A 72,089-nucleotide genomic window follows, 5' to 3' on the forward strand; every position below is an offset into this window, starting at 1 on the left:
ACAAAAAACGGTGGAATATCGTTCCATTGCCCGGTGCTAACTTCAACCAATTACACCACATGAGCTATAAAGATGGAAGCGATCATGGATGCTCATGGCATATGGGAATCCATTGAATCTGTAGTTGGAGTAACTGTAGATGAAAAGAAGAACAAGATGGCATGTGCATACATCTTCCAGGCGATACTAGAAGATGTTCTCTTACAGGTTGCATAAAAGAAAACAGCAAAAGATGTTTGGGAGTCCTTCAAAATGCGGTATCTTGGTGCTGATCGAGTCCAAAAAACAACGTTGCATACACTCAAGAGTGAATTCGATGCCCTTCAGATGAAAGACGGAGAGTACATAGATGAGTTTGTAGGAAAGCTAAGTGGAATGCACTCAAAATACAACAGCCTCAGGGCCACACTTGAAGACAACACACTCGTAAGGAAACTACTCGATTCAGTCCCAGAGAAGTATCTTCAACTTGTGGCATCAATCGAACAATATTTAGACTTGGATACAATTCCATTTGAAGAGGCGATTGGAAGACTCAAAACTTACGAGGACCAACTAAGACCTTGAAGTGAGAACTGAAGCGGTGATTCAATTCTACTGCTCACTCGAGCTGAAGAGCAAAACAGTCAAAAGTCAGTTGGGACAAATTCCACTATGGATGGAAGAGGAAGGGGATCGTCTCACCATGAAAGACGAGGCAGACGTGGAGGTCGTGGAAGAGGAAGCACTCGAGGTATAAGTGGTCGTGGAAACAACCAACCACCTCGTGATAACAACAACAAATGGAAGAGTAGAGATAAAAAGCACATAAAGTGCTTTAACTGTGAAACATTTGGGCACTACGCTTCTAAGTGCCCACATCCAAAACGCAAGGAGGCTGATGTGAATCTCACTGAAGCCCATGAAGAAGAGTCGGCTCTACTCTTAACTGTATATGGAGAAAAAACAGAGGAGGTGGTAATGTTGAATGAAGACAAGGTATTCTCATCTACCAAAGGGAATGAAGAAGACACATGTACTTAGACAATGAGGCCAGCAATCACATGATAGAGGTAAGAAGCTACTTTGGTGAATTGGATCAACGGGTAACGGGTCAATTATGGTTTGGAGACGGATCCAAAGTTCAGATAAAAGGCAAAGGGACGATTTTGTTGGAATGCAAAAACAAATAGCAGCTTGTCATTACAGAAGTATATTATATTCCAGCCTTATGTAGCAACATACTCAGCCTAGGGCAGATGACGGAGGAAGGATACAAGATCGAAATGCTACATGAGTTCTTACAGGTACATGACATCAATAATAGGCTTATCATGAAGGTACAATGTTCAAAAAATCGTCTGTACAAAATTATTTTCCACACCACACAACCTGTATGTCTTAGTACCACTCTAGATGATGTTGCTTGGCTCTGGCATGCAAGATTGGGGCATGTGAATTTTGAGCCATTGAATCCATGGCTGGAAAAGAGAAGGTACGGGGTGTACCGATGATAGAACATCCTACACAGGTGTGCGAAGGTTGTCTAGTTTCTAAAAAAAATAGACATCTATTCCCAAAAGAAGCTCAATGGCATGCAAACTACCCGTTATAACTATTACATGCAGATCTTTGTGGCCCCATAACACCACACACCATCGCATGTAATCAGTATTTCCTTCAGATTGTCGATGATTACAGCAGGTTCATGTGGGTGTTTATTATCAACACAAAAGATGAAGCGTTCACAGACTTCAAGAAATTCAAGACTCAAGTTGAAAATGAAACAAACTTCAAAGTGAAGACCTTACGTACAGATCGAGGAGGTGGATTCATCTCCAATGACTTTAATGATTACTATAGTAAGGAAGGTATCAAAAGACAGTTGACGACCCCCTACTCCCCCAGCAAAACGGGGTGGTAGAACATCGTAATCGAACAATTCTTGAAGTAACACGATCCCTATTGAAGACCATGAACGTACCAGAGGTGTTGTGGGGTGAGGTGGTACGTCATGTAGTATACATTCTAAACCGGGTTCCAACAAAAGGTGTGAAAAACTTGACTCCGTATGAAGGCTTAAAAGGAAAAAAACCTACACTTGAACACATTAGGGTGTTTAGGTGTGTCGCACATGCTGAAAGACAAGCAAGCCATCTTACAAAGCTTAGTGATCGAAGTGTGGCATTGGTATATCTTGGGTCAGAACCTGGAAGTAAAGCTTTTCGTTTGTTTAACCCTAAACAAAAGAAGATAGTTGTGGCCCACGATGTAATTTTGATGAAAAAACAAAGTGGAATTGGGCTGGGACACAATATGAAGAGTCCACGCTCACGCCAGATTGGATTAAGTTCCAAGATCAGCTGATCATTGAGGAAGAACCAATAGAAGCCGATGTAACAGAATATTGGAACCCTACGCCCCACATCGATGAAAATAGTCCTCCATCACCTCTGGCAAGTCCGATACCAACCGAGGCTGATACAGGTGACTTACTTTCTTCTACCCCATTTCAAACAGGAAGCTCATCAACCGAATCAGATGGAAACGACAATGACCATTCAACATATGATCACACTCCAGTTCGTGGCTTTCGCTCACTACAAGACATATACGATGAAACACAACCATTAGAAGAAGATCAAGATGAATTAATGTATGCAGGAGAGGAACCTGCAACCTATCTTGAAGCTTCAAGTAATCATGAATGGAGAATTTCCATGAAGAAGGAACTAGAATCAATTGAGAAGAATAATATTTGGAAATTAACTTGTCTACCCAAAGGCCATAAACCTATTGGGTTAAAATGGGTGTTCAAGTTGAAAAAGGATGCAAAAGGAAATGTTACAAAACACAAGGCTAGAATCGTCATGAATGGTTATGTGAAAAGAAAGGGAGTCGACTTTGATGAAGTGTTCGCTCCGGTGGCACGTTTGGAAACTACTCACATGTTGTTGGCATTAACGGCCAAGGAGGGATGGAAAATTCACCACCTGAATGTAAAATCTGCATTCCTGAATGAGGTCTTACAGGAAGAGGCGTATGTTAGACAACCTGATGGTTTTGTGGTTGCAGGTAAAGAACACATGGTGTATCGTCTAAACAAAGCCTTGTATGGGTTGCGACAGGCTCCAAGAGCCTGGAACATGAGGCTTGACAAAACTCTTAAGGGACTAGGTTTTCATAGATATCCTCAAGAGTATGCAGTCTACAAACTACAAAGACCAAACAAGGTGTTAATAGTTGGAGTTTATGTGGATGAACTAATCATGACAGGCACAGGTGAGCAACAAGTTGATGTTTTAAGAAGCAAAGGTTGAAGGAATTTGATATGAGTGATTTGGGAAAGCTATCCTATTATCATAGGATAGAAGTCCAGCAAAAAATAAACAACATCGCGATAAGTCAAGTTGGGTATGCAAAGTAGGTGTTACAAGCCACTGGGATGGAGGAATGCAACCCCTCAAAGCTGATCTGGGGTATTGTGTTGGAGTAGTTAGTAGGTATATGGAGTTGCCTAAAGAAAGTCATCTCAAAGCTGTCAAAGACATCCTGAGATACATAAAGGGTACAACCAACTATGGGTTGGTGTACATGAAAGGAGGAGATGGAGAGCTGATTGGGTTCAGTTATAGCAGTCATGGAATGGAGTTAGATGATCAAAAGGGAACAACCGGGACTGTGTTCTACTTATTAGGTAACCCAATCACATGCTCATCCCAAAACCAACAAACTGTTGCATTGTCTTCCTATGAGGCGAAGTTTAAGGCAGCAACATCGGTAGCGTGCCAAATACTATGGCTAAGAAGTTTGTTGAGAGACTTGACTGGATGGAAGATTGGAGTTGTCAAGTTGTACGTGGACAATAAGTCAGCTATAGCTTTCATGCAAAACCCGGTTTTCCACGGAAGAAGAAAACATATTGATACAAAGTATCACTTCATCTGTGGGTGTATTGAAAGGAAGAAAGTTGAAGTGAACCACATTAGTGGTGAAGAACAAAGAGCAGATCCCTTAACGAAAGCTCTACCTCGAATCAAGTTCATTGAGATGAGGAAACTCTTGAGAGTTGAAATGATTGAAGACACAACTCAGAATCAAGGGGGAAGAATGTGGGAAACTAATTCTAATTTGGTCAATAGTCTAACCTGGTATGTAGGTGAATAACATGGCATAGTGGCCATATAGATAGGTGCACATGACTAGCTTGTTTTTAGCTTTATTTTGTTATTCCGTTCAGATTTAAATATCTTTAGTTGTAAACGTTTTTTTTTCGAATGTAAGTGAAATAAGAGAAAACATTCTCCATTTCTATAGCCCAACTGTTTTTATGGCATGTTCTTGATCTGATCTGCAACAGGTTGTTCCAATAGGTAACTATGGATTTCAAACAAAATTGTGTCTAATGTACTTTTGGTTCATGGATTTTTGGATTTCGTTCATTTTTGTAATGAGATACTCATATGTCTAGCTGCCATTAATAAAGCTTCAAAAATAACAGTACATACAAATTTCGTTATTCTTACAAAACTCATGGCTAAACTGAAGCAACAAGGTAGACTTTATCGGCTTTACAAGTTGTGCTGCTTGTAGAAAAAGTTAGAGCCGTTTTCAATAGTAATTTTCACAAGTCCTCCAACATTATTCTAGTAACATCAATCAGATCAATTTTTACAAAGAGAGAAGGGTGACACCAAAAGTGAAGAAGAGAATAAGGAGATGGAGAGGGACATGGGACGATATAGAGAAAGGCAGAAGATAAAAGGAAGAAGATAAAATGAGGGTGGCGGTGGGTGAGGATTTATTTATTTTATTCTTTTAAATTGAAATTAGTTTAAAAATATATCACGGTTGTAAAAAAACGTTTGACATTAGCTAGTAGGGGGACTGAGGTTAAGGGATTAACCGACTATGTGCGGATTAATCGAGGGCCCTCAATTGCTAATTCATTGAATTTTAAAAATTAAATATGACTAATATCATAATAAAGTTTGTAAATATCACTAATATCATAACAAAATAGGTTAATATGATTAATATAACACTAATCATTACTCAAATAGTTTATATTGAGATAAAACTTAATCAAAGTGTTAAAATTTCATTATTTGTTATTGTTTCACTCTATGTGTTGGCACAGATTAATCATTAGACACCTTCTAGTTGTCGGGTAGCGTCTAAGGTCTACTCAAAACAAAGTCGGGATTTTTACAACACTGAACTATATATATATATATATATATATATATATATATATATATATATATATATATATATATATATATATATATATATATATATATATATAATGTTATAAAAGCCATTTTAATAGGTCATAGAGATTGATCACCCACCAAAGACATTTGGCGTAGCGGTATGGTGTATGTTCCTCTTCCACGAATACAAAAGTTCAATTCTCACTTGGAATATGTGACATTAATAGTATATTAGATTTGCTATATAAAAAAATATTGAACACACGAGAAATTGAAAACACATAGATTATTTTAATCAAGAAAACAAGTTAGGATGAACGTATGATTTTTGTAGAACATATAGATCATTTATTTAATTCTTTCAAAAACTTATGTTTATATTTTCTAGTTAAGTAAACATATTGCAAAATATAAATATCATTTATTTTAAAAGAAAAATGAGAATGACAACGTAAAATTGGAGAAGATGCACAAGAAATAGTCGAGAACAAACACATTGTTGACCTTTTAATAGTTAACATCTTTTTCATTACAAAGTAGCATTCATGATTTTGTAAATCATTTAAGAAACTTAATAGATTGATTTCCGGATTAGCATTGAACAAATTATGATGATGCAAATGATTATTACTTTAAGGATATTTGAGTATGGTGCTAGTGGGGAACAAGATTTCTCTTGGATAGTGTATAGTTCACTTTCCGGATATTTCCATCATATGTCTGAGTTAAGGAAAATCCATCATAGGATAATCCAAAATGACACTTGTGTATCTAGACACAATAACACAAGTCAAATCGTCGGAGAGTTCTAAGTTCGAGTAATAATATTATTATTTGATTAATATAAGTCATAAATTAATTAGGAATTAATTTGGTGACTTAAATAGATTAATTGAATAAAGGGGCATAAACTTTCAATCGTATGATAGTTGTACTTTGGGCTATAATCCCTTATGGATAAGGGGGGACGGTTTTGAGGCTTAGGATAGACCTTGAAATCGTCCAAGGCTTATCATTAGGGTATTGGAGTGCTTAGGGCCTAAGTTATCCAATTAGGGTTTAAGGGTGAAACCCTAGGAGCCTTAGTAGTATAAATAGACCCTAGGGGTTGAGGGAAATCGACACCTTGTCTCTAAAGAAACCCTGGCCGATTTCTTCCTCCTCTCTCCTCTCTCTATAATCATCCTCTTGCTAGTTGGTGTTTGTAAGCCATTAGAGGAGTGACAATTGTGACTCTAAAGCTCCAAGGACAAGAAGATTCAAGCAAGTGATTCAAGGTAATCATCTAAATCTGATTTCTTATGTTATTATACTAGTATTATCATTAGAAGTCTTGGATTCAATGCATGTTCAATTAGAGAACCCTAGATCCAAGCATTAGGGTTTGTATGTGCACATAGGAATGTTCATATGGCTAAAACCCATCAATTATTTCAGGAATGGATCCTGTCAAAAATATTCTTTTAAGAATGCATCCTGTTAAAAATAAGTAATTTTGTTCTTTTAAAAAAATTCCTAAAATATCACGGAACACAATAATTGTAAGTAACATATGATCTTTGCTCTCTCTCTCTCTCTATCTCTCTCTCTCTCTCTAGTGAAAGGAAAAAATGAATAGGAGTTTCAAATGGATGTTGTGAAAGAAAAACTGCTTCATTTATATATATATATATATATATATATATATATATATATATATATGTATATATATATATATATATATATATATATATATATATATATATATATATATATATATATTAGGTTACAACCTGTGGAAACCACAGGTAAAAAAGAAAAATAATATTGACATTTTTTTCAATATTTTTTTATAAATTCACTATTTATTTGACATGATCTATCAACTATGATGACCGAAATCCACAGATTTGATTGGTCCTAGATCTATTCAGCCTACAACCATCAGGAATCACAACAATAATGAACACAACTAGACCACACTCCTATTTGGCTTCGACAACCCTGCTTAGCTATCCACGAATAATATTCAGGCTTTACCGTGATCCAATAATCGACAACGACATATGGGCCTACTCCCGGTCCACTAACCAACAACAATACTCGGGCCTACCCCCGATCCACTAACCAACAACAACACTCGGGCCAACAACAATTAACTGATCCTTAAAGGTCTTTGGGCCATGACTCAGACCTCCAAGTCCCAATAAAAAAAAGAACAGACAAGGAAGCTCTCATCACAGCCCTCAACCTGGGATCCTAACACCCTCGATTTTAAAGCACAAGCATGCCCTACATATGATGCCACAACTAAAACTAATATGGATTGAAGGGAAATACAATAGGTGACGATGATCTTGATGCGAAACCGAAAAATTCAGCAGTTGCTCGGAAGTCTTGAACTTGGAGAAATCGGATTGAGAACCGAACCTTGGCACAAGGTCTTCTTGCTACGAGGTTCCACTCTCCCATACTTCAAATATACTAGAATTTGACAATTTCACAATCCTTTGATCCCCTACTAATTGATCCCAACCATTCATATCCACATACACAGGAAAATCTTGACCCTCACAAGATTCACAAATTCCATCACGCATACAATGGAGGACAAGATAATTAATCCATTTATAATAATAATTCAGTTAAACAGAGCAAACAAGGCAATTTTATTCAATTGATCATCGAAGGTTATAACCAAAATTCCAAACATAAATCGGAATTACAGATAAATACCAATACCGCATCAACTGCTAACTCAAATCTCGGTCTCCAGGACTCCGACCATCCCAAGACGATGTATGACATCCCCAATTACACGGTCAGAAAAGTCCGATTTGTTTATGCTTATTTAAAAATGAGTGTATTCTTTTTTGAAGAATAATATTGCATAATTTGTTCCCAGAAAACATGATAATGATATTATCAAAGCATTTCCGAAGACTTGTATTTTATTTATATTAAAACATTGGGATTTCATTATCAATACAAAAACAATAATCATAACGAAATATTACAACTTTACAAGCCTTACAGTAATTAAACTTGTGGCTTAATACTCCTTGAATCTCTAAGCAGAATGTATCTTTCGTATAACTACCTGTGATACAATAAATTGAGTGGGTCAGGTTGAGAAACCTTGTGAGTACATAGGGATTTCAATCCCACAATGTGATAATAATGTATATCTCAAACCTGCAAATCCAACTATTATCATTAACACATATATATCATATCTCTAAAACAATTTATTCAGTCCCGTCAATTCCCACGTACTGATCCTATACAACGATCTTACAAGATCTAGCCAAAAGGATCAATATGAACAAAAAACTGATGACGATGCTTTGGAAATTCCCTGGCAGCAAACGAAGATCATCAAATGAGGGGAATGGAATAAGTTTCACAGTGAACCTCCATTCGTAAAAACAATAAGACAATTAAGTAAGGGGTTGTTGTCTAGATAACTATGCCTAGTAGTGGTTTGACACTATGAGGTGTTTTACCCCCAGACTCACCCTATCCGACAATACAACATCAAACTTTGCCTAGCAGTGGTCTAGTACTGTTAGGTATTTTACCCCCAGACTCATCCTATATGGCAATACAACATTAGACATACCTAGTAGCAGTCTATTACTTTGTCATCCTACGCCCGTCCGTTTTCGGGCTGTGTGCTGTTACGATAAATCTTAGAAAAATCATAACTTCTTCAAACAATGTCAGATTTGGACGTTCTTTTTATGTACGTTCTCAGTTCAGCATATACTATGGCTTTCGTTTAGATTGGTAACGCTAAAAAGTATTTTATTGCAAACTCACTATTTACGATACACAGCGTCATGCCGGTTTAGTCATGAAACTTCGATGGGTAATAACTTCTTCGTTATAAGTTAGATTTCAGCGTTCCTTATATGTATGGAATCCTTGTGACATGTACTATAACTTGATTAAGACTATTTACTCTAAATACTCTTATATCAAAAAGTTGTTTTTGACGCTTATTGTCTCTGAATTGACTAGTCTGAATCTGTGGACGTTACACGATCGCCGGGTAACTGCCAAGCTAGGGGTGATGGATCGAACACCTCACGAAAAAACAAGAAAAGGACAACGAGCTCTAATTTGGCCTTCTTGGCCGCAATGAAAACATACTCGCGCACTTCGCCAACAATCTCTACGAAAATGGCCCTCCTAGCCATACCTGTGACATACAAAAGATCTGCACCTCCCTTCAGCTGATCCCAAACTCTAGCTGGTGGACTTGAACCGCTTTGCTGTAGGTTAGGACCAAATCGGAGCCTGACGGTGATCCCATTCCTGGGTCTCTATCACAATCTCTCGCCTCCTCGTAGCATCCCGAAGCTCTTGGAGGGTATTGTATCACTCGGTAAACACAAACTGCCAAATATTCATCTTGAGCATACTCAAGTAACGAGTCATCTGAGCTTGCTCAGAGGCAGCAAAATCCAGGCAGAAGAGAGCCTTCTCTGTAAACATCTTGGTGATCTCTATCACCGTCTTAGTAGTCTGCCTCAAATCCAAATACTCTTGAGCCAACCTCTCCCTCTCCACCAAGGGAACATAACTCGCATAGAAGATCTCCAAGAACTGCTTCTAGGTAACAACAACTTTCTGCTTAGAAGTGTAAGCACTAGTTAATAATCTCCACCAATCCTTCGCCCCCAACCTGATAAGGTTTAGGGCGCACTTGACCTTGTGTTCGGCAGGGCAAGAGCATGTGAAGAAACAACCCTCCACATCAGACAACCATCTAAATGCTATAATCGGGTCCCCGACCCTATCAAACTCTGAGGGATTCATATTGTTGAAGTCCCTGTACTGGAAAGATGTCTCCCCTCGAATCCCTACCACAGAAACCGCTGCGGTGGCTGCAACAACAACAACATCCGAAAGAGCAACATATCAATCATCAGAAAGCTCAATCATTGCAGTCTTGATAGACCCAAACAACTCCGACATAGACCTCCAAACAGCAGCAGCCACCTCAGTGGCGATGATCTCCTGAATCTGATCATTAGTCAACCCTGGCCTGTCTTGGCCACTCGCTCTAGACCCGAAACCAGATCCTATCGTAAACACGATAGTGAAAATAAACCAGAATATATCAGAATGTCACGTTACACATTTCTATAATCACGAGAATAGACTCGATTCCTCGGGGTTTGTGACTTCCATGCTACACGTACAGGTCTTGTGCTTTTAGTAGCACGGTCCCATACTACCTTCAAGACCTACTCATATTTGTCTAAAGGATCATTACAACCGCCCAACACAAATACCACAACTAGGATATGCATAAATCCTATCCTCACTCTCTCGTGAGTGGCTAAACACTCTGCATCTGTCTGGCTACTCACGCATATACTCGTCCATGAAACTTCCACAAACCCTATATCACTCGTGTATGCTAATCATAATAACATCGGATCCTATAGATAGTTGAATAATTAATTCTATCCCAATCCCACAACCAAACAAGGAAGAAGAAATAGGACAAACCAAACATTCACATGCTATAAAATCTTAGTTATGTATGACTATGATACATACATTAAGCAACTACAGTAATGATGCCAACTTCATACAAGAGGCACTCCTAGGCTATCAGGCATCATACATCAGGAAATTCTATCATGCAATTCCTGAAGATACCTATCCTATCAATAGCATGTTGTTCTATCATAAACATCATATCAACAAAAGCAAGAACTCAACGCATATAACAAGTATGGGTATTTTGGGAATCACTCTCCTGTTCAAACTCTGGCTGACTATACACACTGCATCTTCCTGTAAAACCAAATTCAGATGTAGGTCCACGTTCCTGATCTCAAGCCAACAATCAAACAAGAACATGAAAAAAGACCAAGCCCATGTCCCTAATCCAACCCTTTTATTATAAATTATTATCCAAAACCTTTTGCAAAAACTCTCGGATCCTAGTTGAGAATGGATTTGCACAAGTTCTCCTCCAATTCGCTCAAACTAGGGCTCTAATACTAACTTGTTGTTGGGTTTTGAGCATTCTAACACTCCTAGGTGTACATGCAACCCTAAATACCTTGGATCTATGTTTTCACTATTATACATGCAAATATGAACTTTCCAAGGTAGTCATCCTAACTAGCATAATAATATGATTCATATGAATATATATCAAGTTAGAATTACATACCTCTTTGATGTAGAAAGTCTTCATGAAGCTTGAATGCCTAGTGCCCCAAGTGTGACACCTCAAATGGTTCACACAACACCAAATACACTTGGAATAACTTGAGAGAAACTTGAACACTCCTTGAAATCGTCTAGCCCTCACACTCACACATAGTGCACGATTTCTTGAGCCATGGGATTCTTTTATATGGTGGCAATTAGGGTTACACCATGTAACTAATGACTTTACCCATTCCTTATGCTCCATGGATTTTAACCTCCATGGAGCATCCATGGGTCACCCCTTGGATTTAGTCCAACATAAGGAATCTTGGATCACAAGCCCACACATATAAGAATGAATGATTACACAATCAACCCATATATTTAATTAGTCTCCTTTTGATCACTTAATTAATTCCAAATTAATTCTTGATCAATACTAATTAAATAACCTTATTAATATATTAGAACTTATAATATATTAACAAACCTTAAGTGTTATTTCTCTCATTTTAGTCTATCCAAATGCATGATACCATGCAACCCAAATGGACCATGCCGGGTTGGGTCAAGTCTTACCAATTATAGTTATGGACTTAGACATTAATCCAACAGTCTCACACTTAGATAAGTCTAAAACTATTATTGCGTATGATTTCAAGAACTGACTAGCAATCGTAGCTCTCAAAAGCTTCTGTCGAACTCTGACCTTGTATATGAACTCTGACCTTTGTCAATGACTTGTCCATTAGATAAGGGATCATATATTCCTCCATTCTACATATCATATGGACTGAGACACGGATTATAATCATTCTCTCTGTCCATTTGTTGTTTCCCGATTTCCGATTTATGACGAATGACTAATTGAACAAATCAAATCAGTCCTGGCCCGGCCGAGCACTTCCATTTGTCATCATCAAATCATCGAGGGGCCCACAGATATCGCTTTTATCCCGAAGGTAAAAGGAATGGATAAACTTCAACTCATATGGCTTGTTCTACTACTTGTAGAATCATACACAAAGGCACGTTTTATAACACTGAGTTACCGAATGCGTTTTCGTGCAATCAATGTACAACCAACTCATAGTAACAACTCATATCTCTAGGTTTGAAGAATATAAGATATTATCGTCTCATGATCACTCGTGATAAAATCCATGAAGTGATTCCAATGAGCGCGGGTTGAATCCAATACTCAGAACTTATGAGCACTCATGAATGTTGTAGCCCTTTGTCCAACATCTTAGACCTCTACAAGCCAACCCATGACAGTCATTCCGGAAGAATAACCTAGTTTATTCTGGAAGTCAAAACATGCAAAATGAAACACAAGAATAATTGAATCCAATATGGTATCAAAACCTATGAACATAAATAAAACACCTTTTATTTATCACCATATGATTACACATTATTCATTGTATACTATTTCAGCTATCAACTTTATTCTTGAATTTAAAACAATAGTTGTCCCATGCTCCAAGCATGTACACTATGTTTTCTAAACACTAGTCATGTCATACACCAAGTATGTATACTATGTTTGTCTATGATCTTTACTTTGTGAAATAGATCAATTGAACATAACTCCAATGATCCTCTTTTCACAATCCCAAATCCTTACTGCAAATGCAAAAATTCCAAATTCATGCGATTGACTGAAATCTGTTAGATTCTACACTTATATGCATTGATCCTCTTGTAATGATTATGCACAAAGTCACAAGGACTTGACAACAAACATTACAAAGTATTCCAAAGGATATCAACTCCTTGGAAACATCCTTCTTTCATTAAGTTTACTTAATCTTACATAGATTGAAAATTCTAACTTTGAAACATTTCCAGATTCATTTTGACTATCACTTCTGAACAAGAGTTGCCTCCTTACAGATTATGTCAATATGGTCCTTCCAGAATTATCACTATACTTCCAACTGTCCTTGAGCACCCAATCTTTGGTAAACCTTAGATTTTCCTCGACAATTGATTAATCCTTTTAGTCATATCCGATTCTATACCTTTTCCCTTCTTAATGCCCCAGACATTTGGAAAATTTTAGAAAGGATGAATATATCACATGTAATCGATCCTATATCCGAAGCATATGGGACACGATTCATGATGTCTCACATAAAGACTAAACCAGTCTTTTGCTATAATATGTCCATTTCAATTTGCCAAGTTCTCATAATTCAGATTATGAAAAGGGATGCCGTAATCATAATCGAATTTTAGAACGCAAATAATGGACTCATATACAGAATTTCCTTATGTTGAGTCATTCCAACATGAAATTCATATATATATATATATATATATATATATATATATATATATATATATATATATATATATATCCTTGACTAAATACGATTAAAACCTCAATCTAAGCTTTTAGATTTGAGATGAAGTATAATTTCCTCTCCCTTAGTTATAGCAAAACAACTCTTTCCCAATTGAAACTTTTGTTTTCTATAATTAACATTGCTAACTTGCAATACTTATCATAATTATCATGCTCCCACTAACATGATGATTATTAGCATGACACTTATGCTCCCACTAGCTCTGACATGTACTCAGAAATCAGCTGAGTTTTTTACCAAAGTTCAGATTTCTGATACTAGATTGTTTTGATAAAACTTTATCAAAATCATACACCTTCCCTTAGATAGGTCATAGGTGTTTCTAAACAATTATGAAGAGGGATGCCGTAATCATAATGGTTAGACCTTTTTGCCACTTCTCACAAGTCCATATTAGTGTGCCGGTTAACCACACGCGCTCCACTAACGACTTTGAGAATGCAAATATCACAATTGCTATCTAGATAAAATCTACTTAGTGAAAGTGTTTCCTCACCATCATTTTCATGAATCGGAGAGAAACCTTATGACACTTAGATTTTTATGGTGTATGAGTTCCTACCCATATGAATTTGTCAAAACCATAATCACAAGATAAGGATAATGACAAATCCAAACTCATATGGATTGAACTCAATCTTAATTTCTTGCCACCTGGCAGCTCAAGGGCCTGCCATTGCTTCCAAGTTGTTGTGCAACCAATTGAGAACTCTAAAAACTCACATGCAAAGCCAACTTTAACTGGAATGGGCATAGAATATGTCAACATGATAGGTTATAAACCTCAAGTCGTGTGCTAGTGAAGAACTTCAGGTTTTATTCTTGATTAGTTCTTGAGACTTTCAAGACCTTTAAGACTCCCACTGTCCTCTTGACCTATAAGACTCCCTTTTCAAACATCCAAGAGATAGTGCGGATTCTAATCAAGACAAACACTTCACATAATTGGCCTTATTTGGTCTTTGTTTTATCCAAAACATCACAACTTACCAATTTCAAATGTACAAGAGTAGGAAACTTTTACTCTTACATTTGAAAAGTGTTTTAGACCTTCTTTAAGACATGTCACTCAAATTACAATCTTGGAGTATGACTCTAAGACTTGTATTGGAACGAAGTATGACTCATCTTCTTGATTTAACCATTTCAACAATTCAAGATTCCTCTTCTTAGTCATAAGAATGCACTAAGATTTCCTTAGAGAACTAATTGTGATATGGTTTCTTAATCATTAAGATGATCACAAAACTGATACTAAAGTACTCTCCCATCTTTTCAGATTTGAGAAACTTTTATCCTTCTGCCTAATTTAATTCTTCTTATTCGCTTTGCCATACATTGGAACCTTTTCCAATGTCTCAGAGTTACACTTAAGCTTGTAAGTATAATCATATTTACTGAGCTTTAGTAAACCATGACGAATAGTCTTATCGATCTTTTATGGTGGACTTGACCAGTGCACAAGAATGTGTACTCGGTCCCTTAGTCCTTCACTTGACTCACACATCCATGTGAACAAGTAGTTAGTCTTAATTTTTTTCAATGCTTGAAAGTTCTCATTCATCATGCTATACAACTTGCATGATTCCAAGTTTCTATCCAACTAAAACTTGGGTTATGAGAATCTTTCCTTATTTGGTAAATTTAGACACTACCACAAATGAAAGAATCAAATTCACTTTCCAGTATTGCTATCAGTGGAATCTTATAAGCAACAACTTTTCACAAATGCCATTGTAAGGATACTTAAAATAAATAAAATCAAAACCTTTTTCTTTTATTTTAAAACTTTGCGGAAAACTTATCCTTACAATACATATGAAAACCTTGTTGTTATCTATTCCTAAGCAATATAAATATCATAACTCTTAAGTAATAGCCCAAAATTCTGATCACCGAACCATGCGATTGAAATCCATCTTCGTGATCAGAATCAGCATGCACTTAATAGAGTTAGACAATGGACTTTACCTGAAGTAGAGCCAAACTTATTGACTTTAACATCCTTAGGTAAATTTGGCAGCTTCGCAACTAATGCCCCTTCCTTTGGCAATAGTTACCTATGGACCCTTGATAATGGGACTATATCAGACTTAGCCTCTCTCTTTACCATTTGGTCAACCGAGTTGACTATGGTCGATCCCTTTCCATTGGAAAGAGAGAGCTTTATTGGATATCCAATGTCATTATTGTCAATGTCCACAAGTTTTAGGAAGTTGATCTTAGCAAATATATAAGATCATTAAGGGTCTTGTCATAGTCTGTTTCATAGGAGTCCCAAAGGAACTCACTATGTGACTTAGAAAGTAGTTGAGGCACCAACTTTCTCAACACTTTGACACCCAACTCTCCCGGCTTGTCAATATGTGACTACATCTCCAAGATGTGATCACACATAGACCTTCGCTTGCCAATAGGGCTTGAGTGACCTTAAAATTTTCAAGAACTTGTGGGTTAGGGAGAATAATTAGAGTAGGTGAAAGAAGTATGATTTCCATGGGACATCATCTTCATTTAGGAAAGCTTGTTTCAACAGATTTAGGAAGATCATAAATGTCTAAACCAGACATGTTTTTGGGAGATATTCAAGATAGTTGATTTAAAGTCCTTAATATGACACCCAATATGAAATATTAAGGCCAGGACCCAAGAAACTATTTTATAACTTAGAAGAGGGATGCCTTAATCCAAGCTATAAAATATTCGAAGGTAGATGAATGACAATTCACCAATTTCCACCAAGATAAACGAAATGTATTATTAGGTTTTAAATTGTTTTTGAAACTCCTAGATCTTTGAGATTCATTGAACTTTTCAATGGTATGTTTCAATCTCAAGTGTGCCCTTCAGGCTTTGTGACTGGGATGTCGAGGATCACAAAACAAGGTGTGAAGTAACCATGCAAATTACTTGGTACCCTTAAGTGTTTACCCCTCAATCGATATGCCGGTTAACCACACACGCTCCATCGATACTATGATAAACATTAAGTTACCCTTTGCCTGCCTTGTTAAATACGAGTTAATGTGTCGGTTAACCACACACGCTCCACTAACCGACTTAAGCAAAGTGCAAAGTGTAATTTCATGGATTAGCACCTTATTCACATTTTCCTAAGTAACTAAGATTAGGTATTTATAAGAGTTTAGTTACTTATTATTTATCATTAATACTTTTAATGAAGGGAGACTTCTAGTCCTTGTCCTACCCGTTCGGCTAACGACCCTCCACCGGTCAAGGAAGCGGTGGGTGAGAGTGGACACCCATTAAACTGCCATTTTATAGGCAGTAACCTTATACCCCCTTATAGACCGGCTTCGTGAATGAGGCCTACTAACGGTAAGACCGACTTTACTCTTATACATACATATATATATATATATACAAATATTAGTAACTTATAATATTATAAAGTATAAGGGTTGAATTTTAACTTTTAAAATTCTAAGGGCTAACTTGGAATTAAAGTATTCATGGGGAAAACTTTACAAATTCCAAAACTTGAGGGCAAGTTTTGAAACTATTCAAAACTCTTGGATTTTCATAACTTATGAGTTTAATTAAAGTTTTAAAAACTTTAATGAAGTGACTCTTGAACATCCATAACTTGAGGACAAGTTATGGAGTCATAAAACAATTTAATGAGGAAAAAGACTCTTCATTTTGTAACCTATGACAACTTTTATGAGTTTTAAGATTCATAAATGTGACTTATAAGTTACATAAACACATTCTATGAACTTCTTCTAGATTAATTTGGATTAAAACCAACTATCACATAATTTTATTCATTAATCTAAATTCACTCATAAAACAAGGTAACACAAAAAACTTTTGGTGATCCATAACTTAAAATATGGAATCCTTTAAAACATTAACACCAAATTTTGTAACTCCATAAAAACTTTGAATCAATTTTTTTTAAAACCTTTTCATATCCATAACTTATGGAAGTTTCAAAAAATAAAACTCTTTAGATCAAACTTTTAAAACTAATAAAATAATCATATCATTTTATCTTTTATTAAATTTGACCTAATTCAATTCATAAAGCAAATTATTCAAATTTTACAAATAATTAGTTTTTCACAAGAACAAGTAATTATCTTAAAATTTGACAAACTTCATGTTTTTTTTCCTTTTTTTTCAACTTTGAAAATAAAATATTTGCATCAATATAACAGAAAACAACCCGTGGCTCTGATACCACTGTTGGGTTTTGAGCATTCTAACACTCCTAAGTGTACATGCAACCCTAAATACCTTGGATCTATGTTTTCACTATTATACATGCAAATATGAACTTTCCAAGGTATTCACCCTAACTAGCATAATAATATGATTCATATGAATATATATCAAGTTAGAATTACATACCTCTTTGATGTAGAAAGTCTTCATGAAGCTTGAGTGCCTAGTGCCCTAAGTGTGACACCTCAAATGGTTCACACAACACCAAATACACTTGGAATAACTTGAGAGAAACTTGAACACTCCTTGAAATCGTCTAGCCCTGACACTCACACATAATGCACGATTTCTTGAGCCATGGGATTCTTTAATATGGTGGCTATTAGGGTTACACCATGTAACTCATGACTTTACCCATTCCTTATGCTCCATGGATTTTATCCTCCATGGAGCATCCATGGGTCACCCCTTGGACTTAGTCCAACATAAGGAATCTTGGATCACAAGCCCACATATATAAGAATGAATGATTTACACAATCAACCCATATATTTAATTAGTCTCCTTTTGATCACTAAATTAATTCCAAATTAATTCTTGATCAATACTAATTAAATAACCTTATTAATATATTAGAACTTATAATATATTAACAAACCTTAAGTGTTATTTCTCTCATTTTAGTCTATCCAAATGCATGATACCATGCAACCCAAATGGACCATGCCGGGTCGGGTCAAGTCTTACCAATTATAGTTATGGACTTAGACATTAATCCAACACCTGTAACGTCCCATTATCACAACCAAAAATTTTCATTTTATTTAAGTAATCTTCCCAATTATAAATCTGTTATGGAGAAAACCGTTTATTCCAAATACATTTATAAAAAATTGAATAATATTAAAGCGCGAAATCTTCATTGTTGTTGATGAATGTGTACAGTCCGCATTCGCCTTCCCATGATGATCGATAATACCTGAAGCAATAAACAAATGGGTAAGCACAAAGATTAGTGAGTTTCCCCCAAAATACCCCAGACGATAAACATACTAGCATGCATAAAGACCGCTCTTCGAGGCTTCGGCCTGACTGGACCGCCTCGTAAGTCTTCAATCTATCTTGGCCAGAATACCAAGGTTTGTTGGCCTACCGCTTCAACCTAACTGCTCCTCCCGAGCCTCTGTGCCTTTGGCTTATAGCTGGCCCGCACTAAGTATCTTGGATTATAGCACAAAGTAGGACCACCTCAACCACCACTACCATATGTTGACATATAAACAATCAAGGATCAAGTAGGAACATAATACAGTCAAACATCAATCATACAACTCACTACCGCCTACTAGTCCTCTCACAAAATATAGTCTCGCTACCTGCTAACCTCCATGAAATGTGTAACCTTAAGTAACCAGATGGAAGATGGCCACCTGAACAGATAATCCTACTCTATAGCCACAACCAAACAAGGAACAGGCAAGAAAACCTATATCAAGAGTTCTCAGGCTATCTTACATAACCACAAATAGTCCCTAGGGTACTCCACTAGATGATAACCAGAAAGTGGAACAAGTATAAAAAAAACTATTTTGGGGATCTTTTAGATATATTGAAATATACATAACTCAATTTAATAAAAATAATAAGAAACAAATCGAAATATCAACGACTCTCCTAGTAGCGAAGGAAAGGGGCATTCGTGAAATGACTAGTCGCTTCTTGCGAAGCTTGTAGAAGGTCGACCACTACATAGAGCGATCCATATACCAGTAAATGAGTATATACTCTCTCCTCATTCAAAGAGGAATTCTCTATGACTGCTATATCTATAGGGTGGAGTGAGAACAAGTAAGCAAGATAGGGTGAGTTAAAGCCTCAGACTGGTCATGATAGACATACAATTCTACATGTCACTACCATATAGCAACATGCTATATACCAGGATATAGATCTAAAAGATCACCACATCATAGCAACATACTAAATATCAACAATCCAATGAATGCATAACCGTATATACTCAGAGTTGAGATAGATACCCGGACAGGTGATCCTACTCTAGAACCACAACAAAAAGGAACACATAAAAGAGCCTAGATCAAGAGTCCTCCATCTATACTACATGACTATCTACAATCCCTAAGTCATCCCTCTACTAACAAATAACCCAGAACTAGTGGGTCGACATTGGTGTCATCGACCCATGAGTACAGTGAGGTGAAACTCACCTAAGTCAAACAACTTCGAACACTGCGACCCGATCCCTTTTCGGCACTGATGGCTCTCGAAAATCCACTAACACAAGAAACAGGTAGAATCTCAATCAATGGCCAAAAATCCTAAAGTTTGATTCAAAGTCAAACTTGGTCAAAAGGTCAACGGTCAACGAAAGTCAACAGACAGGCCCTCACAATATGACCATTATGTCTCACATCGTGAGCCACTATAGGAAAAATTAGTCGGGTCTCTCACTCCTCACGACGTGACATACATAATCCTCACGTCGTGAGATCTGTCTGAGTTCCAATTCAATCCAAAACCTCTTAATCCATTAATCCACTACTCCATCTTTTCCCGGAGGCTTCCTAACATTCCTAGGATCATAAAAACTGATGTTGTAACGTATTGCATGTCTAATACAAGACTTGAGCTCAAGCTAGGTCATTCATGAAGAAAAAGGAAGTAATTTCTCAAGCATGGACTCAAACATCCTCCAAACTTCAGATCAATAACATATAAGCATCAAGGGACCCTAAGGACCCACAATGTTGCCAACTTTATGCAGTCCCAACATTCTGACTCTTAAGATGTTGGATAAATATGCATAAAACCTTAGATCTAGCAACAAGGAAAGATAAAGCTTGGATCTTCGTTACTCACATTGGTCTAGAAGTGTAGCTGAGGGTTGTAAATGAGACTTCCAAACTGAGACTATGATTCCATGGTGATCACTTCATGTTAAAACCAACAAAACTCCACCAAAAGCCTAAGAAACTCAAAAAGAGGCTAGGGTTAGGGTTTTACTGAGTTTAGGGACGAAGGAGGTTGTTTTTGAAACCCTAAAATGAGGTTTGTGGGGTTTAAATGTGAAGGAAACCCTAAAGGATCATGAGTTTGGGCTGCAACGTATCTCACGTCCTCGGCTCCTAATGCTCACGTCGTGAGATCAATTTAAATCAAAATCATAATTGATCACTGCTCACGTCGTGACCTCTCAATGGCTCACGTCGTGAGTCTTGGTTTTACCATAAAATCATGCCTCAATTTCTTGAAATACTAAATCGACCCGGTGGAAAACCGGGTGTTTCAGCTAGGATCATTTGTTACCTATAATTATTGTGTTACCATGTTACTATTACAATTTTTACTAGAATTTTATATTTGCACTTCTATTCCTCCAGGTTAGTTCAAGAATGTTTGTATAATAAATATACAAATATGTATATTCTATAAAAAAATATGTATTTTTTTTAAATACCTAACATTAAAATTACATTATTTCAAGAATGGATTTGTCAAAAATATTCTTTGAAGAATGCATCTTGTCAAAAATATGTAATTTTTTTCTTTTTAAAAAAATCCTAAAGTAAAACTAAAATTAATGTCATTCTTGAACATTCTAGAAACACGTGTAAATATGAAATTTTAGTAGGAATTGCATAAATATCACTGTAACCCAATATTTGTAAGTAACATATGATCTTAGCTCTCTCAGTCTCTCTCTCTCTCTCTCTCTCTATATATATATATATATATATATATATATATATATATATATATATATATATAGTAGTAAAGCAAACATATTGTTAACATATTAGTTTTATTAGACATTATAGTTTTAATTTTTAAGTCATTGTGATATATACAATTATTTAATAATTTTATAAACCGCTTAAAATTGTGTAAATTATTTGTCAAACGTATGATAAATTATTTGTCAAACGTATGATAATATATAAATATGAACAACAATGTTTAGTAACTTAAAAATACAAAAACATCTATTATAACATTTGTGTGTGTGTGTGTATATCTTTATATACTTATAAAGGATGCATTTTTTCTTTCACCACATTCATTTGAAACTCCCATCATTTTTCTTTCACTACATTCATTTGAAAATACAACAATGTTTAGTAACATAAAAATACAAAAACATCTATTATAACATTTGTGTGTGTGTATATCTTTATATACTTATAAAGGATGCATTTTTTCTTTCACCACATTCATTTGAAACTCCCATCATTTTTCTTTCACTACATTCATTTGAAACTTCCATGACTTTTCAATTTCTTTCTAATAATAATTATAAATTGATTAATAATGTTAAAGAAATATTAAACTTAAAGTATAGTCATATATAAACTAAATTTACATATTAAAATAATATATTTACTTTTACTTATAAAGTTATGTTTTTTAACTTTTAACATATTATACTTAATTTGTTGGTTGTAATATATTGTTGGATGTAAACCATTATCGTTATAAAAATACAATTATGGAACAACTTATATAAAATATTTAAATTATTAATTTAAATATAACATTATTGGGTCAACTTAAATATATGTTTTAGTTTAACTTAAACAACACAAAACATATTTTGTAAATAGTTAAAAGTGATAGATTGTAGCTTCTTTCTAATAATGATTATAAGTTGGTTAATAAGGGTAAATAAATATCAAACCTAAAGTTTAATCATAAGTAAACTAAATTTCAATTTTAAAATAATATATTTACTTCTACTTAGAAAGTTATGTCTGTAAATTTTAGCATATGATACTTAATTTATTAAATTTAATCGATAAAAATTTTCAAATAAGTAGCTTAAAGTAACTTACAATAACAATATTTAATAATAACTCTATATAAATGATAATATTGTTACCTTTAAAATCAAAAAACAATGTTTCATGTATTAAATAATTATAATGATAGAAATTAAAACATTAATCAAATAAATTTTAATAGTTTATTTAAAAACAACACAACTATAAAGAACATTAAACCATATATTATATTTAATTTTATTCATGTGTAACTCGCGGGTAGAAGTTATTTAAATGATTGACATTATGCACTTATAATAGAGGTATATATTATCATATAATTCAAAATAATCAATATATTATATCATTTTAGTATAGGGATTATTATATCAAATTCAACAACGTTATTGTTATATTTAAAAGAAACATATATTTGTAAAGTCGTCAACTATATATGAGTTTATGCGCAACGCGCGGGCATTCGCCTAGTATATATATATATATATATACACACACACATACACACAACGAATAATAATTAATATGAAAAATAAACACTACAACTTTTAATAACATAAAAACATTAAAACATCTATTATAACAATTATATTACCTCTTCATATTTAAATCACAAATCCTTCAAATACATTAATGTTTTTAATGAGCAAAACTTTACAACCTAATAAAAGAAAGGAAAATAAAAAATTATTAGTGATTACTAATTAATAGTCATAAGTTAAAAACTCTTGTGTTGTAAGTAACAAATATACATAAATTAGAAAACTCTTGAGTTATAGTGTGAGTTTCAAATGAATACGATACTTGGAAATGTGTATATTATTATTATTATTATTATTATTATTATTATTATTATTATTATTATTATTATTATTATTATTATTATTATTATTATTATTATTATTATATTCGTCTAAATAATTGGTTTTGATGCATCATTTTAATCCCTTTAATTATTAAACATAAAGATATTTAATTATAAATTTATAACATACATACATGCATATATATGTTAAGCAAATCACATATTATATATATATATATATATATATATATATATATTCGTAAATGTCATATGTAATTTTTGTCATAGTAATATGGATAAATTACTTTCATATGAAGAACACATCATGATAAGTCAATCATAAGTACATATCAAATGTTAATTATATTATCTTTTAAATATTGTCTTGTAAATACGCTGTGTACGATAATCCAACAAAAAATAATAAAAACTAAACATAATAGAAATAGAAAAAATACAATTAAATAAATAAGAAAATTGGGTGGTTGAATATATAAATAAAAATGTTACATAAATATCCATTTAAATCAAAAGAAAAAATAACTTTCGTGTACTTTGCTAAAAATAAAATCTATATCCGTTTTCTGAATCTTCTTTCTTAATTTAGTATCATTCAACCATAGAAACTTGATGATAATTCTTTACTAACCTGAAATCAAAATGTTTTTCTGGAAAAAGAAGAATCAGAAAGATATTCCAATCAAAACATTGATGTTTGGAGAGTTGCATTCAAGATTGAGTAATACACACAAATCACATATAAAGATTAAATGAGAAACTAAATATAAAGAAAGAATAAAAAAGTTTCATTTGTTTTGGTTGAAAGAAAAAATCATATTACAATTACCATCAATGCGACATAACCTATTTCTTGAAATCATCATATTTGTATCGTGAATGCTTCAACTATATGAAAACTTTTGAATCACAATATCTTCAACCATATGACGACTTTTTGTAAGAAAAATATACTACTATAACTAAATATATAATAAGAGATTGCAAAAAATTATTGGAAATTTATAAATATTATAAATGTTATTAATTAAGGAATATAAAAAATTTATGTATGTTTCAAATCAACATGGTTTGAGAAAACAAAATATCTCTAAACATATAATTTTGAATGGTCTCATTTATACTACTGGAAAAAATATAACATGATCAAACTATGAGTAAAAAATTGATACATTCATCCAGAACCTTGACTTGTAGAGCTATTTTAGAGACTCCATCACTACAAATATGTTCTAAAAGAATTGTGCCTATTGAAATTTTTTCTTTTCATTTTCTTATGACATCCTTCTTACATGTAAGAGTTTATATAGCATGTTTGATGTTTAATGCTAAATCAATTACTTAGAAGACATTTGAATAGTGATTCGAGAATATGAAAAGACAAAGGAGTTTCAAATCAATATGGTGCTTAGAAATAGTCATTTGAAAATATGAAAAGACAAAGGAGTTTCAAATCAATAGGCGTAACCTCGCGCGTGGCACAAGAATGCATTTAAGTGGTTAAAATAATAATGGAAAAAATAGAAATATTTTGAAATTTACATTTTTAATCATGTTTTGGACATTAACTGAATTATCAAATAACATAAAAATCCATCAACTTATATTTTGATACTACCTAATATAGTCCATACCTTATAAACTTTACTTTTACTTTTTATAATATCCAATATATATTATAAGTTTTTGTATAACATCAATATAAAATACTTTTCTTATGTCCGATAATATTTTTTTGGATAAAATAAGAAATAAGTTGTTTTAAATGGGCTATTAATAAACAATATTGAACTAATAAATTTTGTATTACACTATTTATATTACACCAAAACATCCCAGGTTTCATATATAAACTTTCAAATATTAAACATTGAAATTAAGAATGAAGTCATATAAAATATATCATTATTCATAAATGTCATCAAGGGTTTTTAAATAATTCGATTAGTAAATATGATATTTAATTTTAATTACATATTTTGCAAGGCGTACGTTTGACTTTATGTTGGTGCACCGAGAATCATCTTCCTTAATATGTACCTAAAAAGTTAAGGTGAATAGGAATATAAAATAGATATTACTAAGCATTAATATAAATAATAAAAAAGGGTATGTGGATCCCCTACCACTAGTTAAAGACAACATACCTATCTAGTGGTATCGATTCCTATATGAAATTGAAGTAGTCATTCTCTGTACACCTTGTTTTCTAATTACATAAACAAATATGAGTTTCAAAACATGAATATTTTTATTAATCAATCAAGTAACACATTTTGAAATTTTTATAATTATTATTAAAAAGCATTTGAAATATTAGATTTCAAATGATTTTTAGTTGAAGTGTTTTGACCTCTATTATAACACACACACACACACACACACACATATATATATATATATATATATATATATATATAAAGAGAGAGAAGGAGAGAGAGAGAGAGAGAGAGAAAGAGAGATGGAAAATATAACATATGCATGAGTTTTAATTAATTATCTTTTTGAAACGGTACAATTACAAAACAAAAAAACATATTTAAAATATTTAAGCCACACTCCTCAAAAAGGCACGACACCCAAATCAACTATGCTACTATTTTAGCCACACTCCTCACAAAATAATTGTGTAAAGAATGACAATAGTGGTTGTAATTTCACCAAAAAGTTTACAAAAAATTCATTCATCAATTTTTGTAAAGTGAGACCTAAAGACGATATACCATGAACTTATAGTTGTAGACATGCATGTACATGATTGTAAAAACAACTTTGTTACATCTCTTTGAATCAATCTCTACATATTATTAAAAGAAGGTGATTTGTGATTTGTACTTAGAAACTCTGATACATTCTTAGAAACAAAATGCTAAGTCATAAATTATAATAAACATTTGGCATGCAAAAACCATGTACTTAAAATGTGAGGAAATTCAACATTGATCATTATTACATTACACCCGAGAAAAAAAACATAAGAAATTTGTAGGTTTTGAATCTCTTGATACAAGTTGGGGCTAGCCCAGTTGGCTAACATGGAGGTTATAATCTAACTACTAACTAGGAGGTCCTGGTTTCAATACCAGGTAGAGGAGATTTATATTTATTTTTCGTTCAAAAAAAATGAAGCCCTTGATCAACTTAAAAACATACAACCCAGATAATTAAAGGATCTATGAGAAAAGTTATAGATGAAAAAATATGAATTGAAAAAAAAATCCATAAGTGGTACTATTTTAATCAATGTCCCAACCATATCCTTTCTGCACCTCATTATTGCCATGATGTTCAGAGAGTCCCCTCTGTTCAAAACCTACGTATATCTCATCAAATTAAATGCTAATCACCAACCAAAAATGAAATTCAAATTATCAACTATAGATTAAGAATTAGAAATAGGTTTAATGATGTAAAATAGGAAGCAAAAATCCAATAAAGTGGTATGGTTTGTTTTCAAATTAACCTATCACTTAACCCATTCTCCTTTTGTTGTCATTTTGTTTAAGAATAAATCTATATCAAACCAATTACAATAGTTAACTATTTCCAAAAAAAAAGACCATAATGCTCTTTATTCTCTTTTTTTACACATTTCTTTTAACATGACACCTATGTCTTCGAGCAAGCCCTAACAAATTTCAACCTCATATCCAGAAATCTTACCTACTAAAAGGAAAAAATGAAATCTTCTTTATTAGTTATCCCAAAAAAACACCATAATTTTTTTCCTCTTACATTCACTAAATCTTCCATATTGTGATCTTTATCTCTTTTCCATCCCAAGTACATCTAATTAATAAAAATATTGCCATGTGAAGTGAAAGTGATATGTTTTTGTTTTGATCTAAATGCAACTCATAATAAATGGTTATACATTCCATGTTTTAATAATAGTATAAATGGAAATTTGAATCTAAATTAAAAAATATTTTTAGCATGAAATCTTTTAAATGAATATATTTCCATACACCAACTCTTTAGCATGATATGAAAACAAAGTTATTTGTTTCTTTTCCTTTAAAAAGTATACATGTAAGTTATAACTATGGAACAAATGGGATGTGTATTAAACCAAAAGCAACCAATCCAATTAATTTAAACACTACTTTAGGTAATGATATAGATATTACTACAAATTTAAAGCAAACATGTTAGTTTTAATGTTCGGAAGATGTATTTTTATTGAGGTGTTGATTTGATCAAATTTGTTGAAGATGGATTTCAAGAGCCTATATGCAAGCTGTGATATCTTTCTTGGAATCCTTCAAGTGATATGTATTGAAGCATAGAATCAGATGTGCATTGAACCATAGGATCCATTAAATGGAAACAAAGGAATGTGGCTAGATATGAATAAACCTTTATGAATGGTATTGTTTACTAAATGTGACAGGGATCAAATTGTTTTCATATAGAGTGATACATCACTCTGGTCAATATCGAAACTATAATAAAAAAACAAAAATATATAAATGTTTTAGCAAAATTTTAATTTGGAAAAAAACCAAAAAAAAAAAAGAGGCTGAAAAAGTAAAGAAAATGTAGGTACACTTTCTTACCTCGTAATTCGTATAAGCCTTTTCAGCCTTTTCGTAACCGACTTGAGCCATGTCATTGTAAACCTATGAGGAGTTGAGCAATGAGTCAAGGTTAAAATAGTAATTTTCCAACATAACTTCAAATTTATCGTGTTTTATGAATATCATATAGTATCATACAATTTCCCATGATCTTGGATGAAAACCCATTGTGAATCCTTCAAACACTCGTAGACTTGGTTACATGCTAGAATTGCAAGTTGAACATTAATTCTGCACTCAAATATTGGAAATAATCTAAAAAAATAATTGCAATGTGACTCAAGTGTAACACTACATACACATTCAAGGCATGTTTTGAAAACATGATACAATTTTTTATGAAAAAAATATGGAAATATCTTTAAAACATTAAAAAGTAAATAAATTTAAAGAAACATAAGATCCAAAAAAAACTCATATACCTTTGCACCGCCCATTTGGGCAATCAACTTATAATGTTTACTTTAGCCGTACACCCCCATTTTTTCATTACTTGTTTCACAATGTTGAAGATCACCATTATAAGATTCCTAATGCACAAAAAAACACTATTATAAGTCAAATAAATTGAAGAAAAGAGTCTCATGAATTTCTCATAAATGTTAACATATGAATGAGATACAAAGATTCTTAAATTCAAATTGCTTGAACAAAATCATAACGTCCTGAAACAACAAAAAAATAATCGAAGTCATCAAATCTTACAAAAGCTATCCAGCGACTTCATTTTTCCCATATTCCTCCACAATTCTAGCTCTACGATAATTAAGCTCGCCGTGATAATATATTTAAAATTATACCTTTAAGCCTTAGGTAAACACTTCTATTTGAGTAATATAAATTTCCAATTACTGGTTTATATTTCCTTAATCTACAATGAATTGGGTGTATTTTCAGATAAATAATAGAGTATTACCTTCATGCCTGTAAAATCACAAATACTTGTTTTGTAGAACCGCTAAAGCAATTCATCGAACACTTGGTGTGCAGAAATTGAAGCAATTCATCGAAGACATATCTGAAGCAAAACGAATGCTAAAAAGTTGATATTTCCATATGTCTATTTCTTTTTAGAACAAAAGAATACCTTTAGTTAGCACATTATTTTCGCTTTGAATTTCTGGGTAAAACTTCAGACAAATACCGAAAGGGGGCGAAAGAGAATATAAACAATTGAGTTTAAAAAGATTTAGAACCCTAGCTACCTCTATAATCGTAGTATTTGAAATTTGTTGTGAGATTCAGGTATTTTAAATTTGAATCAATATATTGTTTCCAAAACCAAGTTTGCAAAAGTGGAGGAAAAGATGCGTGATTTTAGGAATGAACGCCTTAAATAACATCAGGGCAAATAGAAGGGTATAATGGTAAAACCATTGTAGAAGAGACATGTGTAAAAGAAGGAGTCATATATATATATATATATATATATATATATATATATATATATATATATATATATATATATATATATAGAGAGAGAGAGAGAGGTTCTATTGAGATTCAAAATATAACAGGGATCTTGACATTCAACCTCAGCCACATAATTCACATCTACTGCTCTAACCTCCCGACGTACCTGTGCGGCTGGTTAGTTATAATTGTAAATGATTATGTAGCGTCTCCTGTTCCTTTCACCTCCAACATCGCCACCACCACCATTATCCCCACCTCTACCACCAGCTGAGCCCACCACTGTCACCTCTGTCACTTATAATACCACCACCTCTGCCACCACAATTCTTCTGCGGCGAACCGTTATAATCATATATAATTACTCAATCTATGAACAGACAAATATATGTACAATAAATTTTAATTAGGCAAAAATACATATAAACATATATAATAATTATATATGATTATGCATATCTGTCATATAATTATTTATGATTAAGCATACCCTGCTACTATTGCCGGTACACTGGAGCGCTAGAGCGGCATAATGATAAATATGTGGCTGAGTTAGAATCTCAAGATCTCTATTTTTTTTAATCTCAAGTGAGCCTTCCCATATATATATATATATATATATATATATATATATATATATATATATATATTGTAACGCCATGTTCCGAATCGTTTCCTAATTTGGGGATGTGGCTTGAAGATGGGTTATCATCAGGCTTAGGTCCTTTGGGGAAGAGAAATTTAGACCCATTTGAGTGTGGGTAATGTAATTTAGATGAGCTGGGAGTTTAGTTTGTGTTTTGAAGCAAAGGGGTATATCGGTAAAGTGACAGTTTGGGCTTTTATGGAAACTGGATTTGTGTTCGGGAAATTTTAAGGCATGTATGAGTTGGTAGAAGCATAGAGATTTTTGTTACCTTTCCGTGGATATAACGATCGTCGGAAACGGACCTATAACGAAGATGTTATGGACTGCGGAAGATGGTAGGGTTTAAGGCTAACCCTAGTACGCGGGGCGTAATAAGGAAGATGACCGCGACACCCTTGAGAAGTACGCTGAGTGTAATGGCAGTACGCAAGGCATACTCCAGTTTCATACAAACCTCAATTTAGGGTCTTGGACCCTATTTAAGCTACTTCTTATCACCAAACCCTAATATCTTCAACCTCTATCCCTTTTTAACCCTAGATTCGAACCCTAAGTGCATTTGGTGATTGTTTAAGCTTGAAAGGTGATTTATGGGTGTTTGTGGTGAAGAAGAAGAAGAGGAACACTTGGAGGAGTGGCCTGAGCTTGTAGATCTAGGAGTATTTTCCCATTTGCAAGCTTTCTAAGGGTAAAAAGCTTATACCTTGATGGTCATTTTTGGTTAGATCTACTCTATGGTGTTTCTTTGGCATGTAAATCCAGGAGTATCTTACCATTTTCAAGCTTTCTAAGGTAAAAGCTTATACCTTAAAGTTGGTTTTGGCCTTTTGATGAGTACGTTGGGCGCACGTGGAGGTACACTAAGCGTAATGCTGGATTATGCATTACTCGTTTGTACTTCATGCTTTAGGTCTGAGTACGCGGGGCGTACGTATCGAGTATGCAAGGTGTACTCCCTAGTTCCGCTATTTTGGGCCTTTTTAAAATTTGGGCATTGTTGGACCATTGGGCTTCTAATTTTAGGCCATGGTTTGGTTGTGGTCTTTCTTGATATTGGTCTCGTGAGAGTTTTTGGTCCCAATTAGGAATTTAGGCCGTATTGGGCTTTGGGTTGCCATTTTGGGCTTTTGTACAAATGGGTTGGGCCTTGGTTTTGGGCCAAGTAAGAAAATGGTATTTTACCCTTTAGGAAGTTGGTTTATGGAGTGGGCCTCAGGTTTTGGGTTCCAGGATAATTATTGATTAAGATTGTATTTTTGTTAGTTGGCACGAGGATAACCGGTTCAGAAACCCAAGTAGTCATTTGATTATCAACGGATTGAGGTGAGTTTCTTGACTGTGTTTAGCGGGTCGAAGGCACCAATATTGGCCCATGGTTTATTATTTTATGATGTTAGATGTCTACCTGACCCTTTCAAGTGTTATGCATTGGTAATTATACCGAGTGAGGCTCGATGTCGGGCGGGGCCCGAGGACTGTATTGTATGCTATTGTATGTATGATTATCATATGTGTTCGTATGATTATATGTTTATATGTATACCGGACGGGGCTCGATGCCTAGATGGGTCTGATGACCGATAGATGTATATACCGAGCAGGGCTCGATGCCAGGCGAGATCTGATGCCGGGGGAGGCCCGATAAAGGGCGGGGACCTAATGTGTGGTTATTATATATGGTATGTGGTATTTTGGGAACTCACTAATCTTCGTGCTTACGGTTTTTATGGTTATCATTTCAGGTGCTTCCCGTTCAAAAAGGAAGGGTCCGACTTGATCGCAGCGCATCCACCCATGTTTCCGTATTATGATGATTTTAGGAATATACTCTGATAACTGTTCTCTTAAAAAGTACTTTTGAATATTTATAAAAAGGATAATGAATGTTGACTTATAAATAATTAATGTTTTGGTTGAATTAAAAATGAAATTTTTACCTCATAATTTTTGGTACGTTGCAAGTTGGTATCAGAGGCTTGGTTTGAGGGATTCAGGCACACTCTCGGGTATGTCTGAACTCAAACTGAGGGAGTGATAAACATTTGAAAGAAAATGATTTTCTAAAAAGATTTTTGAAAAAGGAATAAATTACAAAAAGGATTTTATAAAGGCAAAAGGGGTGTGATGCGTGCAATCGGACGAGCTCAAGTAAGTGATTCCCAGAATACCCACACATGTTTGTTATTATTATATGTTATGAGAATTGCATGCTAGGATGAGGCTAGGGATGCTTTCAAGAATTTCATGAAATATTGGCTTGATATGTGATGCCATATGACCTAGGAAGCATTGGATGTTGTGCTAGTTTAGGAATATATATTGGTATGAGGGATTGCTAAGTGTGTGATTTAACAGTGTATACGGTTAGGATCATATAGCCATAGAATGATTGATTTGGCCTTATTTCCTGTTCCTCATTTGGTTGTGGTCCCAGGGTTGAGTCTTTTATTCGATAGTCTATTGGATCTTGTATTGTGTATGATTTTTATGCATAAGGCAACCGGCAATGAGAGTGGATGTGTTGGATTAATGTCTAAGTCTATAACTATAATTGGTAAGACTTGACCCGACCCGACATGGTCCATTTGGGTTGCATACCATCATGCACTTGGATAGACTATAATGAGAGAAATAAGACACTTATGGTTATTAATATATTATAAGTTCTAGTATATTAATAATAGGAATAATGAGATTATTTAATTAGTATTTATCAAGAATTAATCTAGGATTAATTAAGTGATCAAAAGAAGACTAATTAAATATATGGGTTGATTGTGTAAATCATCCATACTTGTATAGTGGGCTAATGCTCCATGGATAATCAAGTTGGGCTAAAACCCATAGGATGGTCCATGGATGCTCCATGGTGTATTTGAACCCATGGATCCAAGGAAATGGAAAGTCATGACAATTAGGGTTTGCCTAATTGTAACACTATATAAAGATATTATTCTTGGCAAAATCGGCACTAGTATTATTCTAGAGAGGGCTAGCCAAATTTCATGAGTTGTAGAATTCTCTCTCAAGTTATTCTAAGTGTTTTGATGATTGTGATTCCATTTGAGGTGTCACACTTGGGGCACTAGGCACTCAAGCTTCATGAAGACTTTTCTACATAAGAGGTATGTATTCTATCTTGTTATATTCATTGTTTTATATATTAGATTAGGATAATACCTTGGAAGTTCTTATTTGCATGTATAATAGAGAAAACATAGATCCAAGGTATTTAGGGTTGCATGTACACTTAGGAGTGTTAGAATGCTCAAAACCCAACAGTGGTATCAGAGCCTAGGCTTGTTTTCTTGTTATACCTGCAATAGAAGCTGGAAAATCGAGTTTTGATGCTGTCTGCCCAGCAGACTCGCCGAGTCCATGAATGGACTCACCGAGTCCAAGGCAAAATGCATCCAACTCGTCGAGTTGGTTCGTGCACTCGACGAGTTGGACCCCCAGACAGCATATATTCGACGTTTTTGGCTAGAAATGGACTAGGAACATTACCCTAAGTTGTTTTTGAACTTATAAACTTATTTTTGATGTGGTAATGTTCATGCTAATCCATTTTCAAAGATAATTGTCAATAGATTCATGTTTTGTATTAGTTTAAGGTTTAGACTAATTACATGAAAAAGTTTGATTTGAATTATCTTGTTCTTATGAGTTGCTTAGATTAATAGAAAAGTTAATTGAAATAGTTGTTTTCAATCCATTTTAATCTAAGAGTTGAGTATAAAATGTGTTTGTGTAACTTGTCCTCAAGTTACATGAAGAGTCACATTAAAGACTCATAAAATTCATAAGAGTTGGCAATGGTTACAAAATGAAGAGTCTTGTGTCATTGAATAATTTTTTATGACTCCATAACTTGTCCTCAAGTTATGGAAGTTCAAGAGTCACTTCATTAAAGGAAAATATGTAACCATAATTAAATCCATAAATTATAAAATAAAGAAAAAGTTAGTTCTTTTATTAGTTTAAAGTCTTCCATAACTTGTCCTCAAGTTATGGAACTTGAAGAGTTTTTGGATTAAAACTACTTTAAACACATAACTTATGGAATTAATTAGTTTTGAATAGTTTCAAAACTTGCCCTCAAGTTTTGGAATTTGAAAGTTTTCACTTATGAATACTTTAATTCCAAGTTAGCCCTTAGAATTTTAAAAAGTTAAAATTCAACCCTTATACTTTATAATATTATAAGTTAATAATATATATATGTATAAGAGTAAAGTCAGTCTTACCGCTAGTACGCCTCATTCACGAAGTCGGTCTATAAGGTGGGTATAAGGTTGTTGCCTATAAAATGGCAACTTAATGGGTGTCCACTCTCACCCACCGCTTGCTTGACTGGTGGAGGGTCGTTAGCCGAACGGGTTTGACAGGACTATAATTCTCCCTTCATTAAAAGTATTAATGATAAATACTAAGTAACTAAACACTTATAAATACCCAATCTTAGTTACTTAGGAAAATGTGAATAAGGTGCTAATCCATGAAATTACACTTTGCACTTTGTTTAAGTCGGTTAGTGGAGCGTGTGTGGTTAACCAGCACACTAACTCGTATTTAACAAGGTAGGCAAAGGGTAACTTAATGTTTATCATAGTATCGGTGGAGCGTGTGTGGTTAACCGGCACATCGATTGAGGGGTAAACACTTAAGGGTACCAAGTAATTTGCATGGTTACTTCACACCTTGTTTTGTGATCCTCGGCATCCCAGTCACAAAACCTGAAGGGCACACTCGAGATTGAAACATGCCTTTGAAAAGTTCAATGAATCTCAAAGATCTAGGAGTTTCAAAACCAATTAAAACCTAATAATACATTTCGTTTATCTTGGTGGAAATTGGTGAATCGTCATTCACCTACCTTCAAATATTTTATAGCTTGGATTACAACATACCTCTTTTAAGTTATAAAATAGTTTGTTGGGTCCTAGCCTTAATATTTCATATTGGGTGTCATATTAAGGACTTTAAATCAACTATCTTGAATATCTCCCAAAAGATATCTGTAATAGACACCGATGATCTTCCCAAATCTCTTGAAACAAGGTTTCCTAAATGAAGATGATGTCCCTTGGATATCATACTTCTTTCTCCTCCTCCAATTATTCTCCCTAACCCACAAGTTCTTGAAAAGTTTAAGGTCACTCAAGCCCTATTGGCAAGGCAAGGTCTGGGTGTGATCACATCCTGGAGATGTAGTCACATATTGACAAGCCGGGAGAGTTGGGTGTCAAAGTCTTGAGAAAGTCGATGGTTCAATCACTTTCTAAGTCACATAGTGAGTTCCTTTGGGACACCTATGAAACAGACTATGACAAGACCCTTAATGATCTTATCTATTTGTTAAGATCAACTTCCTTAAAACTTGATGGACATTGACAATAGTGACACAGGAAATCCCGGAAAGCATTCTCTTCCCAATGGAAAGGGATCGGCCATAGTCAACTCGGTTGACCAAATGGTAAAGAGAAAAAGCTAAGTCTGTGATAGTCCCGTGTATCATTATCAAAGGGTCCATATGTTTATATTGCCAAAGGAAGGGGCATTGGTCACGAAGCTGCAAAATTTACCTAAGGATGTTAAAGTCAATAAGTTTGACTCTACTTCAGGTAAAGTCCACTATCTAACTCTGTTAAGTTTCTATTATGAGATTCTTGATACATGATGTGACTGGGTCACATGGTGATGTTTAAGAATCAAAGAAAAGTGAAGAAACTTAAAGAAAGAATATGCTGAATTTGATCGCGTAGATGGATTTCTATCGCACAGTTTGAAGATCGGATTCTTGAGCTACTTCTTAGGAGTTATGAGATATTGCTTAGGAATAGATAACAACAAGTTTTCATATGGATTGTAAGGATAAGTTTTTCCGCAAAGTTTTAAAAATAAAAAGAAAAATTTTTGATTTTATTTATTTTAAAATATCCTTACAATGGCATTTGAGGAAAATTGTTGCTTATATGATTCCATTAATAGCAAGAGTGGAAATATGAAATTGATTCTTTCATTTGTGGTAATGTCTAAATTTACCAAATAAGGAAAGATTCTCATCACCCAAGTTTCAATTGGACCGGAACTTGGAATCATGCAAGTTGTATAGCATGATGAATGAGAACTTTCAAGTATTGGAAAAATTAAGACTAATTACTCGTTCACATGGATGTGTGAGTCAAGTAATGGACTAAGGGATCGAGTACATAGTCTTGTGCACTGATTAAGTCCACCACAAAAGATTGATAAAACTATTCGTCATAGTTTACTAAAGCTCAGTAAATATGATTATACTTACAAGCTTAAGTGTAACTCTGAGACATTGGAAAAAAGGTTCCAATGTAAGGCAGAGCGAATAAGAAGAATCAAATAAGGCAGAAGGATAAAAGTTTCTCAAATCTGAAAAGATGGGAGAGTACTTTAGTATCAGTTTTGTGATCATCTTAATGATTAAGAAACCATATCAAAATTAGTTCTCTAAGGAAATCTTAGTGCATTCTTGTGACTAAGAAGAGGGATCTTGAATTGTTGAAATGGTTAAATCAAGTAGATGAGTCACACTTCGTGCTAATAAAAGTCTTAGAGTCATACTCCAAGATTGTAACTTGAGTGACATGTCTTAAAGAAGGTATAAGACACTTGTCAAATGTAAGAGTAAAAGTTTTCTACTCTTGTACATTTGAAATTGGTAAGTTGTGATGTTTTGGACAAAACAAAGACCAACTAAGGCCAATTGTGTGAAGTGTTTGTCTTGATTAGAATCCACACTATCTCTTGGATATTTGACAAGGGAGTCTTATAGGTCAAGAGGACAGTGGCAGTCTTAAAGGTCTTGAAAGTCTCAAGAACTAATCAAGAATAGAACCTGAAGTTCTTCACTAGCACACGACTTGCGGTTTATAACCTATCGTGTTGACATATTTTGTGCCCATTCCAGTTAAAGTTGGCTTTGCATATGAGTTCTTAGAGTTCTCAATTTGTTGCACAACAACTTGGAAGCAATGGCAGGCCCTTGAGCTGCCAGGTGGCAAGAAATTAAGATTGAGTTCAATCCATATGGTTTTGGATTTGTCATCATCCTTGTCTTGTGTCTATGGTTTTGACAATTCACATGGATAAGGACACATACACCATATAAATCTAAGTGTCATAAGGTTTCTCTCCGATTCATGAAAATGATGGTGAGGAAACACTTTCACTAAGAAGATTTTATCTAGATAGCAATTGTGATATTTGCATTCTCAAAGTCGTTAGTGGAGCGCGTGTGGTTAACCGGCACACTAATATGGACTTGTGAGAAGTGGCAAAAAGGTCTAACCATTATGATTACGGCATACCTCTTCATAACTGTTTAGACACACAAGTGTGCTATCTAAGGGAAGGTGTATGATTTTTGATAAAGTTTTATCAAAACAATCTAGTATCAGAAATCTGAACTTTGGTAAGAAAGTCAATGAAGTATTGATTTCTAGAAGTCCAGCTGATTTCTGAGTACATGTCAAAGCTAGTGGGAGCATAAGTGTTATGCTAATAATCATCATGTTAGTGGGAGCATGATAATTATGATAAGTATTGCAAGTTAGCAATGTTAATTATAGAAAACAAAAAGTTTCAATTCGTGAGGTTGCAGGGGTTGAAAAAGTTGTTTTGCTATAATTAAGGGAGAGGAAATTATACTTCATCTCAAATCTATAAGCTTAGATTGTGAGGTTTTAATCATTTAGTCAAGGATATATATATGAATTTCATGTTGGAATGACTCAACATAAGGAAATTCTGTATATGAGTCCATTATTTGCGTTCTAAAATTCGATTATGATTACGGCATCCCTTTTCATAATCTGAATTATGAGAACTTGGCAAATTGAAATGGACATATTATAGCAAAAGACTAGTTTAGTCTTTATGTGAGACATCATGAATCGTGTCCCATATGCTTCGGATATAGGATCGATTACATGTGCTATATTCATCCATTCTAAAATTTTCCAAATGCCTAGGGCATTAAGAAGGGAAAAGGTTTAGAACTGGATATGACTAAAAGGATTAAACAATTGTCGAGGACAATCTAAGGTTTACCAAAGATTGGTTACTCAAGGACAGTTGGAAGTATAGTGATAATTCTGGAAGGACCATATTGACATAGTCTGTAAGGAGGCAACTCTTGTTCAGAAGTGATAGTCAAAATGGAATCTGGAAATGTTTCAAAGTTAAGAATTTTCAATATGTGTAAGATTAGGAAACTTAATGCAAGAAGGATGTTTCCAAGGAACTGATCTCCTTTGGAATGCTCTGTAATGTTTGTTGTCAAGTCTTTATGACTTTTTGCATAATCATTACAAGAGGATCAATGCATATAAGTTTAGAATCTAATAGATTTAAGCAAATGGCATGAATTTGGAATTCTTGCATTTGCAGTAAGGATTTGGGAGTGTGAAAAGAGAATCATTGAAGTTATGTTCAATTGATCTAGTTCACAAAGTAAAGATCATAGACAAACATAGTATGCATACTTGGTGTATGGCATGACTAGTGTTTAGAAAACATAGTGTACATGCTTGGAGCATGGGACAACTACTGTGTTAAATTCAAGAATAAAGTTGATAGCTGAAACAGTATACAATGAATAATGTATAATCATATGGTGATAAATAAAAGGTGTTTTACTTATATTCATAAGTTCTGAGACCATATTGGATTCGATTATTATTGTGTTTCATTTTTCATGTTTTGACTTCCCGAATAAACTGGGTTATTCTTCCGGGATGACTAAGTTATTCAAACCATCCACAGTCGGTCATATGTTGGAAGTAGATATGAATTAAGACTGTCATGGGTTGGCTTGTAGAGGTCTAAGGTGTTGGACAAAGGGCTACAACACTCATGAGTGCTCATAAGTTCTGAGTATTGGATTCAACCCGTGCTCATTGGAATCACTTCATGGATTTTATCACGAGTGATCATGAGACGATAATATCTTATATTCTTCAAACCTAGAGATATGAGTTGTTACTATGAGTTGATAGTACATTGATTGCATGAAAATGCATTTGGTAACTCGGTGCTATAAAACGTGCTTTTGTGTATGATTCAACAAGTAGTAGAACAAGCCATATGTGTCGAAGTTTATCCGTTCCTTTTACCTTCGGGATAAAAGCGATATCTGTGGGCCCCTCGATGATTTGATGATGACAAATGGAAGTGGTCGGCCGGGCCAGGACTGATTTGATTTGTTCAATTAGTCAGTCGTCATAAATCGAAAATCGGGAAACAACAAATGGACAGAGAGAATGATTATAATCCATGTCTCAGTCCATATGATATCTAGAATGGAGGAATATATGATCCCTTATCTAATGGACAAGTCACTGACAAAGGTCAGGGTTCATCTACAAGGTCAGAGTTCGACAGAAGCTTTTGAGAGCTACGATTGCCAGTTGGTTCCTGAAGTCATACGCAATAATAGTTTTAGACTTATCCAAGTGGGAGACTGTTGGATTAATGTCTAAGTCCATAACTATAATTGGTAAGACTTGACCCGACCTGGCATGGTCCATTTGGGTTGCATACCATCATGCACTTGGATAGACTATAATGAGAGAAATAAGACACTTATGGTTATTAATATATTATAAGTTCTAGTATATTAATAATAGGAATAATGAGATTATTTAATTAGTATTGATCAAGAATTAATCTAGGATTAATTAAGTGATCAAAAGAAGACTAATTAAATATATGGGTTGATTGTGTAAATCATCCATACTTGTATAGTGGGCTAATGCTCCATGGATAATCAAGTTGGGCTAAAACCCATAGGATGGTCCATGGATGCTCCATGGTGTATTTGAACCCATGGATCCAAGGAAATGGAAAGTCATGACAATTAGGGTTTGCCCTAATTGTAACACTATATAAAGATATTATTCTTGGCAAAATCGGCACTAGTATTATTCTAGAGAGGGCTAGCCGAATTTCATGAGTTGTAGAATTCTCTCTCAAGTTATTCTAAGTGTTTTGATGATTGTGATTCCATTTGAGGTGTCACACTTGGGGCACTAGGCACTCAAGCTTCATGAAGACTTTTCTACATAAGAAGTATGTATTCTATCTTGTTATATTCATTGTTTTATATATTAGATTAGGATAATACCTTGGAAGTTCTTATTTGCATGTATAATAGAGAAAACATAGATCCAAGGTATTTAGGGTTGCATGTACACTTAGGAGTGTTAGAATGCTCAAAACCCAACAGGATGTTCCTAGCATGAGTTGAAGTAGGTGAGTCTGAATGTTATTTGGTTATGATATGGATTGGAGTGCTACTGCATGAATGCTACTTGCTTTGTGCTTTGTGGAACTCTTAAGTGATGTGAGTTAGCTATTAAGTGAATATGTTAAGTCACATGACAAAGGTTGAATAATCTTAGAGTGATATATTTGATCCTATTGTGCAGATCTCATTTGGGTCTAACCATTGTAAGGATGAGTCTTTTACTCGAAGGATTATCTAAGCTTTGTTTCATGTGATTGTATCCATGAAGTGGTTAACTGACATTATGGGGAGTTCTTTAGCAGTTGATGGCAGGGTGAGATCGGAAACCTAGGAATGCCTAGGAAGTGCTTTAGTGGGTTTAGTCGCACTGTTTTAGCGAGTGTTTGGAGTATCAGTTTGAGAAGGTGACTTGGAGGATTCAGAAAGATTCTTGAGGAAAGTATAGATAAGTGTGGAAGGTAGTATTGGGCCCGTACAACTAAAAGCACAGGATCCATACTCGAATAGGGGAGAGTCATGGAGAATCTAGGAAGCCTAAGGGATGAGGATTCTTGGGTATGTTCTGATCATTTTCATGTTTTTTTTTCAGTATGGTGATGACCACTCAGGTTAGGGGTTTAGGTTCGGGTTCAGGCTCAAGTATAGGTATTGAGCCGACTGATGATCAGATGCGGGAATTAATCTCATAGGAGAGTACCCACAATATTTTGGAGCAGACTCCTATGATATTTGGTATGGTCAAGGTGGGGATTTTGGATGAGCATCTGAGTGCATTCCGTACTGAGGTTATGGCTATTGTTGGAGCTCGCACTCATTCTTTCTGTGAGTTTCATGCTTGTGGAACTCCCAAGTTCTTTGGGGAGAAGGACCACATTGCCAGTAGGAGATGGTTAGTGGATATGACTAACGCTTTCAGGATGAGTTTCTGCCCGGAAGGGTCGAAGGTCAGATTTGCCTCCTGTCTTCTGAAAGACAGAGCCTGAGATTGGTGGGAGCAGGTAGACATTGCTTGGGGAGGCGAAGCCCTAGATACGTTGACTTGCGATGAGTTTTTGACCTAGTTTAGGGTTGAGTTTGCACCATCTATTGAGTCGCATCAGCTGGTGAGGGAGTTTCAAGACCTTCGCCAGATGACTGAGACTGTGGCAGAGATCACTGCCAAGTTCCGGGAGAGAGCTTTGTTGGTTCTACAGTATGCTGCAGAAAAGGAGATGAAGAAAGTGAGATATCATGCATGTTGAGAGATGACATTAGTGAGTATGTGAGTTTATCAAGGTGTGAGACCCTAAATGATATGATTGCTAGAGCTCAAGAGCGAGAGCGAGAGATTGATTTGGAGCACCTCGGGAAGAGGAAGCCAGAGCAGACTCAGATTTTAGTGGGTCGGGTGAATAGGCCCAAGACTTAGGATTCATGTTCTAGAGGCCATCAGGGTCGGGGGTGTTGTGCCAAGTGTAAGAGACCCATGAAGGAGGATTCCAGGAGGCAGGTCGAGGATGTTTCAGTTGTGGTCAAATGGGTCATTGTAGTAGGGATTTCCCCTATGGGTCATCTCTAATGTGTTTTCACTACAACCAGGTGGGCCATAAGAAAGCCGACTATCCGATCTTGAGGGGTGGAGCAGTGAGTACACCTGCTCTAGTTACTTTGAGTGTCACTGACGATCGTGAGGGTAGCGTAGGAGCCCCAACAGCGAGGAGCTAAGCATTGAGGTGTCATACAAAGGAGGCCATGGTTTCATCAGATGCTATTGCGGGTATGTTATCTTTTGCTTTCTTCATGATTATTATCAATATTTACATTGTTTTGGAATCATATTCGGGTATGGGTAAGCATTATCTTTTGTTTAGTTCTCTGTTATTGCCTGGTTTATATCATCAAGAATTGTTTTATGCCATTATGCATGCCATGAGTCATTAGTGGGTCGTATCTTGTTAGGTGGGATTCAGTTTTTTTGATGTTGTTCCAGTTCTTCGAGGGGGTCAATTCAGGGGTATCGTTTGGAAGGTCTATGGCTGAATTAGCTTGTTAGTTCTCCAATGAAGTCAGAGTTAATTCGTGTTAGCTTTTGTTCTGGTAGGACCTTTGGGTCCAATAACTACGTTTGCTAGGGAAGGATCGGTAGCAAGAAGATGGTCATGGCAACTGCATGAGTTTGTTTGGTCATTGAAAGTGCCATGGGAATTTTAAAATTGTAAGGGTTGAAGATGGTTAGAATTCAGAGATCCTTCTGAGGATGGGAAGTTGGAGTGAATATTCGCCTGTTCAGATCAAGGGTTATGGTCTTTGTCACCAGCATAAAGGACTTAAGGATTTGGTGATGTATCATGGGATGCGATTGGGGTTGTCGGATTTTCAGATATTTTGAGAAGTGTTCATCTAGATTTCAAGATTTTGTGTGATCATCGAGAATGGATAGTAATGAAACGCTAGTATTAGTAAGCTTAGGTTGTCGGTGGTTCGAGTTATAAGAAGGTAAGATGAGTTGGGAATCCATCAAATTTGTGGGTTGGGAGAATTTTGGTGAATCCAAGTGCAGGAGAATCATTCAGAATTCTAGGAGATGAACAGGTGTGAAACTAGGGTGATTTTCACATCCCAGTCGAGAGGGAGACGACTCAAGTGGCCGTCTGGATTGAATTTGTGTAAGTTGGGAGTTTAGGAAACTTTGAGTTACTGGTTGGCGTTTTCTTTGTGATGTATAGCAGGCATATGGATGGATCTAGGTGAGGGTTGTGTTAGAGCTTCACTGCCTGTTCTTGTTTGATGAAGGCTTTGGGGTTCGAAGCATGAACTGAACACCTGATTGGGATTCAATCGGATGAGGGGGGTCGACTCGAGATGATTTGGGGTTGATATGGTAGTGGTTTGGTAAGACCATGGGTGGTAACCATGGCGGGTTAAATGTGTCGTAAGACTGCGGGGTGGCCGTAGCATGCACTAGATTGGCGGATAGTATGGAATTAGTGTAAGTCTGTGATGGGATCGTAACATTCACCAGATTGACGTAGACCATCGTTAGGGTGGTCATGAGTATAAAGGAGGATCAACTCGTGCTTTGGGCAAGGTGGACAGTAGGGTCGGAGAGAATCTATCTGTTATGGGAGGAAGACCGTTGGGGTCCAAGGCAAGGTTGGGCATGTGTAGCTCTCGATGGGGCGAGACTCGTGGGTGTAGCCCGTTGTTTGGTGTAGACTGGGTGAGACTTGTGGGAGAGGCCCGTGTGATTATGGCAATGCAGGTGGGACCTGATAGAGACCGAGTGGGTCAAGGAATTAGATTATGGTTTTAGTAAGATGATCATGTGTTCCAGGGCGTGGCGTAGTAGACTTATAAGTTGGACTCTCAGGAACCTGATGGCTGGAGTAGGTGTGAGACTGGTAGTCTCAACGTTGGTTTGGGGATTCTTATATCCTAGTTTAGTGCATGGATGCCGTGAATAAGAGATTTAAGGTGAAATGCAAGTGTAAATCCTTGGATCTCAGGTTATAAGTAATGTACTGAGTTGGCTTTTGGTTGAGACTCGCGTTGGAATTTGATGGTGTATATATATGCAAGATCTTTACCTCAGAAGGTTATGGATTAAAGAATCTGTACGCTAGGGTACAAGTTGGAAGGTTTAGGGTTAACAAAGGTGTTTTCACTTTTGATGATAAAAAAGACTCCTGTGATTATGTTTCAGATCGGTTCCACCTACATGGAGGTTAGGCAAGTGATGGGATTTAAGAATTTTACTAGTAACGTGTTGGATTGACAGTTATGGGATCAATGCTTTATTCAACACTAGAAGGTTTTGATCGGAGCGTTGGTTTCCAGGAGGGTGGAAAGGGGTGATTTTGAGGAAGAAATCTAATTTAAGTGGGGGAGAGTTGTAATGCCCTGTTTCGAATCGTTTCCTAATTCGGGGTTGTGGCCCGAAGATGGGTTATTATCATGATTAGGGACTTTGGCTAAGAGAGATTTAAATCCATTTGAGTGTGGGTAATGTAACTTAGATGATCTAGTAGTTCGGTTTGTGTTTTGAAGCCAAGGGGTATATCGGTAAAGTGACAGTTCGGGCTTTTATGGAATTTGGATTTTTGTTCGGGAAGTTCTAAGGAAAGTATGAGTTGGTAGAAGCTTAGAACTTCTCGTTATCTTTCCGTAGATATAAGGATCATCAGAAACGGACTTATAACAAAGAAGTTATGGCCTTCGGAAGATGGTAGGGTTTAAGGCTAAACCTAATAGGTTGGGGCGTATATAGGGAGTACATGGGGAAGAGGATTGCGAAACCCTTGCGTAGTACGGTGAGTGTAATTGGAGTACGCAGGGCGTACTCTAATTTCATGCAAACCGTAATTTAGGGTCTTGAACCCTGTTTAAGCTCCTTATCTCATCACCAAAACCTAATATCTTCAACCTCCATCCGTTTTTAACCCTAGATTCGAACCCTAAGTGCATTTGGTGATTGTTTATGCTTGAAAGGTGATTGTGGGTGTTTATGGTGAAGAAGAAAAGGAGGAACAGTTGGAGGAGTGGCTTTGAGCTTGTAGATCCAGGAGTATCTTCCCATTTGCAGGCTTTCTAAGGTAAAAAGCCTATACCTTGATGATCATTTTTGGTTGGATATACTTTATGGTGTTTATTTGGCATTTTTTAGTCCCTTGAAGTAGAGTTGAGCTTTTGATCTACTCCAGAAGTAGCGGATGCTAGATCTAAGCTCCAATAAGGTCCCTTTTCATAAAAATGCAAACTTTATGGAAGATTTTGGTTCATGCAAGTATTAAGACCCTTGTTAAGCTCTTTTTTAAGTGTTAAGTCCCATTAAGGCTTGTAGGAGAGTAAAGTTGGCAACTTTATTAGTTAAGACCGTGCCTAGGGATCGGATCAATGTTTTGGACATGTTGGCTTAACCCATTAAGAGCTTAAAGTTGGTTTTGGGCTTCTACGAGTACGTTGGGCGTATGAGGAGGTACGCTCAGCGTAATGCTGGATTATACATTACTTGTTTGTACTTCGTGCTTCAGGTCTCAGTACATAGGGCGTACGTCTCGAGTACGCAAGGCATACTCCCCAATTCAGCTATTTTATGCATTGTTGGGCCACTGGGCTTCTGATTTTGGGCCATAGTTTGGCTGTGAGCTTCCTTGGTATTGGTCCCATGAGGGTTTTTGAGCCTAATTAGGAAGTTGGGCCATAGTGGGTTGCCATTTTGGGCTTTTGTGCAATTGGGTTGGGCCTTGGTTTTAGGCCACGTATGAAAAGGGTAAAATGGTCTTTTATCCTTTAGGAAGTTGGATTTTGGCGTGCGCCTCATATTTTGGGTTTCAGGATAATTATTGATTAAGATTGTATTTCTGTTAGTTGGTGCGAGTATAACCGGTTCAGACACCCGAACAACCATTTGTTTATCAACGGATTGAGGTGACTTTCCTCATTGTTTTTAGCGGGTCGAAGGCACCAATGTTGACCCAATGTTTATTATGTTAGGATGCTAGAAGTTTGCGTGACTCTTGCATGTGTTATGCGTTGGTATGTATGTCGAGCAGGGCTCGAGCCGGGCGGGGACCAAGGACTGTATTGTATGCTATTGTCTTTGTGATTATTGCATGTGTTCGTATAATTATATGTTTATATGTATATCAGGCCAGGCTCGATGCCAGGTGAGGATTGATGATCGACAAATTTGTATACCGAACGGGGCTCAATGCCGGGCGGGGCCCGTTGTCGGGTGTGACTCAATGCGGGGCGAGGCCCAATGAAGAGAAGGGGCCCAATGTGTGGTTATTATGTATGGCATGTGGTATTTGAGGAACTCACTAAGCTTTGTGCTTATAGTTTTTATGATTATGATTTCAAGTACTCTTTGTTCGAAAGGGAATGGTCCGCTTCATCCCATAGCATCCACCTATGTGTTCCACATTATGATGATCTTAGGGATGTACTCTAATAATTATTCTCTTATAAAGTACTTTTGAATATTTAGAAAAAGAGTAATGAATGTTGACTTAAAAATAGTTAATGTTTTTTTTGAATTAAAAATGAAATTTTTACCTCATAATTTTTGGGACGTTATATATATATATATATATATATATATATATATATATATATATATACACACACACACACTAGCCGTTTAGCCGCGCCAAGTGATGGGTGTGACAATGATGGTTGAATGCTGAAAGATGAATTAAACCCTAGAAATGGAAACGTCAGTGATATATATCCAAGATTTGTGAACAGAAATTGCGAGATTTGGAGAAATACGGAGATAAGGAATTAACCGGGTCAAAATAGCCTAAGAATAGGGGATAAAAGATTTGATCTTTTCAACTGTTGACCATAAGTACTCTACTCTTTTTGAAATACATAAATTGAAATACATAAATTGATTGTACAAATGCATTGTATGTTTGTCGACTTAAAATTCAGCATTTGACCAAAAATGTTTTTTAAGGTAATTAAGATATATATATATATATATATATATATATATATATATATATATATATATATATATATATATATTGGTTATATGGAAAACAAAAAAACCCTAAAAATACATAAAAAATACTTAGAGATCACAAATATATATATATATATATATATATATATATATATATATATATATATATATATATATATTTTACTTTATATTCATAAAAATCGTAGATTTTTTATCAATTAATTGAAAAATATTAAAAAATTGACTTTTTTATTTTTTATTTTTTTGGTTTTTTTTTCAAAAAAAAATCAGTGAATTTATTTAAAAGGGTGCGGTTTTAAAGAATATCAAGTCAAAAAATATATATATTTGTGATGTCTAAGTATTATTTTTATGCATTTTTATGATCTTTAGGGTTTTTTTATTTTTCCATAGAACCTAAACATATATATATATATATATTACCCGCGCAAAGCAACGGGTGCGGATCAACAAAATTACATAAAAATTTTGTTAAACAAAATGACGAACAGATAGAGATTTCTTACACCTGGGCTAGGATTAAACGTAAGACATTTTTGGGCTTATTCGATTTTAATAGAAAGAAAAACAAAGGAGGAGGTAGCGAGCATGAGAGAGAACCATGGTTTTGCGATCAATGGCAAGGCATTCATGATAGACGAATGCTTGATCAATGCGCCTCTTCCAGTTTATATGAAATGTTTTATAACGTGTACATCGTATTAGACCGATTCAAATGGATATGAAAAACACTTGGTCAAACTTTGCCCCATTCAAAATCTTATCATCATCTTATTTGACTTTTTCATTATTATTGACAGATTCAGTATTTTGCAATTCAATTGGATATGAGGAACACTTGGTTAATGTTTGACCCATTCAAAATCTTATCATCATCATCTTATTTGACTTTTTCATAAATGTTGACCGGATAAGATTTAGTATTTACCGATTCAATTGGATATGAGGAACACTTGGTCAAACTTTGACCCATTCAAAATCTTATCATCATCATCTTATTTGATTTTTTCATAAATGTTGACCGGATAAGATTTAGTATTTACCGATTCAATTGGATATGAGGAACACTTGGTCAAACTTTGACCCATTCAAAATCTTATCATCATCATCTTATTTGACTTTTTCATATTTAACCCATTCAATTTGAAGATAAGCTTAGAAGACCTATTCAAAATCTGTCTTTGACCGGATAAGATTTATTATTCTCCGATGCATAAAATTATTGTATATGATGCTTAAAAGTTTGTACCTCTTAAAATTCAGCAAAATCTTGTAAATGCTTTTTAAGGTATAAAGATATATATATATATATATATATATATATATATATATATATATATATATATATATATATATATATATTCGTAAGTTTGAATCGTTAATGACAAAATCATGCTTTTCTTTTTAAAAAAAATTAAGGGTATTACAGTGATTTCTTAGCTTTTTCTATTCTCACTAAATCAACTAAAATAGAAATTAAATATCCTCCTACTTTTTCTTTCTATTATTGTCCTACCTATTTTAGATGGTGGCAAATGTCATTAAATTTAATTTAAATTTGATTTGGATGTCAAATTTGTACACTTGTCATCATCTTAAATAGGTAGGAAGAAAATTAGGAACAAAACTAGGTAAATGCCCGCGCGTTGCGCAGAAGCTTCTATATGACTAAAATCTTTACAAATAAATGTTTTTTTAATATAACAATAATGTCGTTGTTAAATTTGATATAATAATTCGTATACAAAGTTGATATAGTATATTGATTATTTTGAATTATATGATAATATATACATCTATTAAAACTGCATAATCTCAATCTTTTGAATGACCTCTACCTACGGGTTACTTATGAATAAAATTAAATATAATATATGGTTTAATATTATTTAGATTTGTTTTTATTGTTAATTCATTTTTAAAATTTATTTGCTTAACGTTTTAATTTTCATCAGTGTATCATTTAAAACATCAAACAATTATTTTTTTGATTTTAAAGGTAACAATATAATCATTTATATAGAGTTATTTTTAACTATTGTTATTGTAAGTTATTTTAAGCTACATATTTCAAAACTTTTAACGATTATAAAAATATCTTTAAGAAATATTTTAGTGAATTGATATTACAATTTAGTTTTTGCATTTAGCACTACAATTTATCACTTTTCACTATTCACAAAATATTCTTTGAGTTTTTTTTAAGTGGAACTGAAATTTATATTGAAGTTGACCCCGTATGGTTATATTTAAAGTAACAATTGAAGTATTTTGTCCATACAGTTCAAAAGTTATAGTTTTAAACTAATAATGGTTTACATACAACAACATATTAAATTTAATAAATTAAGTATAATATGTTAAAGGTTGAAGACATTACTTTATAAGTAGAAGTAAAAATATTATTTTAATATTGAAATTTAGCTTATTTTTTTATTACACTTTAGGTTTGATACTTATTTAACCTTATTAACCAATTTATAATCATTATTAGAAACACACTACAATTTATCACTTTTAACTATTTACAAAATATTCTTTGGGCTGTTTAAGTTGAACCAAAATTTTATTTTTAAGTTGATCCTGTAAAGTTATATTTAAATTAACAATTTAAGTATTTTATACAAATTTGTCAAAAGTTGTAGCTTTAGAATGATAATGGTTTACAAATACAACACATTAGACTAAATAAATTAACTATAATATGTTAAAAGTTAAAAACAAACTTTATAAGTAGAAGAATATATATATTTTTAATATTAAAATTTAGTTTATATATGATTACAATTTATGTTTGATATTTATTTAACCTTATTAACCAACTTATAATAATATTAGAAAAGAAATTGAAATTCATGGGAGTTTCAAATGAATGTGGTTTAATAAAAAAATGCAAGCTTTATAAGTATATAATGATAATGAAATGATGTGGGAGGATATTTAATTTCTCTTAATTAAATTTCTCAATTTGAATAAAAACAAAATTGCAAGTTCGGTCCCTGTGGTATGTCTAAAATTGGATGTTTGGTCGAAAAAGTTTTGGGGTTGCACCGGTGGTACAAAAGGTTTGATTTGTTGTGGAATTGGTCCAAAGGCTTAACAGTCGTTTGTGCCCTCCGTTTGTGTGAGGGTATTTCTGTCAATTCACACCCCTTCTTTTAATATCTTCTTAAATTAAACCCCTTTAAACGTCTACTTCCCTTATTAATAGATCCAACGTGTGTTCCCCTTTTCCCTAAATCGATATCTCCTCTTGCTAAAATCGAAATCGTCTCTCCTACACTCAAAATCAACAATGGTGAGATGTTTCTATGGTCAAATGGCGATAGTGCGAACGACTTGAACTGATAAGAACCCTGGGCGATGTTTTTGGGGATGCCATGAAGAGGTTAGTATTCATGTGGTTGGTTATGAAGATTTTTCACCGATCACTCAATTCTTCTTATATGTGAAAACTCGAAAACTTCTACCTGGTACATCTAGTCAGTTAATCTAAGTTAAACTCATTTATGTTAACTCCTAGCACTGATTAAGGACTCATTTAAGCATTTAAAGCCTTGAGTACTACCAAAGTTTATATTAGGGATGGGTCTGTTTAAGATTTAGGGTTGCAAATAGGCCAAAGACTCCATCAAAAGGAGTGTCTGGCCACACACACAAGTGTGTGGCCGCACACCCATCCTCCAGCCGCACACGCATCCCTATTTATATAGGGTGACCCCTTCACTCATTCCTTTCATTTGGCTGCACTCTACTTTCTCTCTCTAAAACTTCATCCATGAACACTCTAAGGGCCTAAAAAACATGAAGAATTCCATCATTTAGCTTGTTATACAGGTAAAACACCTAAATCTAAGCCCAAACTCTTCATGTTCTTCGTGTTCTTCATCACTTGAAGGTGTACGGCCGCACACCTTCATTAGGTGGCCATACACACCTCAAACCCTCCAAAGTGAGAGTGTTGGCCCTCTATCTCTTAGTTGGACTTGGTTTGAGCCTTGAAACACTTGAAAATCGACGTTTGGAGCATAAACGAAGAGTGTACAGCCACACACTCCCGTGTGCAGCTGCACATACACACTGGCCGCACACTCTGGCCGCACACACCCTCTTTCCGGCCACACACTCATGTGTGCAACCACACACACAGCGTGGCCGCACACCCATGACCGCACACACCTTAAAGGTGGCCATACATCCACCTCATGCAATCCTTTAGGGCTCTAACACTTAGTACAAGTAGTCCCAAGTTCCTAGAGTGGTTCTCCATCACATTTAGTGGTGAAATACCTCATTTTGACTCCTTTATATGTCAATGCATGTAATTTAGGATCAAATCTAGTTCAAGGGTTCACTTGAACATCCAGCGTTTCGTGTCGATCCTTCATTAAAATCACCCAAGGTGAGTTCATACCCCTACGCTTTTTCCGAGTTTTTTTTCATGTTTTCAGGGGGGGGGGAATACAAGCAAAAGTACAAGGAAACTTGTGCTCAAAATATATTATTTTGTTTAAGATAATTATATTTTCAGTATGCTTTTAACACGGAAAACAGTTTTACCAACCGATTAAGAAATCAACATGCAGAAACAGTTTTCAAAACTAGAACAATGAACTTGTGAATCATATAGTAAAATGTATTATTTTATAAAGGATTCATGCAAATCATAAACAGGATTTTCGGTTATAGTACTTGTAAATTTGTTAGGCTATGTTTGAGACACGTCCTTGGTAACACTAACCACAAGAAACAGAGTGGAGGACTAGCACTCATGACCAGAATATCTTGTAGGGAGAGCGTGATTGTTGTGTATAGATCTATACGGGACTGACAATCCCGCACCTCGCTACTAGCTACAGTCAGACCAGCAGGTTTGCGGGTGACAAAGTCATTAAGGATACAGGCCATTGTAGGCTATATCCAGTCAGTTATGGTCATGAAACTCAAAACCTAGGTAGCAGAGATTTACTTTTGTAATAATGAATCATGTGAACTAACCTCAAAGTAATAACCGATTTAATTACTGGAGGGTATTAATAATAATACCGTTAGGACTTCATTCATCACGGTTTTCTTTTGATTAGTTCTATTTACGTAATAAGGCTAATATACCTCTCTGGGTGTAACCAGGGTTTTTAAAAGAAAATTGCTTTTATCAACACGAGTATGGTAGATACTTGCAAACCTCAGTTTAAAACAAATAATCAACCATCAACCTTTAGGGAAAATATAGGATTTTCCCGGGATAAACCGGCTATTCAAAATGGATTGTTTTACAACCAACGGATATTCATATTCATTCCACGACACACTGGATTGTACATGTTCTGTACAAACCTGGAAGTCATGGAATGAATGGGTTTTCAAACACGCTTTTCATAAGAAAATATAGGATTTTCTTGAGGAACACTTTTCAAAAGGATTCAAAGAACACTTTTCCACCAAAATTAAATGCTTATGAACTCACCATCTTTATGCTGTTATTCTTTCAAAACTGCTTGTATTCTCAGGGAATTAGTATAAATGTATTTTCAAGAGTTCGGATAAGTCGAAGCGTTAGAGTCGCACCTTTCAATTTTACTTTTGATAAGAGCAAAACTATGTAGTAAACAATGTAAACCTTTTTCACATATGTATTCAATGTCTGGTTGTTTTTACTATGCTTGCTATGATACAATTGTTGTGATATTACGCATGATGTCAGCCACCCCCGAACGTTTCCGCCGTTCCGGTTTGGGGGTGTGACAGATTGGTATTAGAGCCGTTGTTTATAGTGAACTAAGTATACCGAACCTTACATGGTATACAACTATCAATACTAAGGGGCCTAAGTGCTCTAAACTAAAAAGTAAACTTTCGAAAATACAAGTATTTTTATAAAAGTATATAAGTATACCCGAGTATTAGAATCCGTGCCGCGAGTAGAACAAAACAAAAGTATTTGGATGTTGGACACTTTGGTTAAACCTGGGCAGTTATGTAATCATGTCTAAGGTCAATATAGCCTGATCAACTATATTCATTCGAGACACGACCAACATGTGCTTGGGAGTAACCATGGTGTTACAGCAAGTCTAAAACTTACCTAGATACTAGAGGAGTTCTAGAGCCAAACATAAGGATTAAAATACTATAGGAGTATTTTAGGATGTTATAACGACTAAGCCGAAAACTTACCCAAGGATGCATCTTTCAAGAGTCAATTATGTAGCTATAGTACATTGGGAGTATTAATATATCTGATGCCTATCAACTATCCCTTTACCCTCACCTCGCGTAGATATCATGGTTGGATTCCATCTTCCTGGCGACCCTTACTTTCCTAACCAAGGTGATGATGGATGGATCAAACCAGAGCCAGAAGGAAACCTTGAAATCCCTTTTGACGATGGCATTGCTGAACCATTTCATGGAGCGACTGACTCGGAACCAGAAGTCAAGAACTTACCCCTAGTAGCCCGAATACCAAATCCCAACCCTCATCTCGTACTCGAAGGCCCAACACCTATGTGGGTCATAAGCCTGGATAGGTGGAGTCACGAACAAGGACAACCCCACCCGTATAATGGGGATCGCCGCTTCTATAATGTAGACGAAGGAGGCTCCGCAGATAGATCCCTTCCAATCATAGTCCGCCGAGTGGCCCGCAATGTCGAAATGAATGTGGCGGCCATTCAACGAACTGTGGAACTCGAGGCAGAATCAGATGCCAACACAAACTGTATTCACAGTCTTGAGGTTGCTTATGAGAGGATTTTGAGAGACAATGAAGCCCAGAAGCGAGAGCTAGCTGCAACTCAAGCTGAAGTCGTAGAGCTTCGAGCACGCCAATCAGTATACGAGAGTCACCTGCTTGAAATGGAGCACCAGTTGACTAACCTAAGGTTCCGCCCGAGAAGTGCCCGTCGCCAGTAGGAAATATTGTACTTGTCTTTCCTTTTGGTCTAAAGAATAGCTTTCCTATTTATGTTCCAAGTAGCTCCTTTCTCTGTAGACATTCTTGCCTTGCAAGTACCGATTTGCTACTTCTTTATATTGTCAAATTGTTCCCCTGTTGGTATGTGGTAGACCTACTCCTAGGTCAAATTTTTCAAACTCTGTGTAATCTTGATATCGACAATGGTGGCAACTATCGTATTTCAGTTAAAGATTTTCATTGTCAAAAGTGTACCTTAGATCAATAGCATGAAAAGTAAGCAACTTTATCAAGGTCCCATCACAGTTTTGTCCTCAAAACGTGAATCATAAGATGTACTTAGACGATTATTCCTTTTCCCCATCAATTTCGTATCAGCTTTGATATCCTAATCGGCACGAAATGGTTAAGCCTCAAATCGTGTTGATATCCTTTTCTTCGTGGAAGCGATTCATCTTAATCTTCCCTTCAACGAAATCCTCATTGGCCTCAATGATAAGATTTTTCGAACCTTTGTATCATTTCCTGCGTCAAGCCTAGGAACATCTGCGGAAGGAATGCTATGCATTCCCGACTCATGTTGACAATGAGACACAAGAATTTAAGGACCTCGAGAGCATCTCCGAAGTCTGCAACTTCCCTGATGTCTTCCCCAAAGACATTCAAAGGATTTCTTCCGAGTGTCTAGTTGAATCCCGTATCAACTCGATCCCCGGAACTATCCTTATAGCTAAATCTCTATATCTTCTAGAGCCGACGAAAATGTGAGAGTTATCCAACCAGCGCAATGAGCTGAACAACAAGGAGTTCGTAAGTTATTATATGTGAACTTTATTGCGTTCAAATCATTTTCTATTCTTGCTAGGACCACATCATGGGGATGTGGGTCGAATCAAAAACGAGAAATCTTAGTGCATAGATAAACGTTTAGGATACATCCAGAGGCAACCATTGTTTCTCACAAACTCTTTTCTTGACATATAGTAGATCATGCCTCCGAAGAAGCAGAACCAACCCACTGGTAAGGCTCCAATCCTCCAGATGGACTCAGCTACATTCCAAGCTACTATCACAGCAGCCGTAGTAGCCACCCTAGCTGTTCTTAACGCTAACAACACAAATGCGAGTAAAAGTGTTAATGGCAGGCAAAACCTTGGTGTTAACCAACCTCAACAACAAGTGCCTACTCGAAAGAACACCCTTGATCCCCAACCTAACCTCCTGAAACAACAGTTCAAAGGAACTTGTTCAACCCAAGGACCTACTGAAAGGAACGAATTGGGGCAGTCAATACCCCAATCAACCCTGTTGCCCCAACACCAACCACACCCTACTTCAAAAACCTCCCGCACTGCAGCAAATGCAACTACCATCATCATGGAGTCTATCGAGTGCTGCATTGCACTAGATGCAACAGGAAGGGGCACACCTCTAGCAGATGTAGGACCCTAGTCAAGTTCGTCACTCTGAATACTAATGTTGGGGCTAGTCCAACCTGTTACCTCTATGGTAGTGTAGGGCATTTCAAAAGAAATTGTCCAAGGGCTAAGGATGGCAAGGAAGCTCGCTTTGCGAAGACCCCGACTCAATACATCACTTCCACTACCGATTCTAGCATAGTTCAAGTGTGCGGTGCATGTGGCGAAATGGGGCATTTCAAAAGAGACTACCGAACAGAGAAGAAAAATGAGGAACAGGAGGAGTCTAACTTTAGGGAATGAGGAAGCATCAAAGAAACCTGCTGTGTTTTGGTACGTATTTGAAAACCCCTATAATTGCTCATAATCGTGATTATTTCCTTGTCCAAATTAAATCACGACATTCTTATAATATTTAAAGCCCCCAATGAGTAAGTTATGACAATTTAGTGAATACGTTAAGTTCAGTTGTAAGTATGCACGACTTGTGTACACTAAACGATCATAGAGAGATCTAGTAAGAACCATTTCATGAAAGTCATAGTTTCAAGACATCAGAACCCTTGTGTTAGTAGTACTTGTTAACTTCGAATCAAACACAACAAACACTAGAGCTATTCACTCAGAGGTACCACTGTTCTAACGAAACGAACTTCCTAGACAAACTTAACACGCGATTCTACGACGTCATCCTGTTTAGTTCGACTGAGTCTATGTTATACCAAACCCTTTTGTATTAAATCATTCGATCATGAAACTCCCGTCGCTCGTGACGACAACTAGATGCGAACTTCAAAGAATTCATCTCTCTTTAAAATCCGAAAGTATTCATACGAAGAGTATCATCCACAAAGAGAAGGAGAAAGTAAGAGAACCATCCGGATAATTGAAGAGGTGTCATGGGACACACATCTACCCTTAATCGAACTTTCTTGCAGCAATGGCGACCTTTCCAGTATCGAGGTTGCACCGTTCGAAGCCCTCTATGGTCGTAAGTACAGCTCCCCTCTGTGCTGGGCTGAGGTGGGCGACACGTATCTAGTCAAGAGTTAAGTCCCCAACAGCACCCTCACGAGCCCTGAAATTGGTGGACATGTCCCTTGAAGATTTCACCCTGGAAAGGCCAGATACACTGCAAAAAGCATAGAAAGCTAAATCCAAGATACGTTGGACCATCCGATATCCTTGCTAGGGTCGGTCCAGTAAACGTACGAACTTCAGTTACCTCGAGAACTTAGCAAATTCCATTATGCCTCCCACGTATCGAATCTAAAGAAGTTTCGGTCCGATGAGACATTTGCAATTCCCATGAACCTTAAGTACCTCCATCTTTTCCAAGACCATGAGTTGTATTCTTATTCTTGAATTTCGGGACGAAATTCCCTCTAACGGGGGGATGATGTGACAACCCGAAACTTCTACCCGGTACATCTAGTCAGTTAATCTAAGTTAAACACATTTTTGTTAACTCCTAACACTGATTAAGGGCTCATTTAAGCATTTAAAGCCTTGAGTACAACCAAAGTTTGAATTAGGGATGGGTTGGTTTAAGATTTAGGGTTGCAAATAGGCCAAACACTCCATCGAAAGGAGTGTGTGGCCACACACCCGAGTGTATGGCTGCACACCCGATTGTATGGCTGCACACATGAGTGTGTGGCCGCACACCCGAGTGTATGGACGCACACCCGAGTGTATGGCTGCGCACACAAGTGTGTGGCCGCACACCCATCCTCCAGCCGCACACTCATCCCTGTTTATATAGTGGGACCCCTTCACTCATTCCTTTCATTTGGCTGCACTCTACTTTCTCTCTCAAAAAACTTCATCCAATAACAGTCTAAGGGCCTCAAAAACGTGAAGAATTCCATCATTTAGCTTTTTATACAGGTAAAACACCTAAATCTAAGCCTGTAACTCTTCATGTTCTTCGTGTTCTTCATCAATTGAAGGTGTACGGCCACACACCTTCATAAGATGGCCATACACACCTCAAAAACCGTCCAAAGTGAGAGTTTTGGCCCTCTGTATCTTAGTTGGACTTGGTTTGAGCCTTGAAACACTTGAAAATCGAAGTTTGGAGCATAAATGAAGAGTGTACGGCTGCACACTCCCGTGTGCAGCTGCACACACACCCTGGCCGCACACACCCTCTGTCCAGCCACACACACTCTGGCCACACACCCATGGCCGCACACACCTTAAAGGTGGCCATACATCCACCTCATGCAATCCTTAAGGGCTCTAACACTTAGTACAAGTAGTCCAAAGTTCCTAGAGTGGTTCTCCATCACATTTAGTGGTGAAATACCTCCATTTGTCTCCTTTATGTGTCATTGCATGTAATTTAGGATCAAATCATGTTCGAGGATTCACTTGAACATCCATCATTTCGTGTCAATCCTTCAGTTAAATCACCTGAGGTGAGTTCGTACCCCTACACTTTTTCCGAGTTTTTTTTTCATATTTTCAGGGGGGTCATGAAAACTCAAAACCTAGGTAGTAGATATTTACTTTTGTAATAATAAATCAAGTGAACTAACCTCGAAGTAATAACCGATTTAATTGATGGAGGGTATTAATAATAATACCTTAAGGACTTAGTTCATCACGGTTTTCTTTTGTTTAGTTTTATTTATGTAATAAGGCTAATATACCTCTCTGGGTGTAACCAGGGGTTTTTAAAAGAAAACTGATTTTATCAACACGAATATGGTAGATACTTGAAAACCTCAGTTTAAAACGGATATTCAACCATCAACCTTTAGGGAAAATATAGGATTTTCCCGGGATAAACCGGCTATTCAAAAAGGATTGTTTTACAACCAACAGATAGTCATATTTATTCCATGAGACATTGGATTGTACATGTTTTGTACGAACCTGGAAGTCATGGAATGAATGGGTTTTCAAACACGCTTTTCATAAGAAAATATAGGATTTTCTTGAGGAACACTTTTCAAAAGGATTCAAAGAACACTTTTCCACCAAAACTAAATGCTTATGAACTCACCAGCTTTATGCTGATATTCTTTCAAAACTGCTTGTATTCTCAGGGAATTAGTAAACAGCTATTTCCAGGACTTCGGAGAAGTCGAAGCGTTAGAGTTGTACTTTTCAATTTTACTTTTGATAAGAAAAAAACTATGTATTAAACAATGTAAACCTTTTTCACATATGTATTCAATGTCTGGTTGTGTTTACTATGCTTGCTATGATACAATTGTTGTGATACTACGCATGACGTCAGCTACCCCCGAACGTTTCCGTCGTTCCGGTTTGGGGGTGTGACATTATATTTTGCTAGGATTCGTCATGTGCCTTTACTTTTCTTCCAAGTGGTAGGTCCATCCACTTGCCCCTCATTAAATAATACTTTTCCATTGCATGTGGCCCGCAACCTAAGTTTATCATTTTCTTAATAAAAAGATTCTTCCTGGTTTCCAAGTCATGATGGGCAATCAAAACTTTCAACTCTTTTTTACTTTTGTATTTTTGTCCTATACAAAATGTTGGTTTATGAACTTCTCCTAAAGAACACCTTTTTTCCTTACCTAATTCTTTTATAACCTGTCTTCTCTTCTTGCCCATCTCATAATCATCATCTGTTGAGTCCCATTCGTCATTGTCAATTACATCCAACTCCATATCTTCATGCTCCTGATTTCTATCTTTCTCCATGTTATCCTTTGGTCATTTATCAAAAAACTCTGCTTCATTGTCAATGCTCATGTGGAAATCCCTCATACCCACTTTAACTTCAGGAATGATATTCTCCTCATCCACCCAATCACTATCCTCACTGGCCTCACTGTCATCTTCCTCATCATAGTGAGTACCCTCTCCCCTATCAGATATGCTCCCATCTTCTCCATCAGATTTGCTCCCATTATCATGCTCATTTTCTATGTCACCTTCCATTTCAGTTTCCATGTAATCATCCATATAGTTGTCTATGTAACTATCCATGTAATTATCCGAGTTATCTTCCATGGCAGCCTCATGTCCATGTTCCAGTTCCACTTCATATTGTGCATTTTCTTCTACTTCTACTTGTGCATGTTCTTCCATTTAATCTTCACCATGTTCTTCTACTTCTACTTGTACATGTTCACCAATGTCTACATTTGATTGTAATATCTTTTGATACAAACCAATATCAAATTTTGTAGCTGCCTCAGTAAAGTCATTGGCAATAAGATCTTTTTGTCTATCATGAACCTCAACATGTAATGGTTGTACCTCAACAGGGGATGATCTAGGTAGGATTGGTAAATCGTGTACCTGAGTTGTGGGGTTTTCATTATCATCATTTTCATCTATTTGTACAATAGTTACCTTCTTAATAGGTTTATGATTCATAAAGTAGGTAAGTAACTATGTCTCACCATGTTCAGTATATACCCTCATGATTTTGTGATCATGCACATATTGGGCAAAAGTTCGTCAATCATCATCACTGCTTAAGGGTTTAAGACCAAAGTGGAAGTCTCCACCAGGTAGTAAATCACAGGAGGAACAGCGTACCCAGACCCTTTCATGATAGCATCCATCTCATGAATTGAAAACTTGTCTATATCCAGCATGTCAACATAGTTCACGCTTCCGTCAATGTACTGAACATCATGAAACTTGGTGAACTCACCTCCATGGTATAGCTTGATGGTAAATAATGTTGGGTGGCCATCTTCAAACCAACAACAAAAATAAGTTCAAAAGCATGATTTCACATACAAAAGATGTAATGTACGGAGAAATTACAAAGTCCTTACCATAAGCCACCTTTGCGTTGAACGGTTTGTCTAAGAGCCTTATATTCCACATTGGTATGTTCATACACTAAAATAACAGCGATCACAAAAAAATTCACTTTGAGATTAGGACTTTTGGGTAAGGAACGAAGACAAAGGTGATATGATAGTCAATCGACAAACTGCACAGGGGATTTGGCGGTAGATATCAATTAACTAGGAGGATATGGTTTAATTTAAGAAGATATTAAAAGAAGGAGTGTGAAGTGATAGAAATACCCTCACACGAATGGAGGGAACAAACGGCTCTTAAGCCTTTGGACCAATACCACAACAAATCAAACCTTTTAGACCACCGGTGCAACCCCAAAACTTTTTGGACCAAACATCCAATTTTTGACATACCACATGGACCAAACTTGCAATTAATTTATGAATATGAAGCCATTGTTTCGAAATCATCTATATTAGAAGCACTCCTTTAATCCATTTTATAGTTTGTAGATGCTATCTCTTTGAAAGACAATTATTTCTTAAGAATTTTCTATAGTCTCTAACCGAACCCAATATTATTCTGCACCGATTTCAAGTTATATTTAACATAATCATATTAGTTTCTTGAAAAGTAGGAAGGGTGAGTGGAGTCTCTTTGCATAAACCATTGGAACATTCCCAAATTCGAGAAATCATTGGAGCGAAACTAGGAATTAACAACTTTGAAATGGGTCATAAGCAATTGAGTGTCACTTGAACACCAATACACTATGATCAACTTAAGCTTTAAATATTGTTAGAAATTTGGGGTGTAGAAAGGCTTGGAAATTCTGAGAATCGTGTTAAACACTTCCAGATTAAAGTATTTGGGTGGTGCTCTCAATATTCTTTAATCATATAAGACTCAGAGAGACAGGAACAAAGAGTGTTTTGATGATCTTTTCGTATGTACCAGAAATGTGACCAAACCCGATTTTTAGATCTCTGTCTGAAAACTGTCATATGACAGTTTCAAACTGTCATAAATCTTAAAAACTGACATAAAAACGAATATTTGGATAAGGGTTAAACCAATGGTCAATTCTCTGAAAAACCGATTTTATGATACATTCTATGAACAACCCAGTCAAGGGCGCTGCCTCTTGGACCCTACTCCCTAGGGCGCTACCTCTAGACTCCCGTTCGTTCAGGGGCTTCGCCCCTAGATGACAATGTAGTTTGAAACTTTATCAAATTCAAATAAGTGTGTACTCCACACATTCTTTACTTGTTTAATATTTATCAAGATCACTTTTTGTCAACAAAGTAATCTCATTACACTTAAATACCATTGATGATAACAAATCACTAACAAATATGACAAAACCTAACAATTTAAATTGGAAGATTTTAAAAATAACTAAGTTTATGAACAACAAATTAACATTCTAAAATTCAATTATGAACATACAAAGTTTGAAAATACTAATTTAACAGAAAATTTAAATTTAGTTTTCGTAAGTCATTAATCCTATCAATATCTACCAAGCGGATAGTAGACTTGAGACAGAAGACGACAAACTAAACACTCACTGCACGTGGATACTTGCTGGATGAGACGATACTGACGTAATAAACTCTTTCATTGGTTCATATAATACGATGTCAATGCTAGTAGCCTTTACGTAGCCCCTCCTTCGACAAAATATTTAATTGTGTTTACTAAAGTCATATTGTTTTATAAATTAGTTCTTATCTGATTAAAAATGGTCCATTTTTTTTAAAAGAATACATATTTGGATTTAGAAAGCGATTTTATAAAATATTTATATTCAAGCGAATTTATAGTGCCTTTTATAAAACCAAAAATAGGAAAAGCAATAATAAGATTTTTTTTTCTAAATAAGAATTAGGAAACCAAACAGTTTATTATCAAACAAATCGATGTAGTTAGTATTTTATGTCCATATGCAAAACATATATACTTTAAAAGTTTGGGTTGCTCGGTATGGGCATGTCAATACAGTTGAGAGGCTGAGGATTGAGGTGGACAAATTTAACGGCGTTGAGGTTCAAGGAACACTGCCCCGACCTATTGTGGAAGGCTCGACGCAAGGCAACATGGGCTTCTCTCTTCTTCTTTTATCCATTCATTTGTTTTTCTTCTTTCTTTCTTGGCTTCACCTCAACGTCGTTCCATTGATGAATACCATCCCTTCTAGGAGTGGTGGAGAAAAGATGATGATGTGATAAGGTTGGGGGTGGTACCATACAAAATAGCATTAGATAAAATAAAATAAATCAAATAAATAGTATGCGTAAAAGAAACCGATGTCATCAATGTGTATATAAATGAAAATTATTTTTAAATTATTTTATTTAAACGAAATAACTTGAAGTAGCACTAACTATTATGATTTGTGTATAAACTTAATCATTAAATAATTTATTATTAAACGTTATTTAATTGTGCAAATACTAACACTATCACCAGGTATTTATAGACTTAACCGGTTATCTTGCATATTTAAAAATTATATGTTATTACATAGGTATCGTATTTGTAGGTTTGCCGACTACCTATGCTTAACAATTAAGGAAAACTGTAAAATTGGTTATGTGGTTTCGTAAAAACAATGAATCCAAAAAATTTCCGATTTTTATGGAAGGTTAAAAGTTCCTGAGAAAAATTAAAATGACAACTTTTATTATTTCTTTTCTACATTTCTTTTATTTATTTTAATATTTAAATAATTATAAAAAGATAAAACAAAAATCCCACCCCAACCTCTCCACCGGAACAACCCCCCCCCCCCCCCCCCCCCTCCCCACCCTATCCCTCTCTTTGATCAAATTGTCATTTCAGGTTTTCTAAAGACCAAAATCACAGTAATTTTTTAAATTTGGTATCAAAAAAATCTTGTTCTTAGACCTTGTATAGTCGGAAAATTTTTGTACACCGTTCATAGTTTTTAAAAACCACAGATACTAAATTTACGGTTTTGTCCAACTATTACTTATGTTAATGTATTTGAAATTACTTGTTTTAATCCAAGTTTGTTTGACATGTCCGTTAGTATATTTTGCAATGTTTAAAAGAATATAACGCATTTATTGGAATCTATGATTTTTATTGGGTTGCTTAAAGATTTCCTACAATACGTATTACTTATGAATATAAAATAATATATTTCTTTTTTTAAAAACCACATATATTTATAACCAACGCCCCCAAATTAGCAAGACACTAAATAGGAGAAAAAATAGAGTACAAAACAATCAAATTGGAATCACAAAGAATTCTTTCCACTTAGGACTGGCAATTCTCGATACGACACGAAATAAATGGGTTTGAGTTGAGTTTTTCAACCGGCCAACCCGCTAACCCGCCAACCTGCCAACTCGTTTATTAATCGGGTCATATATAGGTTTCTCAAAAAATAAACGGGTTGACCCGCCAACCCGTTTATATTCTTAATAAAAAAATTATTATATTTTTAAATGTATTTATGTATCAAGTATTAATATTTAATAAGTATTATATAATATATACCATTTATTCATAGACCATTTGATTGTTTTAACATTATTACTCGTGGTGGATGGTCTAAGCTCATAAGTCGTAACCTATAAGGCTAAGTCTGTAACATGTTTCTATGAATGTTTTTAATTTTCATTTGGATGTTTAAGACTTAAATATCTAAAATTTGGACTCACAAACCCAAATCTGACCCACGAACCCGCCAACTTGTGAACCCGTATAAATAAATGAGTTGGTGGGTCATATATGAGTTTATGTTCCAAACTCGCCAACCCGTGACCTGTATATTTAAATAGGTCATGTTTGGGTTGGCATATTTTGACCCGCCAACCCGCAACACGCCAACCCGAACACGACACGATTGCTAGGCCTATTTCCACTTACAATTATTCATTTTACCTTTGCATTTTAACCAAAAGAACACCATTGATTTGAAATATTCTGCCCCTTGAGTTTGATCGATAAACATTTGTTGGAACGACTTCGTTCGTGTATTCCCATACGCTACAAAGAAGACCATAACATATTGTTGTGAATCTCTCTCTCATCTTCGGACTCCTACCCTACGTGGTTGCAAACTAGGTATGCAAATTTTCTAGCACCGACTTTATCAATGTGGGCCGTCCACCAAACGACAATGTTTTAGATTTCTAGTTAGACAACTTTGATTGGAAATTTTCAGTTATAGTCTCCAATTTTTCCAAGATTCATAGTTGTTCCTACCGGCACACCGATATAATTAAATGGAAGAGTACTCGCTCATAGCCGATAATGTTTGCCCAATTTGTTGTTTCAAGATTGCTTGCACCAATACCGATCACCTTTGACTTATAAAAATTCACCTTGACTCCTGATGATATATGAAAACATTTTATAATGTGAGCCAAGTTTTTAAGATTGGTACACGATCATTCGCCAACGAAAAACACATCGACAACACAAAACAAGTGAGATAAGATTGGACAGTCATGTGGTTTTTAATTCCTTTGAAGATATGTTGTTCTCTAGCCGCCTCCATTTCCACACTAAGACCTTCCATGACGATTATAAATAGGAAGGGAGACATGGGATCGCCTTGGCGTACTCCCTTGGAAATTTCAAATTCTTTTGTAGGAGATATGTTAACCATGACTGAAGCTCTTGATGAATGAAGACTCCCTTTGATCCAAGATCACCATTTACTTCTAAAGCCCATATGAGAAAGAGTGAGTCTAGGTATTCCCAGTCGATTGAATCAAATGCCTTGTAGAAGTCCACTTTAAATAACAAAATATTCTTTTTGATCTTTTTGGCCCATAAGCATAGTTTGCTGATCACTAAAGATTCGTCGAGTGTATTTCGACCCTCCACATAAGTGGACTAAATATCACCGATGAAACCTTCATTGGCGGTTTTGATCCTTGTAGCTCGAAGGAGCCTTGGTTATCGAAGACGCATCTGGTGGCGCTAACCCATAAGGTGTCTTGGTTATCGAAGTCGCACCTGGAACCAGATCAATATGGAACTTCACCTACCTCTCCGGGGGCACTCTAGGAAAGTCCTCTAACAATACATCAGAATACTCACGAACAACCTAAGAACGACCCTGCTGCAAATATCTCCGGGCCCTCGCAGCCGAGTAGAGAGCTAGTCCACGCTGAGCACCCTGACCATGAATAACTAGTTCTCCCCCAATTGGGGTTCAAACTCGAACTAACTGGTGTGTGTAATCAATCAACGACCTATTTGGGCTCAACCAGTCCATCCCCTTGATTACCTTACTCTTGCGCAAGGAAATAGAAACCTAATCAATCAGATATTGCTCGCTAAATAGCTCAAGAACACAACCCGGATGAACCATCGATACTTGCATTGGACGATCATAAGCAATCTCTACCTCTAAAGGATAATCAATCTGCCCTTGAGCATCACTAGATCTTTTTCTTACCGCAAGAGATATAAACGATCGGGTGGCGCCCAAATCAAACAGAACTAAGGTTGGAACACCGTTCACTCGGAACATCCATATAACGACCAAAACATCAAGGGTAAAAATTTCATTTTTATTATAGTCAAAACATAGATATTATTTAATCCAAACATTCCAAAAATGTTGCTAATTAATAACATTTATAAGAGTTCATTGCAAAATCACATATTGCGGAAAACACCGGTGTGCACTACGATCAAGCCAGACCCTTCCTTTCCGAACAGATGATACCTAAAACCATAAATAAAATTGTAAGCACGAAGCTTAGTGAGTTCCCTAGAGCATACCCCACATAATCCACATAAACGCATAAACCATATAAATTTTATAGGTCATATCAATCACATAAGCCATGCATATAAACATATAAGGATGTCGTGGAAACCCTCCAAGGTCTTACTCCGGGTGCCATAGGAACCCCCTCATGGTCTTAGCCCACTGCCATGGGAACCCCCACATGGTCTTCACTAACTGCCATATAACCATACATACAAACATATAAGGATGCCTTGGAAACCCTCCAAGGTCTTATACCGGGTGCCATGGAAACCCCCACATGGTCTTAGCCCACTACCATGGGAACCCCCACATGGTCTTAGCCTCGAATGCCATGGGAAACCCCACAAGATCTTATATCCAATAGCCTCGGGAACCTCCCGGGGTCTTCCATGCAATTATCACAAAGACAACTAGCATATCAAATACCACACAATCAACTAGCATACCACATATAACAAATTGCCATGGAAACTCCCGCATGGTCTTCACATAAATACGTAATGTATCGATAGCATATCCATAATAATCATCACAACTATGTAAATGGAGCGGACTTGGTGCCTTCGACCCATTGGTATAGTGAGGAGACTCACCTCACACTGCCGAAGTCCTGTGGATAAAACTCTAGCTGTTGGTTGACAGATTCCCGAACTGTCAACATTAAAACAACACCCAATTAATAAGTGGTTTCCAATACATAACCATAAGTCCATGCTTGGGGTAAAAAGACTACTTTACCCCCAACCTATCTTGGTCCCAGCCCAAGGCCCAAACACATACTCTAAAGGCCCAAAAACCAAATAATGAACAAAGGCCCAACATATGGCCCAATTTTCCAAATTAGGCCCAAACCTCTACATGGTCTTACCTTAAGGCCCAACCATTTATTCTAGTCTAAACACTTGACATTCTAATGGTCCAATATCTCATAATCGTCAGGCCCAATTATGACCCACCTATGGCCCAATTTTCCAAATTGGGTCCAAGCCTTTTCAATGGGCGTTATCCTAAAGCCCAATAATTTCCTTAGTCCATAAACATGTTCCCAATTGGCCCACAAAGGCCCACAACAACTCAGTCCAAGAAATGGCCCAGCAATAACCCAAACCTAATTAGGGTTTTTTCACATAAAATGACGATTAGGGTTAAGTGTTGTTACTTAACCCATTAAGGACTTAATCCATTAAGTCCATCACCCCACTAGGCTAAAAACACAATGTGATCAACCATAAATCCTAACATCAATCCAGTGGTCCAAAACGTGGGTCCTGACAAATCTAAACTAACAAATCCAAAATTAGGGTTTTCTAAACCCTAATTAGGGTTTCCAACCCAATCGCGTGCCAATTACTCAAATGGTTAGGTTTTTAGGTCAATTAGGGCTTCATTAGGTTAATTAGGGTTAAATAAGCCGGGCACCACCCACTACTACCTCGGGTAGTGGTGGTCAACGGCGGCTCACGGTGGCGGCCACCACCTCGTGGTGGTGGTGGATATGATTCTAGTCCAAAACATGTCCAAGCAACTCAATTAACAATCCAATCACACATAAATACACTCCGCCACCCAACACGGTGGCCAGTGGTGGCAGAAGCTGGCAGCTACCACCTCACGGTGGCGGTGGTGGCGATTTCCTTGATTATTTCGGCTAAAAATCCAATTATACAACATAACATCACAAAATAAACACATACACACACGATATAACACATGCACACACACACACACTCAACCACCCTTGTGGCGGCAGGCGGTGGTCGAAGGTGCTACCCACCACGTCACGGTGGTGGTGATGGCTTTTTATGATGTTGTTTGGCCAAGCAAAAACACCCACAACATGCGTATTAGCAGCATAATCACACACACACACGCCTTTGCTCGGAATCTGGACACAATCACCCACCTAGTGGCGTACGACAACGGTAATGGCCTGAACGGCGGCACAGTAGCGCTAGCGGCGGCGGATAATAATGGGTGGAACAGCCACTGGAGCGGTGACAATACAAAAGTAGTAGAAAGGTGGCACAACCGGTGACGACCTCGTCTTCACGGAACGGCAGCGTAGCGAACCAACCACGAACCACAGCAGCTCCCGAAGTCGTCGGTCTTCCGATCTCCACGACATAAATAGCGACTCTTCATCTTCGTCAGCGGTAGGACATCGATGGTGGCTTCTTGGTGGTTCTCCGGCTTCAACAGGCAAGGAGGTGGCGGCGGCCGGTGTTGAGGGACATAAGGTTGGCGGTTGATGGATACTACTAAGGTTAGGGTTTACACAATGCTATATATATGGAGGCTAAATGAGGGTGATTGGTTTATCCCGTGAATTTTAAAACTTAGCTCATAATTATGCTTCCAGCCCCTCTCTCCAAATTCTTTTCAACTTAAATGCATTATTGACCAAATAACCCCCATCTTTAATAATTCATTACGATTCAAGTCCCAGAAGTTACCATTTAACCCTCAACATTCCAAAATCCTTTCAACTTAAGTCCAATAATTACCAACTACCCCCTGACTTCTGAAAATCTTTACAAAATAAATCTCGTACATGTTAACCGCCGAAAATCCAAATCATGTCATTTGGCTTCCCGAAACCAACACCTCGCTAAATATTATGGATTTTTAGGCCTACTATAAAATATAAATTTACATCTTGGGGTTTAGGGTTTATTATTTAATTACTTAATTTTAAACGAAATGTTACAACTCTCCCCCACTTAAATTAGATTTCATCCTCGAAATCATTCCTTACCACTCCTGGCATGCCAAACAACTTGAGCAACACAGCCACAACCACAAGCATACCCCAGCCTCCCCAAGGCAACCAAAACCATCACTTGCAGGGTTCTAAAACCCGCATATGAACGAATTCCTTACATCATCATCACATCAACTCAATCTGAAATCTGAAGTCTCGAGATGGTCTGCCTCCCTGATAGATCACCCACACTGAATCATTGCCGAATTCATTGCACTTATCTCCCAATTGACTATTCAACTTTTGATAAGTTGAGGTTCCCACTAGAAAACAGAGTCACATACCAAATTTCCTGCCGTACACTCATACTTGACAGGAAACTCAGATAATCCTTGAGTAGGAGACTTATCCCTACCGCGATTAAGACTCAGACAAGAGTTGCGTAACAGGGTCTAATCAACCACTCTGAGATCATTCAATCACCTGTGAACAAATTAGCATATACCCCGAATACAAGAAACTCCACACACGAATCCCAAGTCACTGAACCCATTTTGACTCTTCTTGCTACCACTTGCTTCTTTTCGGAAACAGCTGAGACCTCTCTGGTCTCACCTTATCTGTCAACTACTCAAAACCTCGAACACCTAACAGATTGCTGGGCCAAAAACACACGCGCAACAATCCCACATGACCTCCGAAGGATACCTCGCCTGACAATAACTACCCTATCTAGATCGCCACTAATGGCTCCTTCAATCCTTTGATCCATCTAATCATGATAGGTTGACAACCTGTCGCCACTGAATCCGACTCAAAAGGTGATTGCTACCAGAATAACTCTAGTCGTACCTCATGTCCGGTCCCCCTCGACCTACCATTTCCTGATTCCAATTATGTTGTGACCTACTCATAACCTTGCGATCTGGCCCACCCTGGCCTAAGTCATCTGAACGAATCCATGAATGCCACGACTACCCTGCAGTCTTTATGCCCTTCTCACACTATTTGTTGCTTGTGAATGCTACGGCTCCCCCGCAGTATTAGAACACTTTCACCCTAACACAATCGCAACTCAATGCCTTACCCCTAATCTATCAATTCGAAATGCACACAAATTCGAGCACGAACTTGACCGAACACCCAGGTGAAATCAATTCATGACTGGAACCCCAACCTTCTTCCTCAAATTCTGCTATCAAGCACCAAGAAGACGCGATTCACATGCTCGGAAGTTTTAACGAAATCCAAACTCACACAATCCTCAATCCCAATAGCCGCTTGGGCTGTCTTTTTTCCTGACGAGGATGCGAACCTTATCCCAACTTCAAAATTGCTCTTGCTTCTGTATCCTGGGACGATTCTCCCCCACTTTGAATCGACTAAATTCTCAAAGCTCACGAGAATTGAAGGATTCCCAATCCTTCTTACCTTACGACGATCGACCCCCTGACTACCAACACTTAACCTTGCTAGTAATCCATTACTAGCCAACTTAAAATTCTGCACACTCATTGAAGACTAGATGAAAATTGCCGATTCCCAGCAACACTGATAATCCCAAACGCTTTGAAATGATACTACACTCAAATCTGGAAACCCAATTGATAGATGACCATAGCAGAACCTCAGCAATAGACCACTTCCCTTGGCGCTTCCATCCACCAGTCAATAACGGTTACTAAAACAACTGAATCCTAACAATGCTGAATAACCATCCTGTGAGACCATGTCCGCAAACCTCCCACATAATACCCCTGAACCGATCTCGACCATAAACCATGATAATACTGAACACTCCCAACCCACAAACAGGGAAATGACCTTTCGTTAACCACTAATAATTCATAGCATGCAAATGGGATATGTCATCACTTGAATATATAACCCAAACACAAGCAGGGAAACAACCCTAAAGATACACTTACCCAAACCCTTGGAACGAAAATTCCATCATGCAGTTTTCCGCAAGTGCTACACAGAATCCGGCCCTGCTGGCCTCTCAAAAGCTGATCCGAACTCTTGGGTCTCTTCATGGGACCCTCCAATATATGCACCTGATCTGGTCCCCTCTTCCCAATGTGCTCCAAATCAATCTCCTGTTCTCGAGCTTTAGGAATCATATCATTCAGGTTCTCTGTTCAGACCGCTGTCGTACACGATTTAAACAAATAAAAATAATAAATAAACTGCTTTAATGCACTAACAGGTAGTACAGGTAAGCAGGGTTGGATCCTCAGGGACACGTCCTAATGTTTACACCTCTTTGCGTAAGGCGTGAACTAATTCTTGATTAATGCAATAAACATAAAGGGGGGGGGTTATTTCTGAAAATTGAACTAATAGAAATCGAAAATGACAAAAGAATAACTAAATTTAAAGTGGTGAAAATTCAAATAAGAGAAAGCAATTCCAGTTTTGCGGTGACTCCCCTAATCATATAATTAACCTTCATCGCAATATTTGACTATGCACTTGTTTAAACTGGTACTAAAGTTCATTAACAAGCTCTAATGACCTCTATTACAAAAACCATTTAATCAAAATAAGTTCTTTGAATTAAACCTAACTTTTTACTAAATTAATCAAACAAGCTCTTGATTAACAAAGAAAAGTTGCATTAGACACAGTGTAATTCCCAGTAAAGTTCAATACCTCTTGTAAGCTTGGAGGCGTTAAAACTTGTTTGATCATTTCATATTAGAGTTAACCCTAAACTCAGAATTAATCTAATACTTGTCACTTTTTACCAATTAATCTAGACAATTATGGATCTAAACAATTAGGTGACTAGAATGATTCACAAACAATTTAAGTGGCCAATAGAAGTTGAAATCAAAATCAAACACTCAATTTAACACATAATTGATCAAACTAAACAGTAATCATAGTCAAACATAGTGCGTAATGATTAATCATACGAAAAAGGTTACGTCTTGCAAAACTGGACACTACTAGAAAAACAGCCTTTTACGACGTGCAATTTATGATATGCGTTGATTTACGATACGCAAAAGTGTGTGACCTAAAAGTAATGTCATCTCTCTATAAATTTTAAGGTTTAGTACGCGCATTTTTGCGTACCCTTAATTTAGTTTCTAAAAAAAACACGGAGGGCGCCTATAATAAAATGTGCATTGTCTGAATATGTCGCTTTATAAATTTTAATGGAAATGCACCGTTACATCCTTTAATAGCTGGGGGGAAATGAAATCCTAAAAAATTAAAAACCCCGCCTTCCTTTTTCATCCTTTCCCTATTGCCCTAATTATCGACGCTCCTAATTCCCCCTCCCCACATTGACTGCCGCCTACTTCGTCCCTCGCACTTCGACCATCGTTACTTGCCATTCTCGGTCGTTGACGTCGATCAAGGCAAACCCTAATCCGCCTCCACCACTACCGAATCTACCTCAAATCACCTCTGACCTCGGCTCATCTCTTACCGTCGGCGACCTCGGGCTCACTTCACCTCACCAGATACTGCAACGATTGCTCAAGTTTACAAGCCCTAGGTTAGATTGATATTAAAGTTGAGTATGATTTTAATGAGATGATGGATTTCCCTAGTCGCTTTTTCATGAAGAAATTTCCCACATGCACACCA

Source organism: Lactuca sativa, chromosome 4 (genome assembly GCF_002870075.4).
Source record: "Lactuca sativa cultivar Salinas chromosome 4, Lsat_Salinas_v11, whole genome shotgun sequence".
Lineage (NCBI taxonomy): Eukaryota > Viridiplantae > Streptophyta > Magnoliopsida > Asterales > Asteraceae > Lactuca > Lactuca sativa.